The 70,339-nt window shown below is 33.9% G+C and overlaps 11 protein-coding genes across 11 annotated transcripts; 3 read left to right on the forward strand and 8 right to left on the reverse strand.

Moving 5' to 3' along the window:
* Window positions 1–271: 271 nt before the first annotated feature.
* LOC139882382 (ras-related protein RABC1-like) lies at window positions 272–11,099 on the reverse strand. Its single transcript, XM_071866711.1, has 8 exons — window positions 10,863–11,099; window positions 10,385–10,562; window positions 10,188–10,256; window positions 10,037–10,102; window positions 7,683–7,805; window positions 7,447–7,574; window positions 7,245–7,311; window positions 272–348 (listed from the first exon to the last, which is right to left on the reverse strand). Exons 1-8 carry the CDS (start codon window positions 11,097–11,099, stop codon window positions 272–274), a joined length of 945 nt encoding a protein of 314 aa, XP_071722812.1.
* Window positions 4,025–6,299, reverse strand: LOC139882392 (chaperone protein dnaJ 10-like). The gene is made up of 10 exons (XM_071866722.1): window positions 6,213–6,299; window positions 6,006–6,065; window positions 5,836–5,918; window positions 5,607–5,760; window positions 5,262–5,391; window positions 5,023–5,181; window positions 4,708–4,892; window positions 4,511–4,591; window positions 4,229–4,369; window positions 4,025–4,105 (listed from the first exon to the last, which is right to left on the reverse strand). The coding sequence occupies exons 1-10, from the start codon at window positions 6,297–6,299 to the stop codon at window positions 4,025–4,027; spliced, it is 1,161 nt and encodes a 386-aa protein (XP_071722823.1).
* A 1,760-nt stretch (window positions 11,100–12,859) lies between the features above and the next one.
* On the reverse strand, window positions 12,860–14,417 carry LOC139882386 (probable indole-3-pyruvate monooxygenase YUCCA11). The gene is given in 4 exon segments (XM_071866716.1): window positions 12,860–13,027; window positions 13,147–13,283; window positions 13,286–13,502; window positions 13,815–14,417. Coding segments are annotated over 4 exon segments (1,125 nt in total).
* Window positions 14,418–15,477: 1,060 nt separating this feature from the next.
* Window positions 15,478–22,330, reverse strand: LOC139882387 (uncharacterized). Its single transcript, XM_071866717.1, has 5 exons — window positions 22,156–22,330; window positions 20,545–21,324; window positions 15,982–16,094; window positions 15,605–15,661; window positions 15,478–15,498 (listed from the first exon to the last, which is right to left on the reverse strand). Exons 1-5 carry the CDS (start codon window positions 22,328–22,330, stop codon window positions 15,478–15,480), a joined length of 1,146 nt encoding a protein of 381 aa, XP_071722818.1.
* Window positions 22,331–30,091: 7,761 nt separating this feature from the next.
* On the forward strand, window positions 30,092–31,618 carry LOC139882383 (scarecrow-like protein 1). The gene has a single exon (XM_071866713.1). It carries the CDS (start codon window positions 30,092–30,094, stop codon window positions 31,616–31,618), a length of 1,527 nt encoding a protein of 508 aa, XP_071722814.1.
* Window positions 31,619–32,222: 604 nt separating this feature from the next.
* Window positions 32,223–35,470, reverse strand: LOC139882393 (small RNA degrading nuclease 5-like). Its single transcript, XM_071866723.1, has 14 exons — window positions 35,366–35,470; window positions 35,069–35,125; window positions 34,896–34,961; window positions 34,674–34,807; window positions 34,477–34,583; window positions 34,217–34,345; window positions 34,040–34,110; window positions 33,813–33,872; window positions 33,637–33,692; window positions 33,488–33,548; window positions 33,114–33,381; window positions 32,826–33,007; window positions 32,450–32,745; window positions 32,223–32,346 (listed from the first exon to the last, which is right to left on the reverse strand). The coding sequence occupies exons 1-14, from the start codon at window positions 35,468–35,470 to the stop codon at window positions 32,223–32,225; spliced, it is 1,716 nt and encodes a 571-aa protein (XP_071722824.1).
* An 851-nt stretch (window positions 35,471–36,321) lies between these two features.
* LOC139882388 (protein GET4) lies at window positions 36,322–40,205 on the reverse strand. Its single transcript, XM_071866718.1, has 12 exons — window positions 40,167–40,205; window positions 39,832–39,911; window positions 39,260–39,338; window positions 39,051–39,132; window positions 38,668–38,818; window positions 38,096–38,186; window positions 37,708–37,791; window positions 37,558–37,604; window positions 36,910–37,038; window positions 36,718–36,802; window positions 36,435–36,515; window positions 36,322–36,333 (listed from the first exon to the last, which is right to left on the reverse strand). Exons 2-12 carry the CDS (start codon window positions 39,852–39,854, stop codon window positions 36,322–36,324), a joined length of 864 nt encoding a protein of 287 aa, XP_071722819.1. The 5' UTR covers window positions 39,855–39,911; window positions 40,167–40,205.
* A 708-nt stretch (window positions 40,206–40,913) lies between these two features.
* Window positions 40,914–42,852, forward strand: LOC139882384 (uncharacterized). The gene is made up of 5 exons (XM_071866714.1): window positions 40,914–41,047; window positions 41,367–41,496; window positions 41,574–41,774; window positions 42,061–42,228; window positions 42,403–42,852. Exons 1-5 carry the CDS (start codon window positions 40,914–40,916, stop codon window positions 42,850–42,852), a joined length of 1,083 nt encoding a protein of 360 aa, XP_071722815.1.
* Window positions 42,853–43,636: 784 nt separating this feature from the next.
* LOC139882389 (uncharacterized) lies at window positions 43,637–44,504 on the forward strand. The gene is made up of 2 exons (XM_071866719.1): window positions 43,637–43,874; window positions 44,188–44,504. The coding sequence occupies exons 1-2, from the start codon at window positions 43,637–43,639 to the stop codon at window positions 44,502–44,504; spliced, it is 555 nt and encodes a 184-aa protein (XP_071722820.1).
* Window positions 44,505–45,322: 818 nt separating this feature from the next.
* LOC139882385 (transcriptional corepressor SEUSS-like) lies at window positions 45,323–49,050 on the reverse strand. Its single transcript, XM_071866715.1, has 10 exons — window positions 48,439–49,050; window positions 48,103–48,405; window positions 47,893–48,012; window positions 47,591–47,639; window positions 47,243–47,457; window positions 47,070–47,138; window positions 46,765–46,859; window positions 46,471–46,564; window positions 46,300–46,369; window positions 45,323–46,218 (listed from the first exon to the last, which is right to left on the reverse strand). Exons 1-10 carry the CDS (start codon window positions 49,048–49,050, stop codon window positions 45,323–45,325), a joined length of 2,523 nt encoding a protein of 840 aa, XP_071722816.1.
* Window positions 49,051–63,948: 14,898 nt separating this feature from the next.
* LOC139882390 (bidirectional sugar transporter SWEET1-like) lies at window positions 63,949–65,182 on the reverse strand. The gene is made up of 6 exons (XM_071866720.1): window positions 65,149–65,182; window positions 65,014–65,050; window positions 64,790–64,885; window positions 64,431–64,710; window positions 64,219–64,338; window positions 63,949–64,128 (listed from the first exon to the last, which is right to left on the reverse strand). The coding sequence occupies exons 1-6, from the start codon at window positions 65,180–65,182 to the stop codon at window positions 63,949–63,951; spliced, it is 747 nt and encodes a 248-aa protein (XP_071722821.1).
* Window positions 65,183–70,339: the final 5,157 nt, after the last annotated feature.

Below are 70,339 nucleotides of genomic sequence, written 5' to 3' on the forward strand. Positions count from 1 at the left end.
TGATGATCGGACGGTCATTGTGGCTTCTGCTGTTTGTCATGGCTGGAAGGAAGCTATTTGTTTGGGTCTCACTCGTCTATGTCTCTCTTGGTATCTTCACATTCATTCCCCTTCTTTAAATTTCTACTTGTTTTTTTGCTATTATAAGTATTATAGTATAACTGAATGGAATACGGATGTCTCCAATTAGGTAATCTGGTGCCTAATTTGTATCGTGTATCTCTAGCCTTGAGATGAATTTTTGTCACCTATTGCTATGAACTTTGTTTTTTCAATTGCTAATTGATTTCCTCTCTTCTTTCCAGGTGTAAGAACAACATGAACGAGTTGGTTCTGTCTCTAGCTCCCAAATTCACAAAGCTGCAAAGTCTGATTTTGCGTCAGGACAAGGCTCAGCTTGAGGATAATGCTGTTGAGACAATAGCGAATTCGTGTCATGATCTGGTGGAGCTAGACCTGAGCAAAAGTTTCAAGCTTAGTGACCGTTCCTTGTACGCTCTAGCTCATGGATGCCCTGAACTCACTAAACTCAACATCAGTGGGTGTACATCATTCACTGATGCTGGTGTCGAGTACCTTACCGGATACTGTACGAAACTAAGAGTTTTGAACCTTTGTGGTTGTGTCAAGGCTGCAACTGACAGAGCATTGCAGGCATGACTCCCTTCTTTATTTAACTGTCTATTCATTTTTGCTTTCATCAGGAAAGTAGAGTTTTTGACATGTTTCTATCATTATGAGGCAGGCAATTGGAAGAAACTGCAATCAGCTGCAGGCTCTGAATCTTGGTTGGTGTGAGAATGTTGGTGATCTGGGAGTAATGTGTTTAGCATATGGATGCCCTGATCTCATATCTCTTGATTTGTGTGGGTGTATTCTTATAACAGGTATTCTCTTTACTAAAGTGTGTTCGTTTTGTGTCCAGAGAAAAAAAATATGTGTTTTTTAACCGAAGACTATATCTCATTTTGGCTTCGGACCGTTCTAATAATGAGAAATTTTTTTTTTTTTTTCTTTGGGACAGATGATAGCATAATTGCTTTAGCAGACAGGTGTGTGCATCTAACATCGTTGGGGCTGTACTACTGCCAGAATATAACGGATAGGGCAATGTATTCTCTGGCACACAGTCGGGTAAAGGAAAAAGACTGGATGTGGCAATCAATGAAAGAAGAAGAAGGGCTTAGGAGATTGAATATAAGCCAATGCACAGCTCTAACTCCGCCAGCTGTCCAGGCATTATGCGACACGTTTCCGGCACTCCACACGTGTTCTGGGAGGCATTCCCTTGTCATGAGTGGCTGTCTAAATCTGACCTCGGTGCATTGTGCTTGTGCCGTTGCAGGACGTCGTACAGCCAATAATATTCCCAATCATGCCCATTGAATTAAATTCGAGGAATGGGAAAGCAGCAAGTATGCTCTTTTGTAATGTTTATAATCTTAGAGCAGACATTGGGCAGCTCTTGTTATTGTAACTTATGGCGGACACTACTCACTCTTCAGTACGACTTTTGTTCTTTGATTTATGTGAATTATTATGCACTGACTTTTTATGGCTCGCCAGATCCTTTTGTTAAGGTTCCTCGTGTCCTCGGTCTTATCGAGTTATTTCGGTTTTATTTTTCATCAACACCAGGTTTGCTAAAATTTCATCTTTCATAAGAATCATGAAAAGAAATGTTTGGTTTGTTGGTGGTTGGTTGCAAGGGAGAGAGTGGTGAGACTGTGGAGGAATTGCCGACGGCAGTAAAGTTTAAGGGGGGTAAAGGTGGATGTCAGTATAGTTACGGGAGCCAGTCGATAGCTTATGGAAAGTCTAGGGATGCCCAAATTTAAACATAATAGTTTTCAATTACAAGCCTACAACTCCCAGGATGTTAAGTGTTAACCAGCCTACGATTTGAAACAGAAGTACAAGTCCGAAGTGATTTAAGGTTTGCACTAGGCTACAATTCAGAAGTTACAACTCGGTCAACTTTGAATAAGCCTGCAAGTCGTATGATTTTAGCAAGCTTACAACTCGGAACCTACAATTGGTCACCTCTGAATAAGCCTACAAGTCGGTATGATTTTAAGAAGGCTACAACTCGGAACCTACTACTCAGTCAGCACTGAAGAAGCCTACAAGTCGGTATCATTTTAACAAGGCTACAACTCAGTCATTTTTGAATAAGCCTATAAGGTATGATTTTAACAAGGCGACAACTCGAACCTACAACTCAGTCAGCTTTGAATGATCCTAAAGTCTGTATTATTTTAGTAAGGATACAAATCTGTCAGACTTGAATAAGCCTACAAGTCGGTTTTATTTTTAACAAGGCTATAACTCGGTCATCTTTGAATAAGCCTATAAGTTGGTATGATTTTAACAAGGCTACAACTCGGAACCTACAACTCAGTAAGCTTTGAATAAGTTTACAAGTCGGTATGATTTTAACAAAGAAACAACTCTGTCAGACTTAAATAAGCTTACAGTCGGTTTTATTTTAACAAGGCTATCACTTGGAACCTTCAGCTCGGTCAGATTTGAATAAGCCTACAAGTCGGTTTGATTTTAACAACAATACAACTCGGTCAGATTTGAATAAGCCTACAAGTCGGTTTGATTTTAACAACAATACAACTCGGTCAGATTTCAATAAGCCTACAAGTCCGTTCGATTTTAACAAGCTTACAACTCGGTTATCTTTGTATACGCCAACAACTCAATACAGTAAAATCTCGATAAATGAATACTCTTGGGACCAGAAAAAAATATTCGTTTAGCGAGATTATTTATTTATCGATAAATGAATATATTATTCATTTATCGATAAATGAATTTTTATTCATTTAAAGATTTTTTTTATTATGCATTAGTTTTTTTATTCATTTTTCCATGTACAGTACAATGCATTAGGCTTTCCATGTCCGATTCATTTTCCCATGTTCCCATATGAAGGTACAATGAAGGTGTACGTATCTTTCAATGCATTAGGCTTCCCACACGTCCCATTTTCCCATACAGTGGATACATTGTATTAATAAAATAATATATGTATTTTATGGAATATCAAGAGTCTTAAAAAATGTATCTAACCCACACTACAAACTCTATACTAAATGATGAGAATGATCCAGAACCAGATGATAGTAGCGTCACACAAAATGTGTCATCAAAAGAAGCGTATCAAGCAGTAATTACCTTACGGAACTACTTTCTACAACACGAGCAAAATAATCCTCAAGTTTTGCTGGCGCTAGGAAAAATAAAGAATGAGATGAATTTTGGTGGGAAAAAAAAGCAAAAAACTATAGACTCATTTTTTGTAAAATAATGACTTATTGTATGAACATTGTTGCTTGAAAAAAAAATCTCTATATATTTATATATATATGTATTTTTTTAAAATGTGATGATTATTCATTTATATTTACCTAGGGTCTTTAAGGATTTCAAGAAAATTATTCAATAATGCATTTAGCGAAATTATTCATTTAGCCTCTTAGCCCAAGTCGGGATCGGGAAAAATTATTCATTTGTCGAGATTATTCATTTATCGAACATTCATTTATCGAGGTTTTACTGTATCAAGATAACTGAATAAGCCTACAACTCGGTAAGATTACAAATACTGAACCAGCTTACAACTCGGTATTTCTTTCAATAGAACTCATCTTTTTCCGGTCATCTCATTTTCAATTGACCTCAACGTTTTCTTCCGTCATCGAAATAAACTCTGCCGTTAACATCAACTAGATTGATCAGTTAAATATGTTTACGTGTACGAATGTTAAAAACTCACAAGTGAAAGATGAATTTACCGTTTACCAGATGTTTTTCTAATTGTATTTTGACAGCTTCGATAGTATATACCAAGCGTAAAAAATAGTGTTATATCACTGATGGTGTGTACATAATCTCAAACACAAATGAATAAAAATGATGGCTTCTGCCATTTTCTTTAAGGTAATCAAAACAAAAATCTTAACAAGAATGATTAATTGTATTTATAAGAGTATATGCATGTATGCATGATGCATCATTTGTTTCTGTATACAATCTCATCATCGTCCACATCAAATGCCGGATTGCACAGGCATCGGAAGAGTCTACCAATTCCCTGTCGAATTAAGGACAATGATTTGAATCAACAACACAGGAATTAGGAATCTGTCAGTCTGTCAGGATTTCAATCCTGGAAATAGCTTTAAAGATTTTGACCATGTATAATATGTAAATGTACCTGAGTGAGCAGTGGAGTCCGGTATGTTAGACCTCTCGTCGATTCATCATCAGAACTGCTTTCAGAAGAGCTGTCCTCGTCATCTTCATTCTCGATGGAATTCTTGTTTTTGGATGCTGTGCCATTTCTCGGTCTTTTCTCCTGGCAGGTCAGAGTATATAAAATCAGATTATCATACCAGATAAAACTGTTGGTATTATCGGAAAGGTCATCCACAAGATAACTACTGGGGAGAATTACAATGGAAGAGAGACTGGATGTATATTCTGATGTAAAACATACCTGAAAGATCCTTCCTAGGATCTTCAACGCCGTAGCACGAGCTTTAAGCTCATCTTTTCTCACATTATGCTCTCTTAGCACCTACATTTGAATTAATTTAGACACATAAATCAGTAACACTCGAGTTGAAAAACATTATTACCAATATCGTCTAGAAAGAAAGAATGGAACATATATACATATACAGATATACTCACCATTTGGCACACATGCATAAGTGTAACTTCAATATCTACTACATTCAATTTCCATAGAGATCTCATCAATGTGTCTTTGTTTGATTGTATGTGAGATTCAATTTCATTTTCAGGGCCAGTAGTACTGACATCCATTTTAGATTTCCTGCTGATGTCTTCCTGGAGTTGTAGCAACTGAAAGGCTCCTGAATTCAAACAACGTTGAATGGCGCCACACGGCAAGATTAATTCAGGGACGCAGTTAATTGCTTTGTTGAACGCATACGTGTACACAAAAACGCATACGTATCCAGAGGAAGATTGAAAAGCAAAAACCTTTTGCTGCAGTGATCTGTGATTTCCAGAAGTGTCCCTTATTCCTAACCCATTCTGCCAGAAAGGGGACTCCAAGATACATTGCTTTCTTTCCGAGCTCTAGTGCTGCTTGCCTCGAATAGATGTAGCCAATGGTATGCAATATATCGATGCCGAAAGCTGCAATTTCCAAACAAGCCAGAATTTATCATCATTGTTTGTAAATTGGAAACTAATGATTGGTCATTTTGGAATTTTACCAGCATCAGATAGCCGAGTAGCTTCCGACTCTGCACGTTGGACGAATCCCCTTTTGTCACCACGAGCATACTGGTTGAGGAAACTTCTCAGCAATCTGGCAAGCTTTTCTTCTCTTTCTTTCTGAACAGCCTGAATTCAAAATGCGGCCATATTACATGAGCGATCATTCAAAATGGTGCCAACGGTTTTACCTAGTATGGAGCGTAAGAGTTATATGTGGGGATTATCAGTAACTGACACTATTCAACTCGGTCACGGTTTATCTTAATAATACTTTTTTCCCTCCATTATTAAAAAAGGAAAGTTGTTTTACAAAAATATAAAGAAAGAGGAAGCAAGCTTGCCCTCAATCTCTGATTGAGTTTTTCTGGATTGTCATTTTCTGAGGCAAGTTCTGAAGAAGCCATGGATGCAACGGCGACATGCCCTATGTAGTCTTCGAATTGCTCACTTCCAAATAGAAGAGCAAACACAGCCATTGGATCAAGCATGGTTTCCCTGAAATATGGGATTATGATAATAAGAACATATATAAATAGTCCTGATACTATCAAGCACATGAAACAATCTTACTTGGATATACAATTCTTCCCATTTCTATCATATGACTCTCTTTGCACTTGATCACTCAAGATCTGATAAGCCTCACCTAATACCTATTGTATCGAAAAATTGAGTTTTCTTTGAACAAAATTTCAGATTATTGAATTAATTAACTCAAGAAGAAGAAGCATAGAACAAGCCTGAAATCTTGCAGCAGCTTCAGGATCATTAGGATTCTTGTCAGGATGAACTTGCCTTGCCTGTAACAGAGAAATATAGTCTAATTAAAGCTCGATCGAACAGGAAAATTAAGTCCCCGTTCTTTTTTTTATTGTCTCGTCTCGTCTCACTTCGATTCATATATCATTAAATCTTATCAGAACAGTCTTAAGAGTAATATAATTAACCTTGAGATAGTAAGCTTTACGAATCTCTTCCTCAGTCGCCGATGGACTAACGCCAAGAACATCATAGTACTCTGTCTCCATTACCATTGTTTTTGGATTAAGATCAGCCAAAAGCTGAGAATGAAAAAAGTTGAAGCTCAGAAACTAGACTAGCTCAGAGAGAATGATGGAAAAGGAGCACGAATGAGCTGACAATGGGACAGAAAAAGCTGATGGGTGTATTGTATGGATGTATTTTTATTATAATGGTGATCCCCACGAGACTCCATTGCCTTTTCTGCAAATTGAATAAAGTAGTATAGTGTAGTAGTAATTACATGCATCTGATCTGAATGAATAAAAAAAAAAAAAAAGCCTTTGCTTTTTCGCGGGAGCAAAATATTAGTATTACACTATTTTAACTGTCATCCAAGTGGCTCTAATTATCATAACCTCTTTTTTTTTAATCCCTTTTTAACTGGTTAAAATATTTTATATAAACCCTCTTTATAATCATCAGTACAACCCAAGTACCGACTAATTATAAATTGACTGGTGATTATTAGATTTTTAAATATGTGTGGAGAATTTTTTACAACTGTTATAAAATTTAATTTTCAATTTGGAGGAGTAAAGTAGATAATAATAAAGTCCAGGGATGTAATTACTAGTATGCTATAAGTTTAAGGGCTTCCACCCTACATTCTTTTTGGTATGCTTTCTTAACTAGTGAGAGACGAGCACATCTAAGGCCTTTTAGCCCATCACGATTAAGGCCTTTTAGCTCATCACGCTGATGTCCAATTTGTAAAAATGGACGTTGACAAAACTACAACTCGAAAAGCTCCTCAACAACAATACAACTAGGAAATTTTTGAGCAAGACTACAACTCAGAACGATATTAACAAGCCTACAACTCGGAACGGGATCATATTATGGAAAATAATAATACAAATTAAGTATTGGTAGAGTGGTAGTCATATATAGTTCAAATTAATACAATCACCATGAACAACAAACACTACAATATAGATCCTCCTCAGCTGGGGGATTCTGTTTGAAGATGTTCTTTTTCACACCAGATGAGTCCTCAGCCAACAGACTTGGTCTCTCCATTATCTGAAAAATCAAACAAACTCAGCTCAAGCTAATGTGGATACTAAAATGTTCTAAAATCCATAAGCCTGGTCAATAATGATCATCTGAGAATGGAAATATGGATAAAAGTTATATATTTATGAACATTTCAAGTACCTTAGCGACAAGCTCTTCGAAGCATTGCTCAACATTTTGTCGTGTTTTAGCACTACATTCCAGAAAAATGCATCCACATTCTCTAGCAAAGTCAGATCCTTCCTTTTCGTGACAACCCTTTGACTTTCCTAGAATACAGAAACCTAACAGCCATCAACTAGTGGAATTTTAAGAATGATTCTTCCCCCACGAATTACTAAGCACGTGGATTTATTGAATGGAATGAGTTTTTATACCTTTATCGACTTTGTTGCCAATGAGCATCTTAATACAGTCCTGATTTGTAGAATATAGGTCAATTTCTTTTGCCCATATATCAGACAGATTTGTAAAAGTTTCTCGCCTTGTAACGTCGTATACTTCACATACCAAAAAAACCAATTACCTCAACATGAGAAGATATTTGCGGAAAAATTTAGGTGTGCTTCTATAGATACTTTACATGTTTTTCTTTGTATAAAGTGATGATATATTGGACTAAATTAGTCGAATGTACCATCAATTCACACAAAAAACCACATATAAAAAGTAATTATAAAAATGCATATAAATAAAGCCAGATATTTGATCATGCTAAAAATCGAACAGACTGTAAGTAAGAGGGCTATTTAACAACATTTATCATCTTTGACTATAAAGTTGGTACAACAAGTTATCAAGAGAAAAGCAAGTTAATTATAAAACGTCTAAATATTTGAGGAAAATTGGGGATAGCTATTCTATTCGAGTTCGTGGAGATCCGTTAAATTTTATCTATCATGAAGTGGATTTGGAGGATAAAAAATCCCCACAGATATAGAGACGGATAGAAAAATTTATCCACTTTTTAAATGGAGGCGGAGACGGATACAAAATTTTATCCGCCGATATATCCACGGATATCCGTTTGCATAAAATAGATATAAATACTATTTTTTCAGTCCAATAAAAAATAGTTATATCGATTTTCTATAATTTGTTAAGTTACATCAATTTTATTTTACAAATGTTTAGTGTAACTATCAAATAATATAGCTATCGTTGTTTAATAAATAAAATAGTTTTCGATTGGTTTTATTTATTTTTATTTAGTTTTAAATTTTCGGAAAAATCCATTAATATCCATGGATATCGGTACCCGACATGGATACGGAGATGGATATAATTTTTTATATCCATCACAGATATGGAGACGGAGACAGAGACGGAGAGTGATTATTCTAAATGGATACGGAGGTGGAGATAGTATCATCTGCCCCGAATCCACTCTATTGTCATCCCTAGGAAAAACTGTACTTTATACCCTTCCTCTTTGAAAATGACAAAGAAAATATCCCTCTTGTTTTCAATTGAAGGAAAATACCCCTCTTAAATGATTACATTAAATAAAAATACCCCTCTACCGTTAAATAGTGCCAGTTTACACCTTTGTCCGTTAGACCATGTTACGTTTTACGTAGCACTTTAAACAAATCAAAAGTCGACACGTGTCAAATGATATGAAAATTACCACGTGGCACTTTATAATGCCACAAGATCATTAGACATGGAAAATCGGATCCAAATCAAACCGGCTCGGTCATAATGGAAATTGTCGTACCCCGTAACGGCCTATCCTCATCCTAAAATCAAAATCGACGAGCCCTTCTCCTACAAGCGGCGTCGCCGCACTATCACTGAAGATCTATTTGGATCTTCTCCCTCTCAAATCCTCAACCTCAAACACTTCTCTCAAAGACCTCATCACTTCCCCCAAGTTTAAATCTCCATAATACAAAAGGAAACTCAGATCTTGATTTCGTTTCAATGCGTTGATTATTTAAATTCATGTTTGGGTTTCAATCGTTATTCATTTTTAGAACAGATTGAATTTTCTTCATCTCATTTTTATTTTTTCAAAATAAAGGCAAAACAATGTTTCCGAAATTTCAAAATTTTGTTTTTGTATGAATTAAATTATTTGACTTACTATTTGTGGGGAAATAAATCAAGGATTTTAGAGTGTATAATGGTTTTTTCGATGTTCGTGACTGTTTGTATGATTCATGTTCTGGGTTTAACAGAGAAAGATTAATCTTTCGCTAATTTATGTTTTCACACGTTCTGTTGGAACGAAAAGAAAATGTCCCAGAATTAAACAAGTGAAGCAAGTTCGTCAGGGAGAGAAAGAGAGATATATTCATCGTCTCTGTCGTGGGTGGTGGATTGCTAATAATCTTGTCTTGATTATGAAGATTTGGCCGTGGGTGGTGGAAGAGCTAATTGAAGGATATGGTTCGGTTCGATATGTAGTTTGGGTTCATATTGATTATTATTTTGATTCGGATGATGTGGACTATCATATGGTAAAGTTAATTTTTCATGTCATTTGACACATCTTTATTTCTGATTTATGTAAAATGATCGAAACGATATGTAAAAACGGATAAAGATGCCAACTGACACGATTTAACGATAAGTTTTTTTTTTATTTAATATAATTATCTAAAAAGAATATTTTCATTTTTTTTTAAAAGAAATAAAGTACAGTTTTTTAAATATCAGCTTTTCGAGTTTAAAGAAAAAAGGAAACATGATTTCTACCGATGTAACAAAAGATCAAGTTAGGTACCCATGATTATTCCTTGAGCTCCTCTGTAATATGAACTTGTCAATGTTCTAAATCTTTCTTGTCCAGCTGCATCAAAAGAATAAAAATGTTGCAATCACAAAACCACATTTCAATTTCATCTGATTAATAGAAATGGGAATTATTTATTTACCTGTATCCCAAATTACAAGCTTCAATTTTTTCTCACCAAGAGTCATATATTTTATTTTAAAATCCACACCTACGAATCAAACAAGCAAAACCCAAAATTCAATCCAGAATTTCAAGCTTAATTTTCATGTAAAAATCAAAACTTTATTACAGAAAAGTGAAATATTCGACTTAATTAAGGAAATAGTACCAAATTACCAATTGTAGGTGAAAGCTGTTCAAAGTTGTTATTATCTGAAGTATAACTCAATAACAAACTACTCTTTCCCACGCCAGAATCTCCGATTAATAGCAACTTGAACCAGTAATCAAACTCTTCCTGTTGTCGTTTCATTGTTGATGATGGCCAAAACGCAGAACCCAGGTGATCAATTATCTTATAGAGAAAGAAAACAATATCAAAAAAAAGAATTTTTGGATGTTTAGCTTTTTATCACTTTGGTTTTTGGGTTTGTCTGGAGAATGCTGGAAAGAAGAACTCTCCAGTGTGTTTGCGAAGCAAGGAATAGTATATACTATATGATTAGGAAGTTGTAACGGATCATACGGTTTCTTCTACGAACACTAAATATTTAATTTATGGGTAATTATACCTTGACCCTTAACTATCACCAAACTAACATTTGGATCCGTAAGTTAACTAACATCACATTTTGGCCACTTAAAAGTTAAAAACTATCAGGGTCCGGCCGTTATTTTGAGCTCCCGCAGAAATAACAAATCTCAAAAGATCCACTGCTAAAATAAATGGACTAGAATTGTAACGAGTAGATGGAGAAGTTGAAATTTCATTTGGTTGTGGTGGTGAAGCCACGGCCGGTGGTGGCGATGTGGTGGAGGAAGGAGGCGGCGATTCCGCGATTGAGACGATGGGAGTATGGGGTGAATGGAGGAGCTGCCAGTAGAGTTGCATTGGTCTGACTTGATCAGTATTCGTTGATGATAGCTGCGGCGTTTTAAGGGATGGACCCAAACGTTAGTTCCATGATAGTTTAAGGTGTCACGGTATAAGTAATTATCTCTGAGTAGAATTTTCTTTCAACCCCTCAAACTTTATAGAAACTTACCCGACCATTTGAACTTGAATTCAGAATTTTCCTAACGCATCTGACTTTAGTCTTTGCGTTAACGTTCATGAATTTCGACGTATCATGCTAATAGCTGATTTGAAACATGGCATGAACGCGTCTCCTTTATGATTTATAAAATGTCTAGCAGTCCAAAATACAGATACTTTCGTAATGGTGGGATTATTACTAATTAGCATTATATTAGAAAAAAACGAATAATTTTTTACTCTTTTTTATATGCCTAATCGATCTATCCATCTAAAGTCTGATCTCTCCCATAAATCGAACACATACATCTTCCTCATGCATCAATTGTTTGGTCACGCCTGAATGATCGACAGGAAAGACAAATAATTTGAGCACATATTACATATATGTACTAAAAAAAAACCTACCAAAAAACCCAAGAAAAATATCAAATGCTTGTAAGTTTTTCTTGGATTAATGATTCTTAACTTTTTCTTTTTCTTTTTAGCATCATTTTCCTACTAACTTATATATATATATATATATATAAAGAGTATCCAGCAGCACATATACTGACCGGGACCGCTGGACAATTGAATATTCTGAATTTTTTAATTTATTTCAATTACAAATTTTATTATCAAATCAAAATTTGATACATGACATTTTATTGATGAATAGAAATTTGATATATATATTTTTAAATTTTTAAAATATAATGATTCATAATAAAATTCTACCAATTATTTTTTTCTAATAAAATAATTTTATTTCTAATCAATTTTATATCTATTATTTAAAAAATTATTCCGAATAAAATTATAACACATTAGTTTTTTCTAATTTTCTTATTAAACAATTTTTCCTAATTAAAATTTATTATTCTTTTTTTCATTCCTAATTAAAATAGGCACGTCTTCTTTTTTCCAATTCAAACGAACATATTATTAAAAACTTATTCCTAATCAAATTATAATATATATCATTTAATCTAATTTTTTTTATTTAATTATTATTCCTAATAAAAATCCGTTATATTTTTTTTCTATTTTTAATTAAAATAGTATATTTTATTTTTCAAAAAAAAACAATTAAATTGATTAGATGTAATTATAAATTTTATTGTAAAATATAATATTGATATGTAACTTTCACTTTTTGCTATGTTTGTTATTTTTGAAACCAAAATAAATTTTTAATTGTAGATTTTTGAAATAAAATCAAAATAATTATAATTGATATAAAATTAAAATAATTATTTTTTATATAATATTTGGTATAAATTTAATAATGTTTAACATAAATAATTATTATATAACTTTTTATATGATATATTTAAATTATTAATATTTAAAAATACAAACTTTCTGTCCAATAGACGGAACTATTGACTTGTCGTATAATAAAAACTGGGTAATAAGTTCAAAATCCCACAACAATATATAACAAAACATTTCTAAGAACATAGGAAGTTCAAGAAACAATTAAAGCATCCTGAGATGGACAACAAAACATTCCTAAAAACATAGGAAAACAAAACAAAACGAAAATCCTGAGATGGACAGACAGACACTTGTTGAAACAAAATAATTTAAAGAAAGACGATCTATAGCAAGTTACGAACTGTACTTCTCCTTCAAGGATTAAGAGCTAAATTAATGTCATCGGAAATTTTCTTCGCATCACTTGAGATCCCAAACAAACCCATGTTGGAAAATTCAGCACAGTAAAGTCCATTTTGCCCTAACTTCCGGTGATTGGAGAAAGTATTTCCTGGCATTCCATTTTCATCAAAATCTCCAGTCTACAATCACTAAAAAAAAAGTCCATCAATTAGGAATATATATATTTATTAAGCATTAATTAAACATATATATTACTAATAATTAATGAGCTTCATTTATTATAATATTTGTTACATACCTTGAGCCATTGAGTAACGGTGCTCCTGTAACCTGTAGCAAAGATAATTGCATCAAAATGCTTAATCTCATCATTCTCAAACATCACATTGTTTCCGACGATTTTCCTAATGGCCGGAAAGACCTTGATTTCTCCATCTTGATTCGATAGAGAGCTCCAACATCAATGGTGGGTGTCCTTCCGGTTACCTTCTTGAATGAAAAAGGGCCCAAATCTGGCCTTGGAATGCCAAATTTCGAAGTGTTTCCATACCAAAGCATGCTGAGAAACACAACGATTGTGTCTACTAACTTTACCGGGAAGTACCTCAACAAAACCATTCCTAAGTACACCAGATGCTTGGTCACTATGTGTGTCTGTATACAAAAAATTTTCATTAGAAAAATAAAACATTAATTACCGATTAGCTAGGCATTAGGTTTGGCACGTATACGAGTATGAAATTACAATAATCTCTCAAAATATTTTTTCATATGAAATATTGCAATTCGTAAGAAACTAATCAGGAAATAGATGTATTGGACAAAACTTAATAATAATATGAAAACAATTTAAAAAACATCAAATCATAATAAACAAACCTAAGCTTATCTTAAACTATTGATCAGTAATGAAGGCAATTAATTAATTTATGAATGAATTAATTGATCTAATAGATAGTACTTTACCGAACTACGAGCGACAAGGGAAGTCTTAGCGCCAGATTTGTATACATCAAAAGCTATATCCATGCCTGAATTACCGCATCCCACGACTAAGACTTCTTTTCCTCCATAGTTGTCACCCGTGCTAGAGTGCAAGAATTTGCCACCAAAACTCTCCAATCCAGGCACATCAGGAATTATCCCTTCATTATTGACACCAGTAGCTATCACCATGAACCTCCCTACATACGTTTCCTCAGCATTAGAGGCCAAGTTTTCGGCCTCGACGTACCATTTCCCCTCACTTTCATCATAGGTTGCAGCCTCCACTGTCCTATTGAAGAGTGGTCGGATGATGAATTTCGAAACGTAGTTGTCCAAGTAGGTGATGAAACCACTTCTTGAGATAAAAGTTGGTGCATCAGCTGGAAGTGACATGTAGGGAAGCTCATAGAATTGCTTAGCAAGGTGTAATTTGAGACGATCATATGCTCTTTTCCTCCAAAGGGAGGCACAACAATCATCTTTTTCAAGGACGATATTTGGTATTGAAGCTCGGTTAAGACAAGCTGATACAGCTAGGCTGGCAAGGCCAGCGTCGATGATCAAAACCGAAACTTCTTCCATTAATAGAAAATTGTTATGGCTCTGATCAATATTTGTTTATTTCTTTGTGTTTTATTGTTTAAGAAGAGAACAATGAAGGTTTATACCAGTGAATGTGGTCTATATTGTTTTCTACTATATATAATTACTAGGACAAGGTTCGTGATTTAGTCGCGAGCTTGTGTATGTAAACATATAATGATAATAATAAAATACGAAAATTATGAGTACATTTTTGATCGGAAGCAGCTCAAGCTTGCTTCAATTGACCCATGTGGCTCGTCAGTTGGTAGACACACATCATCATTAAAATGAAAAAGTCGGATAACATTACCATTGCTCAGTTTGTAACTACAAATAATAATTTTCAACGTTTGGCAATCAAAAAATGAGAGCGTAATCTTCACTATCTGGTTATCCTTGCTAGATATGTTAACTGACAAGAAATGGATATTTGACATTTTGAGTTTCACTGATTCTATGTTCAAAAACCGAAAAATTTGAAGGCAATGATATCAGAATATTAACAAAATAATGTTGTGATTATGTCCGTAGGAGTAATTTGAAGGTAAGGAAGTAACTGTTGAGTACTGATTTTGCCCTTTGAAAAAGGGCACTTTGTACAGATGCACTATACACACCCTCTTTAGGAGCCAGAGAAAGTGTCCGTTAAAACTTTGTTCACTCGTTAAATTTGCCAACAACATTATTCTCAAACAGGTCACCACATTTAATATGTAAAATTGACATATATATAATTAGGTATTTATGGCAATTAGTGTAAAGAGAAGAAATTGACTAATTCTTACATGATATTCTGTTTCGTCAGGTTGATTATTTGCATGTCTGCATGCAAGCAACATTAGCAGTGCATGACGGATTTGCAATGCACTCAACGAGTTCTAACCTGAAAATTTAAAGGACTACCTTAATAGAGTTGACATCATTTAAATACAAACTAAACGCAATAGCAGACTCATAAGTTTTAAACAGAATAATCTTCAAAAGCTAATATGAAATCTGAATGCAGACAAATGGAAAGGACTACGTGATGAACTAAAATTTACAGGACAACTTATGTTTAATTCCCACTTCCATCAACCTGCAAACAAAAAATAAATATGCATTTTCTAAATAATATTTTAAAAAATAAAAATGTAACACATCACAAGGATATGTATAATGATTCAATAAATGCAGAGACTCACTTTCATTGAGTTCTTTTTCGTATGAAACTTCTTCATCTTCTTTTCTTTTTCCTCTTGCTCTCATAATTTTCAAAATACAAAAAACTGTAATAAAAAAATCGAATGACAATCTCTAGAATTGCCATAGATATTTTGAAAATAAGAGATATCCAACCTGAACTCTGATGCGGTAAGACAATGAGCAATCCTGCTAAAGCATGTTAACCCTTTATATCAACTGTCAAAGAGGAAGCAAAATAAAAATTAAGAGTAAAGAAAACTTATTTATAAGTTGCAACTGTAATGTCCACCTAATAGTCAATTGAACTGATTGCAGTAAAATACAACAGAAGCACAAAGTACATATTATACATCCGACCTTATGCTCCATAACGAACTTGCTTCAGATTATGCAGCCTAAATATTGTTTCTCTTTGTTTTAGAATCTTCAACATGCTGGCATCATCATTTTTTTCCTGATTAAATAAACCAATTCCATCATCAACTGAAGCTATAGAAAATGCATTAGTTGATTATAAGCATAACCACAACATAACTGATACATGAACTACTCCAAACGCTCATCTTTTAATTTGTCCGTAAATGTCACGCAGCAATTTCATGAAGTAAATGGTAAATATATATTAAGAATCTTAGGGTTTAGGGATTAGAGAAAAAGAAACTTATATGTTCTGTGTTCAAACCGAGTCAACTCACTAAGTTAGCTCGACCGAGTCAACTCAGTGACTGGTCGAGTTAACTCAGCCCAATCCAACCGATTTACAGCCTGTGCCAAGAGTGAAAAAGCTTTCTCTCGTCGTCTCTAACCTCCTCTAAGTCAAATCGAACCTCGACAAAGCAAACCGAAGATTTGAGGTAAATTTTCAAGCAAATTACAAATCGAATTAAAAAAAAAAACCATGTCATTAAGGTTAGAATTCATTGTAGAACAACATATTAAAGAATCGGGCAAAAGCCCCAAATTTTTGTTCAAATGATCGAAAATCTAAAACTCGAATTAAAGTCGTTAAAGAGAGAATCAGGGAAATCAAATCTTAGATTAGTAGTCCTCGACTCGTCCGCCATCAAACCCAATCAAAATTGCCAGATTCTGGGCCGGATTCGACACGGCGACAAGTTATAGAGAAGAGAGTCGAGAGATAGAGTTATACGGAGAAGAAAGGAAATTGTGAATGAACCGATTCGGTTCAGTCAGTTTTATAGTTGAGTTGAACCGGTCTGAATTCTTAAATGACTATTTTACTCTCTAGCCCTCGAAATATTTACAGTCCTACCAACAGTTTCGGATGGGCCGAGAGAGGCGGCCATGTGCTTGCGTTTCCCAATATCACTATTCATGAAGCCCAGTCCGAAATACTGTTTACTCGGCCTAATTTGACTCCCAATCCTAAATTGAAACCCTAAAATGGATATTTTTTATCTTCCGAACTTAATAAAATCCTTTTTATTCGATCAAATCTATAAAAATTTTAGTATAACTTAATATTAATATTACAGACCTGATTATATAAAATTTTTATAATTAAATAATTAGATTCAATAAATCTTAAATTATGATTTATTTAAATGATAAATAAATAATTTTAAATTATATAATTAAATAAATCAGAATAACATTAATGGTGAGATTTGATGGAGGTAGAAAATCATAAGGATATGAAAATATGAATAATAATTTTAATAATGATTTGAATGTAATTTTATAAAAATTTGATGAATAGTGGAAACATACTATTTATATGTTTATATGGGAGACTTTTTTTCTTTCCTTATATATATTCTAACTTACTAGATTAATCCTGTTTTTTTTTAAAGATCAGTCAATCCATTTTAATGTTTGTAATATCTTAATTGGTCAATTTGATTTCCATATATTGATGCAGAATAAACATGTATCTTTGACGCTGTAGAGATTATCCTCATTAAAGATATTACGATGATAATCTGAATTTATCCAAAAAAAATCATTGCATTTGGTCATACATTTTATACCATTGTATGGAGGTCTATGATCTCCTTTAAACTATTTTTATATTTTATCGCTATACAAAAAAAAAAAAAATAATAAAAAAAAAATAAAAAAATTATACCATAGTGATTAAAACATACATATCTGTACACACAATTAAAACAAATTAAAATAAAAAATTAAAATAAATATACATATTGTACAATTGTTTATGAGAATTTTATACAACCATAACTTCTAAACATTTTATATATACTTTTATAGTTGATAATATGATGAGAAATTTATACGTACTAAGATATGTATAGATGAGCTTAAAAAAATATATGTATAGATGATAAATGGTAAATATTTCAAATCTGATTATTTGAAGAAAAAAACGGATATTGTAATCATGTTTTTGGTCATAATCATTCTTATTTTTATTTTGTAATCATTTTTTGGTCATAATCATTTTGGTTATTATATATTTTTATATCATTATTTTACTACTACTGAATTTGTAACCTAAGATATTATCTGTTGACTTAAAATATGATTTTACTGTAATAAAAAAAATGATTTTACTGTCAACAAAAAAAACTTGTTCTATAATAATAAATTAATTATTTCTCCTACACATCATGTCATTAAACTTTACCTAGGTTACAAATAAGCTCCTTGATCAACTACACTTTCTCACATTTAGATCCTTAAAATTCACTTCCGTAGTTACTAATTAGCATCTGGATTATCCTTGATGTCAAGTCATGTTAGTTGTGCTTATCTGGCACTTGACTGGGCGTTAATCGATGAGATGTCATTTGTTTTGTATTAGAAAAATTATAGGAAAAAAAAATTCATCTCCAAGGATATAGGTGCTAGATGAAAGTAAAGTTTAAGGATCTAAATGTGATAAAAGTGTAGTTAAGGAGCTAATTTCTAACTTTAGGTAAAGTTTAAGGACCTGGTGATGTAGTAATCTCTTTTTCTAATTACCAAATATTTGCAGACAAATCTGTTGGTCGGAAAATAAGTGTTTTCTCTGTCATGTCAATCCATACAGTAACGAATCTAGCCGGAAAAACTAGCCTATGCGATATGTAATATATTGATTACTATAAAATAAAAATATGTACTGTTCAGAATTATCACTAACTATTTTTTATTTAATTGTGGTAAATAATTTTTATAGCCTATGATGTATATTATATTTTTAGTTTTAGTTTTATTTTATGAACTTATTATTATTATACTATTCTTCATAATTTTTTTTAATACTAGTCCATATTTCTAATATAAAATGTATATTATTTGTATACTATTATTTTATTATTTTTGTCACTTTATAAAATGTTTCTAGTATAAAATTTATAAAATATATATACAGTAGAATAAATCATAACCTCGTTGCTCTTCTAAGTTCTATATAAATTCATAATATATATTTTAAATATGTATTTAATATAATATTTTTTTTCACTTAATGTTATATTTTTTTATCCATATACATATTTCTAAAACATAGTCCTACTTGTTGCTTCCCTACACTACCTATACATCCATCCCTTACCGTAAAATTTATAGTAGCCATATTGTACATAGGTTAAACATTTTAAATTTTTTTTGGTATTGGAAATGACTAATGAGAATATTTCACTCCAGAATTAGTGAGTTAATTAAGAAAAAAACAACTTAATTTGGACATAAGATAATTAAGAATATTGTTAACATGATCTGCTAAAGCGTTTTTATCCACCTCAAGATAGTCTATAAATCTGTTTTACCTTTTTTCAAACTTAAAAAACTTCTTTCTCTTCAATTAACGAAAGATTGACTATACGTACCTAGTGATATTAATTACAACCACCACTAATTACAACCACCACGGAACACTTTAGTTATACTTTTTACCGGATATAACACATAATCCTTACACACCATTTAAATCTTGACATGTATACTATTTGTGTATTATATTTTTCAGATTTATTTGCCATATAATAATTGATATGTCATAAATTAAAAATACATAAATTATTTATATGAAAAGTATAACATATAAACAGTACACATATCGATATCTCAATAGTATGTATAAGGATCACGTGTTACATCCAATGCACTTAAAAATTTCTGTATAATTTATGTATATATATCTCATTGAAAATCAATATAATATATATATTAAATCTAACCCTATATATATATATTTTAAATCTAACCCTATGCTGCTCCTCCAAGCTACCTATAAAAAAATCCATATATATTCCGAATGCGAATTGATAACGAGATGATCGCGCGATCAGCACAAATGGAAGTCTATGGAGAGAGTTGAGAGGCAAACGATGACCTACCCATTTCCAGGCATTAGGAAATCTCCCTTCCATTCTTCAGATTCACATCAGAGTAAGAATATTACAAGTAATATGATATATGATGTTTTAATTAATTTGCAAAAAATATTAAAAAATATTTTTTAGATAAAAATATATTCAATACACTTTATAAATCAGGTCACAATCATGAGTTAAAATTGTAATATAAGAGACCAAAATATGATATAAAAGAATACTGAATGAAAATAATATTGTACAAAATAGGTAAAACATCACGTATTATAAATTGTAATATAAGAAAGACTATTAAAAATATCATGTATTATTAGACGGTGAGAGTATATTATAACAAAGTAATACAAATATGTATAATCAACCTACAGACAAGAATACTCATCGGATAATTGGACTTATAAATATGCCTGCCTATTTACATAAGATCAAAATAATTTATATATTTGTTCAATCTATATTATGAAGAAAAGGAATTAACTGATCAAACCTATAACTAGTACGTGCATGCACACAAATATATTCTAGAAAACCTAGTTAATATATGACTAAGATTACTAAATTTATTATGAATTATATCCGTTCTTTATGATCAAGAAATTATCCTACTCCAAGGAAGTCTATAAAAGGAACATCCTTGCCTTTGCTAGAACTCTCATCTTGTAGCTCCCCTTGCTCTTCTATGCTGCTCTTGGCCTCTTTCTTATTTTCTTCATGGTCATCAGTTTGTCTATTGAACCCAACAAATTTATAATTAGGAACCACGCCCTTCCTTGGATTAATCCCAAATGAACTCTGAATATTCTGAAATTTGCCGTGCAACACTGTCGATGACGACGAAGATGGATGTGAGTTCAAATAGTTATATCTATGAAGTGACTGCTTTAGAAATGGTCTTCTGATTGAGCTCTCCATTCCTATGAGATTAATACCAGTACTTGATGATGAACTAGGGTAATAATTATTTTTTCCGTCACGTCGCAATAAATCCCACAACATTGATGATGAATTACTTGAGGTTGTTGAATTGCCGAAATTCCAAGATAATAGTGACGAATTAGTACTATTTCTGTTGGAATTTTGAAATTCGGAGAATCTAGTACTATTGCAATGATCAAACCCAATTGCCGACGACGACGAATTAATCTTGGGATGAAAATATTTATTAATGTCTTGGAAATTACTTGTCTTATTGGTACCACAAAGCTTGGATTGTTCTCTCTGCTTCCTTGCCATTATCACATGCCAATGATTCTTTACAGCGTTATCTGTTCTACCGGGAAACAGTCTCGCGATTAGTGCCCATTTGTTGCCATGAATCCGATGAGCAGCAAGTAGTCTCTCTTCTTCCTCTTCTGAGAATGGTCGTCGGTTGATTCTTGGGTCTAGTTGATTAAACCACCTTAATCTACAACTCTTCCCTGTAAAAATAAATCATGAACATGCGAAATCTTGCCACAAATTAACTGGTTTCTTTAAAAGATGCGTGGCCAGCTAGCGCCAGTAACATTTGGCTTTTCCATTTTTGATAAGAAAAAGATTCATTACTTGACGATAATGAAGATACAACACCTAAAAATTTTTTTGGGAAAAAATCTAATGAAGGATTTCATTTAGCTTTTCCATTGTTTTCTTAATTTAGAATATCACATATAACGTTATATGTATCACTATATATATAAGTATCCAGAAATTCACATGTCGGACATGTTATGACTAACCCCTTCACAAACGGAAAGAGAGATATTGGTTACTTCATATTTATGCCCATGCATGTTATATACCACGCTGAAAACGCGACTCAGCGACATATGAGCTAGGCGTGTTGCCAAATACACAAAATGTGTCGTTGAGGTGCCACAGCAACGAAGCAGCTGGGTCGCCCGAAATCGTGTAGAATTTCTAATATTGAAACTAGAGCCTCAAAAAACTTGATGAGGCACCAAGGTCAAATAGATCTAGCGGATTAATTACTTGATTGCTCTTCTTTTCAATTTTGGTTTGATAAATTTTTTAACAAAAATAAAATTATTGATCATAAAATTAATTACTAGCTTAAAACTCGCCTAGCTAATATATTCAGCAAGATTTATTTTATCAAACTATAGATTATCCTTTGATTAATTAATTAAATTCAAAAACTCGATCACTTTGAAAGAAGATAAGTAGGATGTTGATCATGAAAGAAAAAAGAGAGACGATGATGAGATGATGGTTTGATGATAATTATTGATAATTAATTGATTAATTACCTGATCTTCCACGGAGCTTCTCGGCAATAGAATTCCAGTTTTGAGCTCCATATTGTTCAACAAGTAACCTCAACTTTTCATCCTCAGCAGGTCTCCAATGACCTCTTGGACAACTACTGCTACTCTTTGTAATTTTTTTATCATCGCCAATCGAGGATTTGCAATCTAATTCCATCACTAGCTAGTTTTAATCACGCGATCAGGATCGATTTTTCCGTCGAATACCTTGGATTAGACGTTCTTTGACACGAGATAGAAATCCAAAATAGAAAAACCTCGAGAAGATATATACTAGAAGAAGAAGAAAATGAGGACGAAAAAAGAGAGATATCAACAGAATACAGAAAGTGGGGTTTGGTTAGGGTTATAGATGGAATGTCACTTTTGTTGCATTCACACGACAAACACTATTTATAAACCTATATATACATGTTGTTGTTAAAAACATGACTTTTCTACATTTGAGTATACAAAATAAATAAAACTGAACGTTTCTTTATTTTACTGTCTAGACTCTAGTCAATTTTATTTTTATTTTCCACTATCGACAAAGAAATTTTGACAAGGTTGGCCGTGTATTATAAACCTAGTTTGAGTTGTGTGAATATATCGGTATGTATAATTTTAAATATATATGGTTCAAATGCTCATCCAGTAAAGATTTTTTTCAAGAAAATGAGGGATATAACATCCATTTCACAATATTTGATGTTTTAATTAAAATTACATGGTACAATTATAATATTTAATATTTTAGTTAAAATTACATGATGTAATTATAAAGTAGTTACGTGTATTAAGATTATAATTGTGAAAACAAATATGTAAATTTCTTCAAATTAAATAAAACATCATGTATAATTTGAGAATTTTCTTTTATAAAAAAAAAAATCCTCATTATATCTAGTTAATACACAATATCATTTTAACCAAAATATCGGGAGTTAATATATAAGAATCTATCGTCATGTTTTATTGTTCTGCATAAATCCATCTTTATGTTTTATTTATCAATAGGACCGGAGGTCCAAATATTTTGAGGAATCTGGTTTAGAGGTCCAACAAGAAACTGTTAAAAAATTAGCTAAACACCATTAGAGATCAATCTACAAATAATCAAGAGTACTGATTCTTAATTTCCAAGGCGAAGCGATAGGGTTCAAATATTGGATCAAGATGTTCTAACAAATCGGATGCAGATGTAAGTTCAATTGATATCTCTTTACTTAAGAGGTCGAAACTCTCTAAGTTTCATTCGATGGTTCGGTAGTTAGTTCTCATTAACGAAGTCGACCACCCTAATTCAATAATTAATATAATTTTACTTTTATAAAAAATATATATATAATAAATCTAAATCTATCCAGAAAAAGAATTGATCGTGACTTTTTTTGAAGATCTGAAATTGTTGGAAAAGAAACAGAAACCATTAATCACCTCAGCATTTTTCCAAACGCTTTCTGTTTTTGAACTCCCGAACCATAGCTAAAGTATAGGGATGTCCTTATTAAAAATAAAGCACGTAGATGTATTTATAGAAAATAATAAAATATGGGGATGAATTCCAACAATTTCCCCAAAGCATAGGTTTTTCGCACCCAAGTTTTTTGTATGAAGAGACGGTCCTATATTTCAGACATAATTAATCGCTATCCTAAAGCCATATGTGCATTTCAGCTTGAACTCGATCATTGTCTATGAACAACCTCGATAGTTCTTTACGCATGGAAGATCGAGTTAATTAATTCTTGGTTGAGATGATTAATTCAGTAATTAATATCGACGAGAGAAGATTTAGGAGAATATTTTGTGCTCATATTTTTTGGACACTAAACATTTTTAGGATAAAATGGCTATGCTTGACTAATTAAGACCTCTCTTTGTAATGAGACGAACCTCCTCTAGAAAATTCTTGTGTGCACATTGTGTAACACGTCATTATTTACACATGCATATCATAACTTTTCTATAAAATATAGTAATGTAATTAAATTTTTTATGGATACCGAAAATTTCACATGCCAAATAGTGATTTGTACATGTAAGTGATAACGTGTTACAAAGTATGCCCATAAGAAATCAACCCTTAATTAGTTACCTGAAATCATTCAATGTCTCCTAAATTATGTAATCGAATGGATTCGTCAATTAGGAATTGAGTACATGTAAATTAATTAAAACCTTAAAGTTCTAAAGCTACAGTAACTTGATAATAAGGATCATGTTTTGTGTCTGTGAGATTGATAGGAGACCTCCATTAATAAAGTCATTGATCAAAGTATAATCTTGCGCGTTAATACACCACTACCGTGTAAGCACGGCATCAACGAGCAAATGTATGGTTAAACTGTCTTCCAATTGCCAATTCGTCCTTGTAATTAATTAACTAGTTTTCCATGCAGATGGGTAGTCAAATACAAACATTGAAACATTTTTATTTTTATTTTGACACAAAAGTATAGTTTAATTATTAATCATTTCAAAGTTGGTTTCTTAACTGATTATGATTTTATACCCCACGAAATCAAACACTTGGAAATTCCATCTAAATGTGCTTCAAATAGCTTGTCCATGAACATCAACCATTATATCAATAATAAGTAAACTACACATCATCACATTGATTTTTTCTTTTCTTTTTATTGATTGGTGGGTTTAAAATGATTTCATCTTAATTATTAATTATTTTTGTTTATACTAAAATAAATAGTAGGTGTCTCATATATATTTATACATTTAAATTTGGGGAAAACGTAGAGAATTCCATACATATCTTTCTATGTTTTAAATAATTGTACGTTTAATTAGATATATGTCTTTTTATATTTTAAATTGTTGTACTTTACACAACAATTGAAAATATGGAATGACACATAAAATACATATAGAATTATAGCCATAACAAATAATATATGATGAACCTTAACTTAATCTTAGATAAAAAAAATTCGTTTCAACTGTCAGCACATAAAACGGTAGGAAATTGATCATGAAGTTTTTTTCATTCGGGGTCGATTGTTTACTCTATTAACATTGAACATATTCTTGTTTAACTATAAAACTAACTCTATTTTTATATTATGATTAAAATATTAGGGTTTGCGTTGTACAACGTACTTAATCCAGATTTTTTCAATTTTCTAAATATATACTGGTGTTCAACTATAATCATCAGCATTTTGTGATAATGACACTTTAGCTAACTTCATGGTTCCTATCAAAAGCATCAAAATTGAGTCCCTTTGTCTCATTTGCTTTATTAATTAATTGATTAAATATTAACCTTCATTAATAGTCTGTGATTATAGTTTTTCTCTTTCCCAAGTAATAGTTTTTAAACCGCGTTTTCATAGAATAGAATGCTATAGCCTCTCTGTAAATTGAAAAAATTATGTGTTCAGTTTTTTATCGTGTCGTGGATTGAAATTGAAACGAGAAATTAATTTTACGAATATCGATTATGAGGATATTCGAAAAGACCTGAAAAATAGGATTGTATGCTATAGCTACCAACATAGTGAGGGGTGCGCCATTTTTATACATCCTAGCCCTAATAGATAAACATAAAAAACATGTCTCGGAAATGAGGTTTTCGGGACTGTTAATTACAATTAATTAAAAAAAATTAAAGTCTATTCCCGGAAATATAATTCCCGAGACTAATTAATTACCACACAAAAAACACTATTCATGAATAGTATTCCCGTAATTGGAAATTCCGGAACAAACTTAAATATGACTAATCGCGTAATTAAATTAATTGTCCCGAAAATAATATTTTCGAGACATATATATTTACGAATCATAAAAAGTCTATATTCGTATCGACCTTTTATTCATGCATAATTATAATTTCCTTAACGTAGTGAGTTATTACTATATATGCATTCAACTTGATGGAAAAAATCAGCATAAAATCAAAAAGAGATCCATCCATTTCTAGACATCAAACAATATTCTTTCGAGAAGAATAGTCAATATCAAAAACACCCATAACTTCAAAGAGACAATCATCATCTGTATTTGGACTAAATATATATATTTTCACCAATTAGATAAAATTTTGTTGATGATAGTCTACACTTTACCGTGATTTAGTTAAGTAATGGGACATCAAGAAACATTATTATAATAAGAAAATAAAAGGTGGCCTGAAGGAGTTGGTTGCTAAAATTAGAAAAAGTGAGCACAATGCAATAGTTTGCGGGATAATATTTCAATTTTTTAAGGTAGGAAGTTGGCTAGACAGTTATCAAAATACTGCTAATACTACGACACACTACCTACCTACCACTTAATTGTAGAGCTAATTTTGTACTTAATTTCGTCTTATATATGTCAACCTTTGACTACTACAAGGAAAACAAAATAGACGAATCAAAGTATTTGCTCCATAATCAAGGTATAATTAAAATCAAGTTCCCACCTATATATGGATTAGGGAGGTAGAGCAGAGCACGGTAGAAACTTACATGAACGGAGGTTGCTACTTTTCTTATTTTAGTATAAACATATACCCCTTTCGTTTTAAAATACATAATTTTTTCTTTATAAAAATATATAAAAAAATATCATGTATTTTAATATGAAAGTAATATAATATATATGTAAACATATGGAGGAAGAAAGGTAAAATAGAATATTAGAGAATTTTAGAGACTAAAGTGTAAGAACTGTAAAGCCTAAAGGACGGCATTGGCACAACCAAACAAATTTAAATAAGGACCAAATTCTATTATGATTCTCAAGGGACTAATTTTTCAGAAAATATAAATAACGTAAGAACGATAGTAGCGCCGCTCCCACCGATTCCACGCTCCGGCACGAGGTTCCTACGAGACATACCAGTACCATCTCGCTCCAATGGGTAGAAATTGGCACGATTGATTCATCCGGTGTGTAGGATCGCATCTTAACTATCATGTCCGTAACTTCAATTCATGTTAAAGGGCCCAAAATTGAATTAATAAAAGGCCCGTGATGACTGACTCAAACCAAAACGTCGCTGTCCAAATAACACCATTTGAGGAACATGGGCTGGGTCCCATTTTAATTCAGTCTTTTAGAAAAGAATCTCATAAACACTTAAATGGATCGAAAGCATTGTGATTAGGCCCAGCTGACATCACTACTTCATTTTAACTTTTAATTTTATCTACTTAGTTTAAAACAGTAGACCGTAGTAAATATACGGAAAAAACTTCGGGTTAGCGATGAGGATAGTGGCATAATGATTTGATATAAAATTCGATATAAAATTGTAGATTCGACTTAAGGCGGGCGAAAATTATATTTGGAAAAAAAATCAGGTTAATTAATTTATTTTATTTTCTGACCGGAAGTTTATTTTAGGTGGATTTTTATTATATTTTTTGATGAATTAATATTTTAGGTGGAATAACGAATTTCTTATTTTATTTTTGGAGAAAATTGAGTTCTTCATTCCTCACGTTATACATTCACACCGTTTATATTTCTCAATTTTAACCGTTAGATAAACATACTCCTAACGGTTATATTTTCACGATTTTTATATCCCTTTCCTGTTAACTTGACTTACGTGACCGTTAATTTGATTTACGTGGCAAACTATCACACAAACTACTAATAAGACAGTGACACTTGTCATCATATATATATTTTTAGTCATGTAGATATCCTACGAGTCACGTGATTAAAAATTTTAATTAAAAAAATGAAAATTAAAAAGGAAAACTAAATAATCATGTGACACGTACGATTTCCTCCTCTCTTTTTGTTTTTATTAATTTCCCTATTTAATTTTCCTTTTTTAATTAGATTTTATAATTACGTGACACGTAGGATTTTCTACGTGGTTAAAAGTACACGTGTGATGACATGTGTGATCGTTTTATTAATAATGTGTTTGACAGTTAGTCATATAAATTAAATTAACGGTGGAGGGGTATAAAAATCAGGAAATTATATACGTTAAGAATATATTTATCTAACGATTCAAAATGAGGAGTATAAACGGTGTGAATGTGTAACGTTGGGACGAAAAATTCAATTTTCTCCAAAAAAATTTTATTTTATTTTTTGTTGTAAAGGAACACTTGTTTTGACAAGAGTCCAACACGCGTGGATAAGATTTAGGAGACTTTGCATTTAGCATGCCTGATTAGCACTGGAACAATTAATTAATTAATTAATCTAATGTAGTATACATACGATCAAACACAAAAGAAAAAAAAAGAAAAAAACCATATTTATTTATTAATATGGCAAATTTTGTCATTGCCTAATTCCCACTATTGCTTTGTCTCTCATCCATCTATATAGCTTTAGTTTGATTCATTTCACACTTGGTAAAATGTTGTTTGTCAAAAGTTGGCATCTTTTAACTCCCACCCTCCCTTTTCTTGTCAAATATGAGACTATACAATCTCAATGAAATATTTAGTACAAAACGCACGCCTTGGTTTACGATCTCGATGCGAACTTTGTAGTTCAACGCAGATCGTAGAAGCACAAATCGTTGGTGAAGTTTTAAAATTCGATCAAACTCCGAGACACTAACATGTTCGTCATACATATTGACGAAATAGATATGAAATTAATATAAAACTGTCGGAAATTTTATTTTTAAAATAAAAACAATTATCTACTATATTACTTTTAGGATAAAAAGGGTGAAATCACTACTTGTTAGTTGTTAAATTAGCATAATTGAAAACATTATCCAACTAAATATTTATTTGGAATTGGACCTATGACTCAGAACATAATCCAAGATTAGATTGTATAACAAATCTAATTTAAGGGATAAATAAAGCATTCTTTAGTTTTGTGGACCATCATACAGAGCTTGACAACATTTTGTTCTGTCAACCACTCTGAGTCCTATTTTTCTCAGATCAGAGACATGTTTGTTTGTTGCATATGTCAATGGTTGGGAAATACAGTAAGCTTAAACATACATAACCAATAAGTAAGAGAAGAGAACATCTAGAAGACAAAGAAAAGCACTCTCTCTTCAAAGGAACAAGCTGTTGTTAGTTCCTCTCTTCTTTCTTTGTCCTTGTTTAAAATTCTTGGAAAGTTATTTCTTTGTATTAGGGTTTGTTCAAGATCGAAAATCTTTCCCATCAACTTAGATTTTTTATTTTATTAGTTTTGCTTTTCAACTGCACCCAACTTCTTTATAAACAAAAGATTTTTCTTTTATAAAGTGGGGTTGCTTTAATATTTGTTCTTGAGTACTATTCATATGGTCAAAAGCTCTCAATCAAAGCCTATGTTAATGGAGATTTATCTTCTTTCTTAGCCAAGTCTGAGGGTTTTGTTCACTTAATTGCAGGGTTTGACTCTGATTTTAAGTTCAATCCCTCTCTTTTTTGCATCAGGTAAGGTTATTTGTTACCAGTTCAGGATAACAATAATTAAGAATTTGACTTTGCTATTGTGTGATGATATAATTTTGCCTTGATCAATCATGTCTGACTCTGAGTATTGATTTTTTCTTGCCCTTGCTGATATTGGTTTGTTCATCTACCTAGGCAGAGAGCTAGATAGATTGTGGCCACAAAATAATCATTCTGTCTGCTTTTTTTTTCTCAACTTATAAAAATCTTGCATTTGATTATGGTTTTTGCACACCATCCTCTGGTTTTAAATTTTGATGTACTTTGTCAATACTCAAACCTAAGTTGAGGATTTTACTCATATGATCACTGACCAATTTTAAAAATGTTGAAGTTTGACTCAATCTCAAACATCATTAGAGCATGAATTTTGATTCAGTTACTGATATCTTTCAGCTGAACTAACACTTGATAACTATGAAATCTTTCAGATAATTTGTCCAGAAGGAGCAGAAGTTTGTCTGATTAAAGAAAGACATGTCTCGTATTTGTTGCAAGTGAAAAAGGCCATAGTATATGAGTTTGAAGCAGCGCTAGCAGAAATCACAACCATGTCTTTAGTTAGGCCTGTGGAGCACTCAGCAACGTCATGTAGAAACCCAAAGTCCTACTCATTGAAGGAAAACAATGATTCTGACTCTTACTCCATCGACAAATACTTCACCGACTCCCCATCAGAAGAACTTATCCACCCACCAAGCATCTCAGGAGCTTCTTTCGACTCTCTCCGGTATCCTTCCAATTTTGATTCAGAAGGCGGGGGCTACGATGAGAATGAGATGCGATTAAAGCTTCAAGAACTGGAGAGAGCCTTACTTGCTGACAATGACGTCAATTTCGACCAAGATTATCAAAGCATGGATGTCGATGCTGAATGGTCTAGCCCACTTAACGACGACGACGAGTCTTCTTTATCATTAGGTTCTAACCTCAGCACCACCAAAGAAACATCATCTAAGAATCCTAGAGAAATGCTGATGGAGTGTGCCAGTGCAGTATCAGAAGGAAATCACGAAGAAGCATTATCCATATTAAATGAGGTCCGTCAGATTGTCTCGATTCAAGGAGATCCTCAGCTAAGAATCGCTGCTTACATGACGGAAGGCCTCGCTGCTCGAATGGCTGCCTCGGGGAAGTATATCTATAAAGCTCTCAAATGCAAAGAACCACCTTCTTTGGATAGGCTTGCTGCAATGCAGATCCTTTTCGAAGTATGCCCTTGTTTTAAATTCGGGTTCATGGCTGCAAATGGTGCCATTATAGAGGCTTTTAAAGGTGAAAAGAGAGTACATATAATAGATTTTGACATAAGCCAAGGCAGTCAATACATTCAGCTTATCCAAACAATTGCTACTCAACCTGGTAACCGACCCCACCTAAGACTTACAGGAGTTGATGACCCTGATTCCGTTCAGCGACCTGTTGGCGGGCTTAGACTTATCGGTATGAGACTCGAGAAGTTAGCCGAACAACTTGGAGTAGAGTTTGAGTTCCAAGCTGTCCCCTCGAAAACCTCCATTGTTACTCCGTCAATGCTCGACTGTAGGCCAGGGGAGGCATTAGTCGTCAACTTTGCTTTCCAGCTACACCACATGCCTGACGAGAGTGTTTCGACAGTAAACGAAAGAGATCAACTTCTCCGGTTGGTGAAAAGCTTGAAACCGAAACTTGTTACGGTTGTCGAGCAAGATGTGAACACAAATACTGCGCCATTTTTCCCGAGGTTCATTGAGGCCTACAACTATTACTCGACGGTTTTCAATTCTCTGGACGCGACTCTGCCGAGAGAAAGTCAGGACAGGATGAATGTTGAGAAACAATGTCTGGCTCGAGATATAGTGAACATTGTGGCTTGTGAAGGGGAAGAGAGAATTGAGAGGTATGAAGTTGCTGGGAAATGGAGGGCAAGGATGACAATGGCTGGATTCACTTCACAGCCGTGGACGAAAAACGTGGTTGACATGATCAGGGATCTCATTACTCAGTATTGTGACAGGTACAAGTTGAAGCAGGATTTGGGAGCTCTTCACTTTGGCTGGGAAGACAAAAGCTTGATTGTTGCCTCCACATGGAGGTAATAATTTATTGATTTTGTGTGGTAATAACAACTTTTGTCTTCTACTTTGTGTCGTTGTGTTATTCAAGGAAGACAAAGGGAAGGATTGTTTAGTTTTGTGTTGAATGCTATATGCTCATGTAACATCTATCAGTTGTACTGCTAATTATCTAACGGATTGTGCATTTGTTATGTTTCCATAGCTCGCTCATGTTATCTTCTGTTTACTTTATCTGGCTCTCTTTCCACTAATAATGTCCTTAACTTCTTTAGGTGTTGTCATAAAGCACAACATTTTTCAGATTTGGTTTTTCAGATTTTTGTACCGTATATATTGTAACGTGCTGTAGGTTATATACACATTATCTATAAACACTAATAGTGTATCGTAATGTAAAATGCTCGATGGTCGATATGTAACGTTGACACCTTGTCACACAAAGGATAACACACGTCATTAACAACTACTAACATGAATGACTAATAGATTGTAACAAACTTTTCTCTTCCATCTATTACCAGTTGTTAAAATTCCTAACGTTACAAGATTTTCTTTATAAAACAATGAATAATGTCTAGTTATCATCAAAATTTGAGGGAAAAAAAAGGCTTAACAATCTCCTCACTCAATGCTTCACCCCAACAAAACATAAAGCAACTTCTGCTTGAGCCTGCAACTCTTCCAGGGCCTTGACAATCTCCTCACGAGGACTTTTCGTATCACTCTGCTCTGCCAACATTTTCCGCAATCTTCCGCCCAATAACAAAAAAAAGAGAAGAGAAGATGACATTTAGTGAAAATGATATAATATAAATCACAAATTTTGCAACTTTTACTTACTTATCTAATTACCTGTGAACGGAAGCTATGTCACCATGTCCTGTACATACTATAAGCATGGCATTACTAGGCAACAAGGCATAGAGACTACTGACTCTAGTATTTACACGTGTAAGAACTTCTTTCAGTTCAGGTGAAATGCAAGCTTTCACACTTTTTTTATTGTTAGGCTTCTTCTGACATGTTTGTAACGATATCAGCTCTGCAACTTTCGCATTCAACTTGGCTTCATCCTCTGCTTGTTTCTCGTAATATGAATTCAATTCTGAGAAGTGCGTCCACACAAAGTGTATTCGGTCATTCCTTACCTAAAATGACTAACAAATGTCAGGAAGCTGGAAAATCTAAGCGGTTTAGAAGCAAAGTTAAATAATCCATACAACTATACCTCCTTTTTAGCCTTTGTAAATGCTTCATCATCGGAGCATACAGGGAAAGCATGAGATGAATCGGACGCATATCGTTTCACAATTAAAGGATCATCAATGAAAGATGCAATTTTGCCATTATCGCTCAGAACACTAAGGAGCTTTCTTCGCATGAAGGAAGGAGGAGCGCCGAAATCAGGTCCTACAAAGCACAATGAGGGACACATTATTTGCATCTAAATGCTTTGAAATGGATTTACATCTTTCTTGAATTTAAATGTTTCGCAACATGTTCAGGGAATACACACCATTTCTAATTTTTAACAATGCCAGTTCCAAAGCACTCCTCGCATCTTCGGCACTATCATGCCCATTTCCTGACTGTTGTATCTCTTTCTGTAAAAATCTCTTGGCAAGTACACGAAGAGCAGTTTTATAAGATCTACCTCTAGGATGCTTGTATAATAATGCAGTGTCTATTACTGTATTGTGTGAGATTTTCAAAGCTAGCAAGTCGTTCTCTAGGGAATGCCCGACAAGGGTTGTCTCTTTGAAAACCAGCTTCAGAAAATCTTCCTGAAGAGAGCAATAAACCGTAAATAAATTGATCAGAAACAATAAAAATTTAAAGCAGAAGTATGGGGACAGAGACGAAAAATGTGAGAGAAACAGAGGAAAGAACCTGAACATCTTTCAGATGTGTCGTCACTCCATCCAACATCTGAGGCGTGATTCCACTAAATCTGTACAATCGGCAAGGACGATTTCAATTGAATAATAACACTAAGAGCAACTATTACAACCAAGCTTTTCATGGAAAAAAATGATTACCTGGTATTGTAATCAGTGATTGCATTCGACGGTTTAACTAATTTATCCAACACGACCTGGAAAAGGTCCAACAATTCAATAAACGTTCACGAGCTGATTGATACGAGACACACACACACACACCAAGTTCTGATGCATCTTGCCAAATAAAAACTAAAACACACATTAGAACATACCTCGCCTTTTATGTTCACCATAGTCACTCTTGTGAGCTCAAATCCCTCTTTGGTGATGCACTAACCCCAAAAACATGAGTACAAATTCCTCGTTAGAAATTGATAAATAAGGTAGGAGTAAATAAAAATAAAAAATGAAGTTAGGAGTAGATAAATAAGCTTCCAGACATTTCATTACAAAGTTCAACATGCTACTATTTACAATTCATAGGCAGCGATGGACTTACCATCTCGCAATCAAGTGCCAAGATTTCATTGGGAGGTGAACCAGAAGGAGAGGGAAGGGTAGTAAGAAACCCTGAACCAAATAGAACAAGAAATCATGAAACTACAAAACAATGAACAGTGACACTGGCAATTAAACTAGTCGGGGACAAAAGAAAAAAATTGTGAAGTTTTATGACCTGGTTGGTTGAGGCAATATCCATTATCTTCCAGTTCTTTAGCAGTAAGGGTATAATACGAAACAGGGAAAGGTAAATCTTTTGAGAAATCCTCAAACAACTCACTGAAGTTTCCTGAGTTAGATAGTTCTGCAAAATGAAGACGTGGCTTTCTTATTTCAGAAAATAGTCACAGAGGTGACCCAAAAAGGCACATAGTTTCTCAGGATCATCATAATCATGTGTTGCTCAACAATTAGAGTGCAAAGCAAGTGAAATACCTTGTTCAGAGGTCTCATTACTCTTTTGTGAATCAATTTCTTTTCTCTTCCTCTTCAACTTGCATGTTAGGAGAGCATCTATTGTGTGCATTCGATCTGATAAACAGCTAGCATAGAACAAATAACTCAAAGCGTAAGATTACATACTAGAATTCACGTCAAGTAATGTTCAATAGAAATCCATATGATGAACCAACCTAAGAGCCAAAAGTGCCTTGGGATTGCCGCAGCATTGTTTAAAACCAGAAAGTAATTTAGTCTGTGACAAGTACAAAGCTCCATCCAAACCGGGGATGTAAAGCATGACGACTTTTGGGATCAAAGGTTTGTTCTGCAAAACACACATCACCATCTCATATTCAAACACAATGAATTATTCCTTCCTATACCAAAGAAAACGAACGGCATAAACTACAAACCTTAATGAAAACCCAGGGTGGCATGAACCCATCAGCAAGCACCCAAGTTACAAGTCCTTGAACATCCTATTTCAAAACTCGGAGTTAATTAAACCTCGTTTATTAAAAAATGCATGAAGATGAGCGAATTCAATAATGAACCCTGATAGTGTTAATGGAAAACAGCAACTTACTTGCAAGTTCAAAGTAGAATTAGCTTCTGGCATTTTGAAAAAAACCTCAGCTAATGCCTGCCCAAACAAAAAAAGATGCAATTCAATCAAAAGAAACTAATAAAGGTTTCGTTTTTAAAGCCCTCCAGCTATTGAGAAGTAAAATTAAGCTTGTTTTCACTACTGGGTCTCAAATTAAGCTCAATGGGAACGTAGAAAGCTGAAGCTAAAAGAAAAATAAAGAAAATCCATGGAAGTTGAAGGTCAAGTTCACATAAAAATAAACCAGACAGAGAGAGGGAGGGAGAGTAGTAGTACTTGGGGTCCATAGATATCGTAGAATTTGCTTTTAGGGGATTTATTGTCGTCTTCTTCCTCTGTCGTTGTCGTTGATGCGGCGTTACCATGTTCTGGAGACGCCATCTTTTTCTTATTCAGTACGCTCGCGATACACAAAGGAAGAAGACGGCCTTGTTCATCAGAGGGTTAAATAGGAAATACATAAAAAAGAATATATACGTATATATGTATTACGTATACGGCCAAAGTGTACATTTGGGTATTTGACATTTAGATTTTTTGACAGGATAGTCCTCAATGTTCTGCTTCGATTATATTTAGTCTCTGCTGTCGCAATTTCGGAAGCCACCTTGATGAATTGATCGATCGGGCAATGTGTAAGAAAAAACGTTGCCGTGTTCTGTTACAATATAGCGCTGTCTTGAAATTTTTTTACACGCCCATCTATTAGGAACAACCCAATATTCGCTTTATGAGTCGTATACCCAACTTTTCGAAAGAGAAAAAATCGCACCATCAGGCCATAGAAATTAATTAATCAACTACATAATTACTAATTTTATTACTCCTGACTTTTGCTGCAGTTTAATACTACTCTCTTGATAATTAAATGTCATATTTTTTATACAAATTGTTATATTGTTGTATAGAAAATGTGACACTTATTTAGAGACGTTTACCTCGGACGCATCTCTCAAGCAACTCATTACTTACAAAAATAATATTTGAATCAACCTTTCAATTAAATATAGTTATGTAGAATAATTAACATGTAATTGCATGAAAGAGTCGATTAAAAAGAATATACATATGGCCTTTCAAACAAAAAAAGGAAAAAGAATACATATGGAAAAAAAAATTGCGCATGAAATTGTAAAAAGACATTTAAAACGATGAACTTATATATCCAAAACAAATGCAAAACGTTTTTTTCTTTTCCAAATTTTTATGAATGTGGCTCCACCACTGGATATTCAGACCATCATCTGCACAGAAAAATGTCAACCGTATTAAAGTTTGACTGAGATGAACTGTGTAAAAGAGCTCACACAAGGATAGATTTATCAGTGAAACAATGTGTAATCACCTTGAAGATATCACCAAACATGCCTTGGAGAGGGTTTTTACGACGTACTCCATAGAACTTCTCAGCTATTTCATCTAGCAACTAAGCATGAACTTTCTGTGTCAGTCAGTTTAAAAATCGGCAAACAACTCCAATATGACATCTTATTGGTCTGATTGAGTATCAGTTAGAAACATCATTTTACAAAACAAAGAAGAGGAAGAAAAAAGTAAAATAGAATTAAGAATTATCAAGTCAAATTATGAACAAACATAAAAACAAGTACAAGGCTAATGATGCATACCTCGTTGAATGAAGGATCCCTGTCTATTCTTGATTTGTATACTTTTCTCAACTTTTCGAGAAGAGGCAAAGCATCTCTCTGCAACCTACATGTTGAAAAAGAAAGAACACAGTCAACTTCTACATGACTTCTTTAAAAATTGGAACAGCACATTCGAGTGACTTGACGGGAAGTAAATGAGATTCCACTTACGTTGGCAAGAGATAACGAACGAATTCAACCAGATCGGATTCAGAAAACTCAAGCCCATTAGCCTCCATGTGCTTCTTCACCTCATCCAAAAGATAATTAGCATCCCTCAAATTACCCATAGCCAAATACCTACCATCCAAAAACAAAAAAGGATATATTATTTCACAAGTATCATGATTTATGACCTCGGTTAAAGGTTAACTAGAACTTTTACTTCCCTATATGAAGGATCGATGAATATAATACTCAACATATGAGAATCATGATGAAGGAAGTATGCGAATATTCATATAAAGCATTCCTCTATGTATTTGAACTTCCACACACTCCTAACAGCAATTACATACATGGTTCAACCAGTGAGAACATTTCTGCAGAAAGCACGAGAACTTGGAAATTTGCCTCAAATTGTAACCCTCAAATTCCTCAAAATAGACTATTCCCACATTTCGTTACCATTTCCTAAAATCCAAGCTATAATTGAAGCAATTTGGAAGGTGGTGGCCTAAATAAGAAAACAACTACTCAATGACTAGTGAGAAAAATCTGACACATGGACTGAACTTCCTATTGAAAATTATAATCCAGATTCCAGAGGCTAATTTCTTCTGCGAACTGCCCAAAGTTTGAGAAAATTTTCATACTTACATCAAAATAGCCCGTGCAATGGCCAAATCATCTTCACCAGGATAACACTACATCAAGAATGAATCCAGCAGTTCAACCAAGCTCACCAAGTAATTTACAAATAAATTTTTCCATGGTTGGATGGAATGACTAAAGGAAATAAAGACTCACCTTGCCCATGAAATCGAGTAAAGTTGAAGAAAACTTCTCTGGGTCATTTCCTCTAACAAAATGATATGAAACTTTAGCCAGGTCCTGAAATGATATGAAAAAAAATTTGCACAAAAGCAACTTAAGCGAACTGCAGATTACTTATTAACAACAAGAAGATAACAAGAGCATTGGATTCAGTTATCAGCCAATCATTTATGCGGTTTGTAAAGTGATGGACCTTAAGATTGCGTTTAAAAAATAAACTAGGCTTCTTTCATTTTTCCATCAAAAACAAACACAAGTTTACAGTCCAAATTGTGACAAGGCAGTAAGAATCAATGAGCTCATCTAAGTCTGAAATTAATGACAGTGAAACACCTAAACATGTTACTATTGGTATTCATACCAACTCTGGTGATTGAGAGTACAGGTATTGTGCTAGCATAGAATGTAATTGTGGAGACCCATTCCTGGGAGCGCCAGACTCCGCAGACCATCTGAAAAAAATAAACAAATATGAGTAAAATATATTCTACATGGGTAGAAAGGACACAATTACTCTACAACTTCCTACATTTTTCGAATTTTCTTTTGCAAACAAAAACATTTACATTCTCCCTTGTAAAAAATCTATATCCATAGGCATTAGATTTAGATGAGCATAACATAACGGGGACTCTGCCGCATGTCAACTCCCCACAATATGACAAGCCTAAAGTAATTTCAAATGGTTTTAAAAGAAACAACTTCACAGTCAATATTCTAGAACACAGACCAGAAAACCGACAGAAATGTCACACTGAAAATATTGGGAGAAAAAGACAGTATTGACTATGAGCGTCTGAAAAAAGCAACGTGGGCATATAAATGTGCAGATAAAGCATATTCATAATAAGCAACATTCACAGTTTGAAGAACGAAAATCATAATAGACGAGTACTTTTAGGGTCATATCACCAAGAGACTATGATGTCATACTTAATAGCAGCTTTTAAGAATGAAGAGCAGGACTCAGCACGCATTTTTGCTGCTGTAAGGGCTTCAGCTAGTTTTTCTACATCATCATCTGCTCCCAAGTGTTGTGGCACGGGAACCTGGGGGATCGTCTCGTATATTTTCCTGAGACTGTCTGAGATTGATGTTTATCATAAGGAAATTAATTAACGGTTTATAATATAATTAAAAAATGAAGAAAATGAAGCCATGAGAAGGGAATGATATCTGAAGCATTAAAATATTTCAATACATATAAAACAAACAATAGCAATTGAAGTCAGTAGGCGTTAATTAAGAGTAAAAAGGTTAAAAGGTATTCGAAATAACTGTCTACCCTAAATGTAAATCAAAAGGCATGAACTCACCGAGGGAATTATCATCATAAGGTATTTTTGCTTTAGTGAGAGTATCCACATACAACACAGCAAGTTCTGCCCCACAAGTAACCTGAAAATATGTTGTGTTCATACATCAACATCGAATACTTGATAAACTTCGCGGTACTTATACTCCACTGAAAGATTATTGAAATAACAATCATCTTAAGAGAAATTGTAGAGTAGAAGGTGTGAACCTGATTATGCTTGAACTGGAGACATGCACCTGAATGAAGGAGATCCAACGCATCAGAGAATCTCTGAGCCATTATATATCTGTGATGAGGAAAAATTAAGACTTAGAGATTTACAAATGATAGGCTACGAAAATTATAGAGAAAAGAAAGCGCTTAATTTGTATCCATTGAAACCAGTACGTAAACATTGATATATTAGGATAACTGCCTTTATCACAAGAATTTGGACAATCCACAGAGAGCCAATTTACATATAGAAATTATATAGTTTGGGGAGTAACACTCAGATACTCCAATCCAAAAAATTATGCTATCATGCATGCCATTGCACAACACGTTCTTGTGAATCAACAAGCATAGATTTAAAGGCAGAAAACAGAACCACATACTCGAAGGAAGAAAGTTTGAGTTCATCATGAATCAATCTACATATTTTTGTGTTCCTCGTGGGCCTTAATTAGGGCATAGAAAGGAAAACAAGACAATAAGGAAATTGCATGTGGCACAGACGTTAAAAACAATCGGTACTGAATTCTGAGCCCAAAAAAATGACATAATAGACGCTGGCATACCGCACACTGCTAGACTTGTACATCTGCTGTGCTCCATAGTAGTTGCCCTCCTCTATAACCTTCTCCAATTTTTCAATATTCTAGAACCAAAAAGCAACAACATTAGGATCATCATTTATTTTATTACAAACATCCATATAAATACATTAATCCCATAATTCATATCAGTTTTGAGTATCAAAAAGAGTTCCTTATTTTCCGTCCGATTCTCAGCGACCAATCGTTTACGATTATACTTGAAGAAGATGAGGAAATCACACAATTTTTCAAAAAAAAGAAAAAACATAATTTGGAAAAAAGGAGACGAAAAGAGTAGAAGTTAAGTATGGTTGTACAAGTTGAGCAGGAGGTAGAGCTACACGTCTGGATCTCTCTCGTGTCGCCGACATTTTCTTCCTTCTGTTGCTTCTACTCCAACTCCAGCAATTGAAATCTGAATATCAACGAAATACTCCAATTAGCATAGCCTCCGACGGGAATAACAAACAACTAGTTTTGGATTAGACAATGATCAAAATAACTTCAAATTCTCAACTAAAAACAATTGACATCCAAAACTGAGCTTAATTTTATTTTCTGATCTTAGCTTTTCTACCTTAATCGGCGCCTCAACGAGCGGAAGTCACGGTGGTTTCTCTTCTCTCTGGTGTTTACAATTGCATTTGCAGCTACCAAGCTGTTGTGCTGTCAATAGCAGAGACAAATAAGTTCGTCGTTATAGTGAAAAATGGATTTCAAAGTCTAGATTAGTCGCAAAGCTTGTCAACGGCCCGTTTGGAGGGAAGGGCCTTGGACCGATTTAATCGAATCGATTCAGTTTGATTATAATCAATTCGATTAGAAAATGGTCAAAGTCTGAACCTGTCAAACATGGGCCTTGCCTAAAGGCCCAAATTCTGTTCTCATTTGGTCCAAGTTTAAGATTCTTTGGGCCTAGTAGTGGCGGTTTATTATCTGGATCCGACCCGTTTTGTTTCTAACACACGCAAACAAACAACCTAATTAATATATACTCCCTCCATTTCGTAAGCTGTGTGTGACTCTGTAAATCAATCAGCAAAGAAGGAGCTAGAAGGGAAAAAATGTCGAAGACGCTTGTTCAGCCGGTAGGCCAAAAGAGGTTGACGAACGTAGCTGTAGTTCGTCTTAAGAAGCACGGCGTTCGCTTTGAAATCGCTTGCTATAAGAACAAGGTCCTTTCATGGCGATCGCACGTGTAAGTTTTGCTTTCTTAGTAATCCAAATGAAAATCAATTGCTAGCATATGGTGCGTTTTCAATCATGTTTGGATATAATCGAACGTTTGTTAATGTATTCGATTTACGGTGCACCTGGTTCTGGCATTGTTTTTGACTTTTTGTTAATTATGTTCGTGCTGAGAATTGTTGGGAGCTATCGACATGCTTAAATTTGTTATTGATGACGTTTTGATTAGATTGATTTTGGAAATTATTTGTTTGCGCTGTGTTTGGGAATTTTTGGATACAGACAGTTTATAATAGTAATAAGCAAATGCTTTGTATTTTGTGAAACAGAGAGAAAGATTTGGATGAGGTTCTGCAGTCTCATACCGTTTACACTAACGTCTCAAAAGGAGTCCTTGCTAAGTCGAAAGATTTGATCAAAACTTTTGGAACAGATGACCAGACCAAAATATGCTTGGAGGTCAGTCTGTGTTCTAAGTTCTTAACCTTATTATTAATTCTGCTTGTGTGTTTTAACACTCCTGCTGGTGGTGTTAGATTTTGGAGAAAGGCGAGCTTCAGGTTGCTGGGAAGGAAAGGGAATCGCAGTTATCGAGTCAGTTCCGGGATATAGCAACCATTGTCATGCAGAAGACCGTCAATCCTGAGACTAAACACCCTTATACTATCAGCATGATAGAGCGGCTAATGCATGAAATTCATTTTGCTGTCGATCCTCATAGCAGCTCAAAGAAACAGGTATCTTGCGTTTCTAGATTTATATTCAACTGCTTTGATGTAAGATGATATTTCTAACTATCATTCTCAACTTTGTAACAAGTAGTTTGTTTGCAAGTCTCGTTGCTTAAAATAACAATCCACTATGAATTATCATACACAATTTATTCATTGAAGTTTTAATTTGTACTTGTTATGGGAAAACAGAAAACTACTAAGATGGTTGGATGTGCCGTGTTCTATTAATTGAGGTCATACCATTTGCACCAGACTTTATGTTCTCTATCTGATGAACTGTCTTTTGCAGGCACTAGAAGTTATTCGAGAGCTTCAGAAACAATTTCCTATAAAACGATCCCCGATGAGAATTAAACTCACAGTCCCTGAGCAAAATCTTTCTGCTCTTAAGGAAAAGCTAAACGCTTGGAATGCTGACATTGTATCGAAAGATGAATCTGGAAGTCAGCAATCTGTTGTAAGTTTCCAGCTTAGTGTTGCACTTTTTCCATTCGTTTGGAAGTCAGTACAAAGGCTTTGTGAATTGAAGAACGAGGAAACGCCATGATTGTTGACCTATGTTTGAACAGAACAGGAAATTGATTTTGGTCCTTTGCATGAGTATTGATCATTTTTATTTATTGAATTGCAGATTTGTGAACTGGAGCCAGGAAGCTTCCGTGACTGTGATGTCCTGGTGAGGAATTTACAGGGAAAGTTGGAAATACTTGCAGTCTCTGTAAATGCAGAAGGAGATACACAAGTGGACAATTACGATGATTTCAATGAGTTTGCATTGCACCGCGACCGGGGCGACAAAGAAATCGATGATCCTGTGGCCGATTTAAGTGAGAGGATTCAGAACCAAGCCATTTCAACAGAAAAGGGGAATGCTTCTGGAGAGGCAAAGCAAAGCAAATGCACAACTTGCAAAGCAATTGTCGGGGATGCCAAGGAGTTAAGGGAACACTGCGAGAGTGATTGGCACAAACATAATCTGAGACGCAAGACAAGACAACTTCCTCCTCTTACTGCCGAAGACTGCTTGGCTGACATGGAAATGAAAGAGTCAAAATCAGACTTGAATGACTATTCATTTTGAATAGGATGTGTCACTCTGATAATATCACCATCTACTTAGCTTTAGGTAATACTACATATTGTGTCGGAAATTGTGGTAGTACGGAAAACAGATCAGCTTTTGATTATCTTCACGGACTGTGTGTAGCTAGCTGAAATTTTTGTTTCGAGTCTGTTGTTACATTGTTGTCGCCTATTGTGAAATCCTTATTGATCATATCTTAAGACTTGAAAAATAGTATCTTTCTTAAATTTGTGATTTTTTTTTTTTTCGAATTTTTTCAGATTGATTCTCTAACTTGCTTATTTACTCTTTTATCACTAGATCACACGATCTGTGTGAACTCTTTATGATATTCCGTCCATAAATAATTGACCTGTGTATTTTTTTAATTTATTGATAATCGAATATATCTAATTCGTAGAAAATATCAAATGGTACCACAAGGATGGTAGTAGAAAGACTAATACTCGAAACATTTTCATGAGTTGTGTATGTAATGGTTATATTTAGGATTTGAGTACTCGAATCCTAAAGTAAATAAATAGATGCGGGGTCTATATTTTAACAACAACCACTCAAACTTGTCAAAAGATTAGGAGTCTATGGTGAGCCAATGAGGATGAGTTCTGTAATTGAAAATCTTTTTCCTTTTATATCCCAACATTTGTTGTTATCCACAATTTCTCTGTAAACTATTGACGCCCTCACATTTATTTTGTAACCATATCTATACTACATCTCAACTGATATTCTAAATCTTCAGAAGCAAATTTCCGCTGACTTTTACATTTACAAGTTAAAAATGGCTTTGGGAAGCTGTTTACAATTGAGCATAGTTGGTGGTACTGCTAGAGCTCAATATTATCAGATACAACCAGTTCAGTACAAGGAAAAGCTTAACAACATTCAAAGTATTAAAGGGTTGACGACCAACAAGTCCTCCATTGTTTCCTTCTCTGCAAGTTTCGGTCTTTCCTTGGCTACTACCAGATCCCAGAAACCTAGGATTGTCTGCAAAGCTAAGGAAGCTGTAGATGCAGGTAGACTAATTCAACTCTTATAAAGTTGTAATGATATGATAATCTATTGATATATCTGAAAGATATTTATTTATTTGTGCATTGTCTTTGTGCTGAACCAATTGATAATGGGGATAACCTTATCCAATCCTCTTATGTCCGCAGAATTCTATAAAAACCATCCATGACTTGTTGATGATTGTTTGGATTAGATAATGTTGAATATTGTTTTGATAAGGGAAATTAGGTGATAAGCTTTGTTGGCTCCTGTGAAAGTTACTTTTTTGTCTAGTAGTTAGGAATTAACCTGGTATGGTGATATTTTGGAATGCAGTTAAAGAAGTAACAGATAAAGCTTGGGAGAGTCAAGTGATAGGAAATGAGAATCCAGTATTGGTGGAGTTTTGGGCACCATGGTGTGGACCTTGCAGGATGATAGCACCAGTTATTGACGAGTTAGCGAAAGAATATGCCGGAAAAATCGCTTGTTTCAAAGTGAACACTGATGACTGCCCAAATATCGCCACTCAGTATGGGATCAGGAGCATTCCAACTGTTCTCTTCTTCAAGAATGGGGAGAAGAAAGAAAGTGTCATTGGTGCTGTCCCTAAAACCACCTTGTCCTCCACCATTGATAAGTATCTAGAGTAAAAAGAAACAAGCCGAGACAGCAAGCAAGCAACGACGCTGTATTTGTTTGTTGCTTGCTTGCTACTCTCGTCTCATCTGCCAAGTTTGTTAATTAAATTATATATTCGAATAGCACAGCTGTTTTAAGAAAAACTTTGTTTTGTATGGTGTAAATACATGACCCATGAGTAAAATCATATTATTCTTCATCCACTCAGGTTGAAGTTTGCATGGCTTATCAAGTTGAAACTTGGGTTATAAGTTTCTTGAAATGGCCAAAATTTACTTTGCATAGACAATCCTCTGTGATAAATGAAAAGATTTTCTATTCATGAATCACCATGAACAAAATTTATAAGCATCAGCAAAGCGAAACTAGACACAAATCAATAATACTACATCCGTCTCTAAATACGTGCCTCTTTACCTACGTAGAAGCAAAGCATACCTGTTTTACGTAGAGACATGCATTTAGAGACTAAGGGAATAGTTGCTAAAGCATGCCTAAAAAAACAAAAGCCGGGAAATTCAATATTCCATACATAGTCTATTTTTCAAGTAGCTCTAAGAGAGTCAACACAAAAATGCTAGATGACTGTTAGCAGTAAGAAAAAAATCCAAGCAACTGTATCTAAATTCTTTCTCTTATCTTTCTTTCAACCAGAATCCAGTTAAATGAAAAGGGCTAAAACAACTCAAGATGATGATTTAACATTTCATTGATAGTAAAAACGAGAGCACTATTCTATATGTTTTAACTTTCTTTTTCCGACAGGAGTACAACAAGGAAGGATTGACCTCAGACTATTATCCCTTTCTTGTTTTACTTTTCATAATATTTATGGAGAAGGTTTCCAATCAAACTGAAGATTAGTATTGAAACCACTCACTGCTCCAAGCCCACCATATATATCCTGACTTTGTTGATCTCTTCCCATGTTTATGCCTACCCTTCCATTTATCATCGACGAGTTATTCCCCATTGCAGCTCTGATTCCATTCATCATAGCTGAGTGACTGATTCCATTACCAAATCCCATGCCTGGATTATTATTATTGTTCATCGTCCCATTTCCCATCATGCCATTCCCACCATTTACAACTGTTATATTACTGTTTATACTCTTCACGTCATTTCCAAAACTGGCCATACCGCCAGAGCTGCTGCTGTTAAGCTGGTTAGACATCATCATCCCCTGTAGGATCTTCTCGACGGAACTTTGCTGATCATTCGTGGCGTCGGCTTCATTAGGAATATTTGCCGGTGAGCTGGCCGTCAAGCCCCCGGTATGGGATGTCTGGGGAGGATTGCCTGATGATGAAGGTGGCATCGGTGCTTGAAATGAAGTAGGGCTAGGTTGTCCCTGAGGAGTTGTATTGGAGGTGGACCCACCAGGAGATGGCATCTGTACGGAATTCCCACCATACGGACTGCTTGGATTATTACTGATGGAACTCTGATGCCTAGAATTCATAGAATTCTGGTGAAGCATGACACTAGTGGTGGAGGTCGACGATGGAGGCACCGAGTTATTTACACTAGCAATACCATTGTTTGAAGCAAGCTGAACTGCATTGGCCAAGACAGAGCTTCGATCATTGTTCGAGTTCTGGCCAACTGGTTGCTGTGTCTGTGTCGGTGTCTGTGTTTGTGGCTTATGTTCCTCGTTCTGTTGAGCTTGGCTGCGAGGCCCTGATGAAGAACTCGTTCGGCGAGGGAATTTGGCTAGGCTCTCTTCAAAGCAGCAAATTCAAGTCAGATTTATAATTAATATAGACGTAAATAAGTAACACATAAAGATAGCTATAAGTTTACCCATAGGTCCTGTTCCAGTATATCTACTGTAATCAATCAAGTCCTTCATACTATTAACTACTTCTGATATCTGCAAAGTGGGCAAAAAGTGATAAAGAAAGTGAGCCCAGCGAGATATAGTACTTCTTCCATCCAATTATTTGCTAATTAGAATCTCAGACGAATGGATACCTGAAGACAACGGACGTATCTCTTTGTGTATCCCAAATCGTTTACCAAGGGCACTTCTAAAGCTTTTGCCAACTGCCGAGCTGAAGTCACAAATCTGAAGGAGAAAGAAATATTCATAAAATTTCAACAAAGGAGTTCATATATATTCCATAATCATGAAGTAACGAAAAATTATAGGGAAACAACTAATGCCCGTATACCTTACATTCCAAAGAGAATGAAATAATTACTTGAACAAAATGGTAGAAGACAAGGGAAAAAAAGGAAAAAGAAAAGAAAAGAAAGATGACTCACGTGTTACAATTGCTTTGCAACTCTGTAGTAGATAAATTAGTTGTATTTTGGGTAGCAGTTTGGTACTTATGGGCTGCAGCCCCCAGCTGACTGACCTGTAATACAATCAGATAGATCGAATATATCACCATGACAACCAAAAGACTCTTTCATATTTTCCAATGACAATGAGCCAATTCAGTTAAACTTAGAGAACAGACTAATACACATGTTAGACACCGGCATATTCAAATGGGTCAATGCACTATTATATCAACGAAAAGAAGCAAAACATCATCTACTATTAAGAATTCTTGATCACAAACCTGAGGTATTAGCAATCTTCGAGGGATGAGTTCTTCATGACGCCAGGCACAAAATTCCCAAGAGACTATCTGGTGAAAAGAAAAGAACAAACCGAGAACCAAAGGAGTTACTAAAGGTACAAAAGGCTAAAGTTCCTAGAAATGAAATAACAGAATCCTTTTCATGTTACAACCTTCAGATCGGGAGAGAAAACTATTCGAAGCTGACCATCACGAACCACACGAAGTTGCTGAAAAACACTTTCCTGTATAGCTTTTGCATAGTCCAGAACAATTTGACCAGAAGCATTCTGATACTCCCGTGGCATATCAACATAAAGTAGTTCTTCCAATGTACCACTTTCGTACTTAATTTTGAAAAGCCTGGGAAGAACCTCAGCAGTTGCCTCTGAAATTATATAAACAAAGATCAGATACAGTAGCGAGAGAACAAATAACAATCAAGCTAGCAATAGCTGAGATCTGTAGTATGTCGACAAGGAACAAAACAAAAGCTTAAAAGTATGATGAAAGAGCATTACCAAAACCACGGCCCGGCTTGCGGTTGCATATTTCACAGCGCAAAGCATCCTAAAATGTTTACAAGAAATATACATTGTTACACATTGCGCAAACACTCAGCATCAATATAAGAATTTATATCATTAAACCGTCTAGTGTCTGAAGTGCAATCATAAACTTCAACAAAATATTACAATCTATCCTCATAAAACTTTGAAGCAACAGTCCTAACAACTATAAGCTAACAAACTAATACGGTAAATTAGCAAAAATATCAATACACACGTTCATAATAATCAACTAACATAAATTTTTAACAGACCTGGGGAAAAACTCCAGTTGTTTGCCGGCCATTTCCATACATAGAAACACACCATTTCTTTTTCGCATTCGGAGCAAAATACTCTGCAACAAATTTCCTCCAAAACTCAATGTTATTGTCCTGCAGGAATATAGGCATGCACATTAGTTAGTTGAAAAGTTGGAAACTATCACTGACAATGCTCTAACATTAAAACGATAAAAATCTTACTTCAGGCCTGTGCTGTTGCTGATACATGTAATGTGTCAAACGCCGAGCACACATCCCAGGTTCATAAGCTGGTTTTACTGGAGATCTTAATGACATATTCTGAGGTGGATACTGCTGAGGCATTTGAGGCCGTTGTTGAGGCATTGCCTTGAGAAGTTGTTGCTGTTGTTGCTGTTGTTGCTGCTGCTGCTGAATTTGTAACATTCTTTGTTGTTGCAAAAGAGCAGCAGCTTGGGAAGGACTCTGCCTCGGCATGTGAAGAAATTGTTGTTGTTGCTGCTGCTGTTGATGCAGAAACAATGACTGATTATCTGAATGTTGAGGTTCCATCTTTACCTGGCCCAGATTTCTTAAACTCGGAATCTGTTGAGGTTCCAATTTAATTTGACCGATATTTCTCAAACTCTGAGGGGGCTGTCCATGTGTGTCGTTATTTCCTTGTGGCTCCAACTTGACACCTCTTAAATGTTGAAACTGCTGCTGTTGATGATGGTTTGGATGAGGACTGGAAAACTGCTGAAAGTTTTGTGGGTCGAGCTGCTGACCTGGCTGTTGATCAGGATTTGAGAACTGCTGACCTTGAACTGGACCGGACGAACTAGGGTTTGCCATGTTCGACGACACAAAGGACGAAGGAGCATTAAATCCTAACCCATTGCCTACACTAGAAAGTGGATCTGACTCAGCTCCCGTATCCATGCACCAACGCTGGGTACTCCCAGGCCCAGAAAATCCCATACTTGAACCTCCATTTCCAAATGGCTGATTAAGGATGTTGGGCACATTTCCAAGCACATTGATATTATTGAACTGGTTTCGAGGCGAGACAAGGGAAGGGAATGAAGAATGGCCACCTTGACCTCCCATTAATCCTGAGTTTGACCGCAAAAGTGAAGCAGGAACAGGCTGAGAACCACCGATTGGATTCGATGACCCCGACGGTCCCATCATTGGATATTTTTAAACAAAAATTGACTCAAAAAGTACCGGTATATAGCAAGGCACTAATGGAATAAAACGAAATTACACGAAAATTCCAAAAAAAGCTTCAGATATAACTCAACCTAATTTACACTTAAATCCCAAACAAGGCTAGAAGCTTCAAAGTACTAGTTGTGGACCAGTATATGATTGTACCATAAGCAAGCCATAGACCAAATGGAGATCGATACTAAAGGCAGAGCTTTGGTACATTTAACATTCTAGAATTACATCATCTGGAACAAAAGAACAATCTTCGGAGCCTTTCACATGAATCTCTGCAAAGCACCAAAAAAAAAAAAAAAAAGAAGCTCAATAGAGATGTAAGCAGAGAAAATCGAGCTTGGGGTGTGTTTCGGAGAGACGAAAAGAGCTGAGACAATGAAATACATCATAACCGACCAACAATCATTCTCAATAATCCCTAATTCAAAGTCGACCAAATAGTGAAGACAACCCAAATCTGGAAAGAAAAAAAAAACCCAAAATTGATAATCCTAAAAATTGAAACTTGATGAGCTAAAGCAAACAGAAGAGTGGTAATGAAACCCAAAATCGAAATCAACGATCCATAGCTTCAAGTAACAGAAATGGGTCGTGAAGTAAACATAAAAAGGTCAAAGCTTTAGAGGACTTGTAGGAGAAGAAGGACTCACCAGACTGAAACAAGGGTGTGAGCTGAATAGTACAGTACAAACAAACAAACAAACCAACCAACGAGAGATATTAGTTTTGTTTTCCTGAGAATCAAGCTTAAACGAACAAATGAGAGATTCTTCTTCAAAGTTGTGTTTTTTAGCTGTTTTGAATCAAATTGTTTTGGGGGATTTATTTTTATATATAAATTAATTGGAAATCTCGGTGTCTCTCTCAGTATGTACCCTGTTTCTTTGCTCTATCTAGAGAGAGAAAACTGTTAAGAAAGAGAAAGTTCTTTCTATTTTCTAGAGAGAGAAAGTGATAGAGAGAGATGTCCTTGCGGACGTCAAAATTGTATTTGATCGGATTGAATTCTTCTCTTCATTCTGTCTTCTTTACCTCCTCTCTCTCTCTCTGTATCAAACGAAGTCAAATGCTATTCTCTTTCTTTCATGTATGTTATGTAGTATACATGATGTATGATACATCCATCATCAAGTCATGTACTTATGATGCATGAATGTGGCTTTTCATTTATTTTACCATATTTAGTCAGATTTATTTGAAGATAAATGATTGAGAAAAAAAGAGAGAGGCTTTTTGTGTATTATAAATTTCTTTTAATTCATAATATTTACCCAATTTTCCATTTTTGTAGTTTAAAGTATATGTATTTAGACATATTTATGAAGAAAATGATTTATAACGTATGTCGTCATAACGAACGAATTACTCAAGAATATAAATGAATAGAAATTGGTGAGGTTTCGACTTAATTTCCTCATTCTTGTCAAACATAAGTCTAAGATAATATCTAAATAAATCATATCGAATTGAATCTTTTGACTTAAAAAGATTTTTTTCTTTTTAACAATTAATAATTTCATTAAAACCAATAAGATCGCAACGAACTAAATTTTCTATATGATGTGAGAGATAATTGAAAATAAAATTAACAACTGAAAGCTATAAAGTAAGGTGTGTCAAAGCGTCTGCCACCTTATTTCGATCCCTTTTTGACAAAATGAAAACACAAAGAAATAAATTACATATATATATAAAGTCCTAACTTTGTACTCAATGACTTTATGAATTCATGACTATTTACAAAATTAGGATTTGGATCCAATAATTCATCCATCAAGATCCGGTAATCTCCTTTAATGACGATGTCTAATAACTGCATGAGCCAGCTCAGTTGCTTTCAAGGGAACCATAATATCTGCTCGGAGTGCATTTTTCACACCACCTATCAAGCCCGATTATGTATCTAGAACTTCACCACATCAGTTCCTAGCCACCATTACTATTCGACAAATGCTCAGGTTGGAAACTTGCACCATAATTAAGTTTCATCGTTTCACTCAATGAGAGCCGATAAGATTCCACCCTAGCCGTTCTTAGAATCGTGACACTACTAGAAACCAAAAGAACAATTTGCCTCAGGTTAAATAACCATTTATCCAACTCAGTTGGATTCGACAGATTGGATCTAAGGAAAATAAGAGTTTTGTAATTTTTTTATAATAATTAAGGTATATTGTCTGTTAAACTGAGTAAAAATAATTAGTCCAATAATATGATGTAATGTGTGAAGTCAATAGAGACATTCAATCTAAACTCACTTTTATGTTATCCATTAAAAAAGAAACTTATTATAACAGTAAACTTATCTCCTCCCGACTTATAACTTTCTTTTATCAATTATATATATCTTATCCAATTTAAATTTAAATAAATAAACATAGATAATTCATTTTACTTTTTTTCTTTCTGATGAAAAATAAATTAGAAACTAGATTACGTTACTCCATGTATAATTTTTGCCAAAGAAAAGTACTTTTTCTTTTACATATTACATTATCTACCTAAGCAATCACATTAATCTATAAATCAAACTTATCTCTATATCTTGAACATCTATAATCGTCATCCCAGCTCAAGCCATCAGTCCATCATCCTCCTAAAAAAAATATTGTTCAAAATTCACCCCTTATCTAAATTGCACATGTGAGTATAGGTAAGGAATTAAATATTTTTGACCTCCTTCTCGAACTTTTTATTAATTGTCAAATATGATTTTTCATAATAATTTACACCAAATAATCATAAATTCATGTAGTAATTCTATACCAGAACGTAAAGAAACATGTATGATATTACAACTCCCATGACTATATAGTTTTCAATAAGATAATGCCATCATGCATGATGATGAGACATGTATGAGAGAGAAAAAATTATGTGTCAACGGATATGACGGGATTTTTAAGAGGAAAGACATAACGACCGTTCTAAAAGCTTTTTACTTAGTGATATTGAATTCATATGTACTAGATACTGAATGTGTGGCAAGCCACAGGCTAATAACCGAGTATTTTGATTATTTTTAGATCGAATATGTTCAGCAGAAAATGATGATCATGTTCTATTCATAAAAATAAATAAGAAACTAATTAAATTGAAATTTCGATATATAGGACCAAAAAAAAAATTAAAAACTTTAACTTCAGATCACAAGCGAGATGAGGTCTGGAGAGAGGCGGACACCAATGTCATCACTATGGGTAGACACTAGACATAGAAATAGAATACATCTTTAATAACTTTCATAAATTTCATCAATGATCTTGTAGAAAACAGAAAAGGACAACACAAATATTATTGAAGAAGTTAAGGAAATGAATGAACATCTTTGAAGAAATTAAACAGAGCTTCCATTTAACTAATGAATAAAAATATAAAAATTTAACCACGTCTAATAAGCCGCCACAACTTCTATTCCAACATGAACTTAACTTAAATGAAGGAAAATGTTTGAAGGCAATCCTTTTATGAGGTCCGAATGGAGGCACATTTTAAAATTCTTTTAAAATAATCAATTAGCATAAAAAAAGGCTAAAAGACATGTAGGTTCAATATGAAGTCAATTATTTAAATACTTTTCAATAGTAATACTTATTCTAAATATACTTAATTTAATTGGATAGTATAACCATTTCGTGTAAATGCTAGAGACACCTGCAAAAGAACATAAGCAAAACTTTGGCCTTTAACTTGTCTTCTTCCATCTTTTCTTTGTTTCTCAAACATTTTTTGAAGATATCTTCCTTGTTCTTCTATCCTCAAATAGAAATTTGACTGAATCTACAGGCCATATTTGATTTCAGAATACATGACAATGACATACTTGAGAAAAGATGTACGCGTTTAATGCCATAAGACAACATACCTCAAGGTGTTACTGAACTTCCATTTGTAATCGCAAGATTTCTTTGATTTCTATATGCCTGCAAGTTAGAAACAAAAATAATATCAAATATTTATAAGACTCGATTTAATTCAATTTATTTTAGCTCCTTATAATATGATGAACGATCGAAAAGTAACTTCATATCATGACATAGGTCTAAAACCATTAGTGTCTCATCAAGACACAATATTGATAATAAAAGAATCAATTTGTAGTTCAAATATTAGTCACATAACATGACATGTCAAAATAAGTACACCAAAATTTTAAAATCATCAAAAAAAAAGTTTAAAATGATGGGATACATGTTGAACTAAAGCATCCACTAACGAGGTTCCATTTCTTCGAAAAACAAAAGATACACACAGACATGCTCCAACGTGATAATACAATTTACTTTATATTTCTCATAAAAAAAAATGAAAACATAATTTTGAATATATGAAAACATAAACTCTTGGCTAACAAACTCATAAGAGCTCCAATGTAGAGATAATGACTAAAGCGTATCTAAAATCTCATATTTGAAGGAAAAAAAACACACACACATATACCAGTACTTACAGACCAACCTTCTCATTGCATTCCTTAAACAATGAAAGGCCTCTTGCATAACTTTTTTTTGAAGTTAAAAGGCTTCATATTCCTGCATAATTATAAGTTTAGCAAAAAAAACTACATAAAGATATAAAATTAAATATTTAAACAAGATTTCATATGGGATAATTAGTATTGCTGCAAAGAAAAATAATAGAAAATATGGAATGACAATAAAAGAGAAAGTTTTGAGACAAATAATGATCCATGAAAAAAAATGAGTCAATCATAACGTAAAATGCAATTTCAATACAGGGGGTGAGGAAAAACGACAACTAAGCAACCAATTGATCATTTCAAAATCTGCAAAGCATGAAAAAGAAGGAAAACAATATAAACTTGACATATATAATTAAACAAAAATCTCAATAACATCCAGCCACCAAAATCTGCTCGAGTTAGCATATTAGAATTTAGAAAAAAAAGAGTGATAAAAATTTCTCACAATTGAATAGAGTGGAAGGTCACAACCAAAAATGGCACTATATCATATACCTTAATCAAAATAGAAAATCTGAAAACAAATGATAAATTAAGTTTATCAAATACAGTAGATCGAATTGCGAAAATTCAAAAAGAAAAGGAAAAAAGCACTAACTCATAGACATAAATTCTAAATTACACAAGGTAGAAGAAAATTTGAGAGTTTATCAAAGAGCCTGAAAACCCCAAAATCCTGCTTCGTCGATCAGTCAGCATATATATATAATTAATGATGTGTTTATTTGAGAGAAAATTAAGAGGGCGAGCAAGAGAGCGAAAGGGACATGCACAAATGGAAAATATAAGATCAAGAAGGAAAAACTTGGTGGAAAACCCACCACGTCTCATGCGAACATTTCTGAGACGGAGAGAATGGCTTAATCCGGTGGACAAAGCTCTGTCTCCATCTACAGAGATACGCCGTCAACAGATCATTCGGTCATAATTGGCTAGAAATGCAACTTTGAGGATCCAACGACAACCAAACGAAGCTCAGAATCGGGACCCACACGAAGTTCGGCGACCAAGAGATGGATGACGATGGTGTTGATGATGGAGAAGATCTGACGACCATAACCCATTGAATAGTAGAATAACAGTAAATTGAGTCTTATTTTGCGAAAGTTATGAACAAGGTTTTTCACTGTTCTGTTATTAGGAATTTTTAATCCGTAACATTATCTATAATCATTTTAGTGAATAGAACAATTAGTATTGGACCACTGATCGGGAAAAATAATCATTAGTAACAATTACATCGACGACGATCTGTATGGTTCCGATATTCTGATACTACTATCTTGAAATATATGAATGATATATATATATTTAGTGTTCCTAATACATCAAATTATATATTAATTTTATTTCCTCTTTTTATTTTTTATCTCTAAAATATTTCACGTTAATTTTTATTTTTTTATATGAAGACATTCCTAACTTATCTAATTACACATATAAAATAAATAAATAATGAATTATTTTTTATTCAATATATTTTATCTTTTTTTTATTCTTTTATGAATTGTTATAGAGTATTTTGATTTATGCCAAATGATCATGTGGTCTGGATATAATGGATAGTAAAAGATATGTATGATATTATAACTCCTAGCAATGAGATAATGTCATCATACATGATGATGAGACATGACAATAAGCAACATGCATGAGAGAGAAAATAATATATGGACGGAAAAAAAAATGATAGCATTTGTTAACCGCGTTATAAAAACGTTTTACTTAGCGATATATTTTATTTTTTTGGAGAAAAAATTAGCGATATTAAATCCATATATATGCGCTTGACATTTGGTATTGGACCTTCAATTATAAGATTCTTTAAGTCCTAGCTCTGATCTCCACATGTATAATTGCTCATGTTTTGACTGTTATAGTTGGAGATTCTATCATAGTCGCTTGAAATAATATCACCTTAAGAAATTAATTCAATATATTTAGTTATGAATAAGAAAATACATGCTTTAACTTAAAAAATATATATATGTATATATATACATGCTTTGGTACTTTTTAATAGTGAAATTATTCTGACAAATACGTGACATAATATTGAAGGTTGTTTTTTTCGCGAGATTATGAATTCGATTTTTGAAGAACGGATTTTATGTGAGTAATTTTGTATTAAATATTATAAAATAAATCAAAAGATTTGGTATCAATTTAGTTTGTGAGTGAAAATAATGAGCATTATTACTATTTTTTTAAAAAAAATTCAAATAGCTCTTTGTATTAAGTTAAAATCGCGTCCAAACGGATAAAATTCGCCACATGAAGTGATAAATTATTACAATAAATTAAATTTAACGGAATAATAAAAATTAAATGAGCTAAACCGTGAGTCGGTCAATTACCGTCCCGCTTGACAAAATTAAAGCAAGAAGAAAATCATAGCCTTGTGCTTGATTTCACTAATTATATAGCCACATGATAGAAAACTTCGATTGCTTCTTCTAAGTTCCATGATGAGATTTTTGCAATCCCCTTCCATTACTATTTTATCACATATTCAAATTTATATTCATGTATATATATATATATATATTTTATCCATGATGTCTAGAAATATTATTCACTGTTAGAATAAAAATAATCGTTGAAAGAGGTCGTTATATTATATATTTATTACATAATAATTCGATTCATAAACATGATTATTCGTTAAGAACTCGATTCAAAATAGAAAATTTACAACGGAACGGATAGATGTATAATATAGATATGGATCGGGATAATATTACGATAAACGGATAATGTTATCCGACTTGTGTTACTAAAAATATAAATACCAAGGTCAAATTTGATCATGTTTAATCGAGATTAACTCGTACTTATGATTGTATAGAGGCATAAAAGTGAGCTTCTAATAACATCATTAGTTACTGTTTAATAGTAGTTCAATAGCATATTATAGCATGGACATTATTGAAATGAAAGGGTCGTTACTTGATTTGATTGTGTGGTTCGCCGTTGCACCTGGAAATTAAGTATTATTTTAATTATTTATAAGGTTGCATGTCCTAACCACTAGGCTGCTCGTCATTTACAGTACATTATCTCAAACAGTTATTTATATTATTATTTTTTCAGTAAAATATTTATACCACCGGATATCTTTTCCGAACTCCGTCGGGCCGTGGCCCTGTCGAGCCCCCTAAATCCGCTCTCGGAGGTCCAGTGAAGTTGATAGCCTGATAATTAAGTATGAACTATGCTAAGCAAACAATTAGTACCTACTAAAATTTTTATTAATTTGTAATAGGAATAATATTCAAGGACTTTATTAACACTGAAAAGCATGATTACTTGGTTAGAATATTAATGCAAACGCATCGACCTAAACCAAATACATGCCGAAGTTAATTTAAAAAAAAAAATACTTACCGAAGTTGGCACATTTTCAAGCATATTCGACTAAAATTATTGATGACATGAATCTAAATAATTAATATATGTATGTAACTATACAAATTTAAGGAATACTTATTCACCTTGGGACGGATGTACCGTAATATATATACTGATCATTTGGTTGGATTTATTACAAACCTAAGATACAGTTGGTCTTACAAGTCGATTGTATGAAAATTGTTAATGACTGCTACTGTCTAAATAATGAATAGTAACCAAGGCGTGGTCCATCAATTATGATGTTTTTTTTTTTAAAAAAATCATGAATTCGATTTTTGGGGAACGGATTTTGGGATAGATTGTATTAGGTTTATAAAAAAAAAATTAATAATGAATAGTAATATCAAATGACCAGCAATATTTAAAGCTGCCAATCTAGATTGGTATCTTGGGGTACAACATTATACAAGATATACATTATGTTAAGCTTATTAATACATCCCAACAAAGCAAAGTACACACATTTGACTTCATGAAATTACCTTTTGTCCATACAAATAAGGAGTTATTATTAGCAATGATCATACATAGATGATCTGCATTATTCTTTTGCAACTGCAAAACTCCATTAAATACTAATTAATTGCTAGTAGGCTAGCATTGAAAGATATTATAATCTGGGTTAGGTTTTGGTTGGAAAGGCGGTGGGTTGATCCTCCTCGTCACCCTCTCAATTGCCCGATCAATATCGGCTGGTTCAGGCTGCTGCCGCTCGGCTGGTTCACTGCTTAACTCGTGGTCTCGGTAACACATGTACAACATAAGCTGCAAAGCCCCTAAAGCACACCCAATTCCATTTGGTATCTGAAAAAAATAAAAATGTTAGTTCAAATCAATCTTTTAAAAAATAAAAAATTATAACATAAGTACATTTTTAATTAATTGTAAGAGAACTCATGAGTTTTATTACTTTAATTTCCATAAGAATTTGCTCACTCAAATGTAGTCTTGAATTTTTTATTTTTCCATATGAGGGTAATATAGTCATTTCGCTTAACTTAATGTCAATTTAAGTTGAGTATCGAAATCAAACACAAGGATTTCGAATCGGAAAGATACTTACGGCAATAAAAGGATCTTTTAGGAGAAGTCCAAAGACAAACCAAGAGGTACCACAAAGGTACACAAACAATGACAATAAGAATGGCATATACTCTACACTCTTAGTTCGAATCACCAAGCTCTGCATGCACGAAAATATATATATATATATATAAGCAAGGGCAAAATAGTAATCTAACTAGCAAGTTTAAGTTGGATCTAGGGTTTAATTGAACTTACCATGATGGTGAGAGGAGATGCATACATAACCATTGAAAAAATGGCGACAGCAACTCCACAAAAGAGTTTTCTAGATTCACCATTTTCGATTACAAGGATTGAAACGAGGATGACGGAGGCGAAGACGACGAGATTTATTACTAGGAGTCCGAGAATTTTAACCTTCTCTTTCGCCGGTGCATGTAGCAAGAACACCATAACATAAATTGCCTCGACCATTCCTCCACTGGTATTAATGGTCGAGATCATCGTGTTGTTTGCCGATACAAACGGCAAACCATACCTTTGAAGAGAAATTTTTGCCTACATAGTATGTAACACATAAGCACATACATATGCAAATCAAAATCAGCCATTTGTCATTTAAAGGTCTAATGTGTCATGTAATTCATGATGTGTTTATTAATTACAAAAATGATTAATTAAAATTGTATAACAAAAATTGAAATTAAATATTTAGACTTCAATCACGAATTTAAAATCTCCAACTGAAGTGAATGTGTACACAATGAATGAAGAAAAAAAAAACACCTGATTTTTTTTAATAAAAACCAAAATCGAAAACATTGAATCACATAATTTCTTAAAAAGAAAAAAAAAAAACTCTAAATGAAGGTTTAGGTTCTAGTGTCGAAAATGAAAATACATAAAAAAAGAGAGGATGATATTTTGAGGCTGACATGGAGAAGTTTTGAGGGAAGAGAGATGACCTGATTTTCTTAAATTACCAATTTTATTTTATATTTATCTTTTACTTAATTATTTTTATAATTGATTAACACATCATCATTTACATGTCAATTCTGACTCATTAAATGACAAATGGCTGATTTTGATTAGCATATGTATGTGCTTATGTGTTACATACTATGTAGGCAAGAATTTCTCACCTTTGAAATGATTAAACGAATATTAATTAGTTACTTGTTTTAATTACTTCATATTATAAAATAAAGTTAAATTAAATAGTGAAATTAGAAAATAATAGGGGCTTAATGAATTACCATACGGATAGTAGACAACTGAGTAACGTCATTACATATGGTACACCAGAAAACTCCAATGTTGACCGGGACTGAAGTATCCTCTTGAATGTTTTACTAATCAATAATTAAGTATAAAATATATAATTAGTGATCATTTTTTATGATCATGCAAATAAAATTAACTACAAAAAGTTCTATATATATAGATCTGGAAAGCATATGAAAAAAAAAAAAAAATAGAGAGAGAAAGAGTACGCCGGAGATAGGAAGAGCATCAAGGCCGTGACATTTCCTGTAAATTAAGAGATCATCAGAGAGATATAATTGCATGAATTAGGCCGAAAATCAAAATCGGAAATCCAATTAAGAAGAAGAAAAAGGAGAAATCATTACCGATAAGTGCGAAGAGGAAATGCAAAAGCAGAAGAGCCATTGTTAGCAAATGCACAAATTAAGAAAAGATTAAGCAAGATCAGCTTGAATATTAGGAAATGAAAATGAGCTAGCAAAGCAAGATGAAAACTTGGTTTATATATATAGAACAGGATATATAGAGTGCGTACACTTCACTTGACTATAAATTTAACACAAAAACAAATTATCAAGTATTAATGGTTAATGATCTCGATCGATCACAAGCATAACGCTCGCCAGCTAAAGTTCGTCATCTTTCACTTCTTCCAAGCGGAAAAACCGGGACTATTGAGTACATGGAGACAAAAGTGGTTGAGATTGATCAGAGATCGATCGATGGAGCTTTTGTGTTTGACAGATGTTTTTTTTGGCAAGCTTCCATGGCTATTGCCACGTCCTAACTTCTGCATGCAAGGAAATCGAGGCTGGCTTTGACGGGAAATTCAAGCTAGCTATAGTAGCTCTTGATCTTTGTTTTCTTTCTCTCAAAACTCTACGATTAACTCTCATATATAGCTAACGTTGACGCCATTTTTAACCATCAATTAACTTTCCCTCTTTGTCAATGTTCAAAGCTAGGGTTAATATATATAGCAGGTATTATCACACTACAGGCTATAGCTATCCCTCAACCTTTGTGACATTTCCCAGTTCCCACCAAACTCTTTGGGTTTCAATGTGGCTCATCTATCGGCATTCATCCTTCAACTTCAATCATATTATAATCACCATAACATCCTTGTTATTAGTTTCGCTAATGTGGCAGATAATTAATAATGGGCCATTTAATTATCGTCGAACAAATTAAATCGTCATAAAAAATGCAAACAAATGTTGGAAAATCTTAATGAGAATGGATAATGATTTAGTTAGATTGTCACATATAAAGATAATGGAAATCTTGTCACATTTTGTCGGAAAATCTTAACAAGAATCGATAATATTTAGTTAGATTGCCGCATATAAAAATAACGGAAATTTTGTCACATTTTGTAGGAAAATCTTAAAAAGAATCAATAATTATTTAGTTAGATTGTCGCATATAAAAATAACGGAAACCTTATCGCATTTTGTCTGAAAATCTTAACGTACAAATTTCGATAATTATTTAGTTAGATTGTCGCTTATAAAAATAACGGAAATCTTGTCGCATATGTATGGAGTATATATATATATATATATATATTCAATTTTAGCATATTCATCGGAAAATAAAATTTTTGTCACACTTTGTCGAAAATCTTATTATATTTTTATCGAGAATCTAATTATTTACTACCCGACAACAAAGAGAGTAAAATTTATTAGCATCCCAAATAATATGTGAAATTATCAGCGATAAATCTAACCATAAAATATATCCCGAACAATATATACAATATTATTTTTTTAGCTCGTGCACTAGATTATATTTGTATGTTTTCATTAACATTTACTGATATTTATGTGAAAAAAAAAATTATTTTCTGCGGTGGAACTCCCCAGCTTATAAACAGATCTTTCTCTTGTTATGATGGATATGATGTAGGTTTACACTGAAAAAAAATATTTTTGAAATGAGGTTATATAGATTACATGTTTCTTACGAGTCATATACTATTAAGCTAATTGCTTGTTTGGTACAGATATTTTATTGATTATTTTTAACATATTGATCATCTATATTATATCAAATAATAACTTTTTATTTTTAATTTATTACATTAAAATTACTATAAATAATATGGAACACATATTATTAAATCGTAGAAGCTGAGAGATCTCTGCAAACATTCCATAACTTGATAGAAGTAGTACCTAATATATTTACTTAGACATGAGCACTAAGCAAAGCAAATACACTTTTTTTTTTTTTTTTGAAGTTAAAGCAAATACACAATGTAAGTTGTAACTACAGCATAGTTAGGGTTAAAAGTTAACTCATTAAAGCCGGCTTCTACTTTACTCTATTTTCACGCTGATCAACAAGCTTTTGGTTGCTTTTGTCGGTGACAATTTTGGAAGTTCATGTGCAATTACCTTGAAATATCGTATAAGAAGACAAATTTTGATGTTGTGGAAGAAATGTGCTGTTGTGGAAGCAGGAAAACTGATCAGATATCAACAAGCAGACACGTCATGCCAACTCTGATCGGACCAAGTTCTCTTTAAATAAAAGCATCAATGGCAATGGTAGTCATATCATATCAGAAAAACCCTAGCTAGCTGTACATATAATTAGTTTGAAAGATGGATGGGAAGAACAATTCATCAGTCAACTATGATGGCCAGGAGTATCCTGTAAGGAAGTGTAACAGATCTGATAAGAATCCTGGTATGTTTATATATGTATATATATGATTTTTATAACTTTTAAAGGATTTTTCATATGAGAGAACAATGCTAATTTAATCAATTTCGGAAAATTATAATGTTATAATTAACTTCTTTTTTTGTTTGGCACAGGACGCTGTAAGGGCCAACACGGAGCGGATGGGACTAGTAACTTATTCTAATTGATGCTGAAAATTAATAGTATCTTGCAAACATGCATTATACTGTCTCTAATTCACTATCGATTTTTTTATGCAAAATGCATAATTAAAAAGAGCGATAATTAATTAGATATGAAAGAGTATTAATTAATATGTTTATCCCGGCCACTTTGTTAGTTGGTGTTTAATTTGTTTCAGTCAAAATTCACTTGTATTTATTTATTTATTTTGGTTGGAATATTCAGACAGGTGCTCCAGGACTGAGTCCAGATCAGCAGCACTATCGCCGACGCAATGGTATCCGACCAAAAGAAGGAGCCAAATGCTTGATTAATTAATGGATCAAGCTCTATAAATAAAATAAATAAATAAATAAATAAGCGTTCTCAAGCACTAAAATAAAGTGCAATATGTCAATGTCGTTTAATTTCCTTCAAGTGAAACTATCTTTTAATTTTAAATAAAAGTCTATGTGTGTTCTATACATAGTTACTTTTTCATTTTTATTTGACCACTGAAAATCACTAATTTAAAGAAATCTGGGTTTGTAGCTAGAAAACAATCGCTAATCAAGATTAATTGAACTAAAAATGCATGCATGCTAACTCCATGAAGAAAAATTCTTGTGTGCACCTGATCTTACACGTAACACGCGTATCATATGTTGACACGTGTAACTTTTGAGGTACATATTTGAGATAAAATATTTATTATACTCTTTTTTCGGAAGGGTCCACAATCTATAGAATATAGTAATGTAATTAAATTTTTTATTAATTTCGAAAATTCCACTTGTCAATAAGTGATTAATATGTGTTAGTGATGACGTATTACACTGTGTGTACACAAGAATTTGGAATTTCTCCTCGAAGAAACAGAAATTTCTCTAGAGTTTGAGCTTAAGCTAAAACAATTGTTTTTTTTTATCAAAAAATATTGGGCCTGAAACTCATGATGTAGCTTTATATGGGCTTGAAATGAAACTTCAACTTCGTTTAGTTTAGCTATCACTATAATGGGCCGGGCCTTCTTGTAGATTCCAATAATCATTTCTATTTTTTTTTATTTGCCCGTCGACGTTTATATGAATCGTCTCAATAGCCACTATCATTTTCCGTTTATCTCAGTTAAACCCAACATTTTCTTCCGTCATCTAATTAGACCCTGCCGTTAATCTCTTGCTGAGCTGGCGACGAGCATGACCAATAAAACATGCACACGAGGTAGTTTGACAAGCTAAAAAACCTGAGACATCCCGAATCGGTTCGAATTCACAAACCGTGAACCGAACCCTCTCTTCTCCTTCTCGCTTAAACGTGGGTCCCACCAAAATTTATCTTCTTCCTCCCTCCCTCCCATCCCGAGTATTCTTCTATCTAGAGATATATGTACAAATATACAGAGCTGATTCTCAATTGTTAACCAAATTTTCTTCGCATGACAAAAGCATGACCAATATAATGAAAACATATATTAGTATAATTGGATGAATCCTCACAAAATCACAACTTTGTAACATTTTTTTTTTCCGATCACCATTAAAGCTTCCTTTCCTGTGACATTCATTAACATCTGAAAATCACAATAACATGAAACACCCTTAAACTCAGCTATGTACAAAAATTAACAGTGAAACAAGGAAAAGACCAAATGAGAAAATGAACATCATCTGAACTAACTGGCATTTTTACTATAAGATTTTCTAAGGAACAAAAGTAATATTTGCTTGCAAGTATGCAAATAACAAGTGAGATTTGTTGAATACACTAAACTTATTACATTGTTGGAGAACATTTAGTAGTACTAACTAAACTAGATCATCAATCTGATTTGATAAGCTAATTGGTTTAGTAATTTGTTTTTCAGCCTTCATCTCAATGGAGCTTTCATCAGTTGGCTTCACCGGTGCAACATTCTTACTTTTCCGGTAAACGAAATACAGGATAAGCTGCATAGCCCCTAATCCACACCCAAATCCATTTGGAACCTGCCAAACAGAGATAAATATTTTGTCCATCATACAATGCAATATTGTAACTACACCATTTTTAGAGATTTTAATATAAAGTATACTTACCGAAACAAAGATATCGTTTCCAAGAAGGCCATAGACAAACCAGGAAGTACCACAAAGGAACACAAACAGTGACAAGAAGAAAGGCATATATTCCACACTCTTTGTCTTAATCACTGACCTCTGAAAACCAGAACAAGAATAGTTAATTCTAGAATGTTAACTAAACTAATTAAGTGATCAGCTAGCTAGGAATAGGATAGAAGTCTGCTTACCATAACGGAAAGAGGGGAAGCATACATGATTATGGAAAAGACAGTGGCTGCAAGACCACAAAAGATCTTCCTAGAATTGTGATCAAGTGCAAAGAGTGAAACCAAGACGACAAGAGAGAATATAGCAATTATGACAGTGATGAGGCCAAAGATTTTGACTCTTTCCTTCTTTGGTGCATATATCAGGAACAAAATCACATATATCAGCTCGATTACAGTTCCTGTGCCGTTAACCGTCCATACTAATAGATTGTCACTTGACACAAATGGCATACCATACCTAATTTCAACAAAAATTAAGGATTAATCAAGCAATTATAGCAAAATTAGTTAAAGATTTAACAGAAATTAAAGATTACCAAGCAGAGAGAAGGCAGTTGAGCATCGTCATGACATATGGAACACCAGAGAATTGCTGTGTAGACTTGGATTGGATTATCCGCTTAAATGTTATCCTATATACATGAATCATGACATCGATAAGAAACCGACCTTAATGAAATTTTCAATTGGAAACCGAAAAAGTTTGTTCTTTTTATTGATTTCTTGAAGAAAAAGATTGTGGGTTAGAGAAATTAAGTACGTCGGAGCTAAGAAGAGGAAGAAAGCGGTGGCATTTCCTGTAGACGGAAAGAAAAATCAGAAACGGAAATCAAAGAGAAAGAAGAAGAAAGAAAGAAGAAGAAGAAGAAGTAGAAGAAGAGTAATTGGAACGAACCGAAAATTCCGAAGATGAAATGAAGAAGCGCCATTGTTAACGATATGATCCAGTACTCGACCAAAAACCCTTTTGCTGATGAGAGATGGTGGAAACTTCCAAAAGAATGAGAATGTGAAGGAAAAGGTTAGAAAGGAACTTCCTTTATATAGAAGAAGAAGAAGAAGAAAACGTATGTATGTATCTACACTGAGTAAGAGAATAGAGTGGTTGCCAGTTTTTATTACTGTTTTACAGCACGATAAAAATAAAATTGGGGAGAAATTTAACCTCGTCGCGGGTAAGTTGTAGTTCTATGAAGAGAATAACAGGAAGACGCATTTTAGGTTGTTGTTTTCCAGAATCAAAGAGTGAGAGAGTGTGAGAACTGTGACGGAAAGAAAGAGGTAAAAGTGGGTCAGGTTTGAAAATGTTGAAGGTTAAATTGAATAGATAGAGTCTAGTATCTATGTTTAAATTTTAAATAAATGCATTTATGTGTTTAATTTAAGTAATATGCTAAAGACTGTTTTTTTGGCTCTGTCCAGGGATTGAGTTATGATTTTCGAAAGTTCATTTAGTATGTTATGAGTCATTTTATGCTGCTGAACTTCATATAAATAGTAGCCATTGTCTATTTGGTTGGTTTAAGACAATATATATGAAATATTAAGAGAGGAAGCTATTTTTCTAATACAAAATTTTATGTTTTCGTCTTTACCGAATTTACTTCAGTTAGAATCATACCGTTTGCAATGGTATCAGAGTGGTCGATCGGCAGTGAGTTTGAGTGGCGTTTGCTGGTCGGCATGGCAAAGGGAGACAAAGCAAAGAAAGGTTTTGAGATAATTTCATTTCAGCAAGAACTTCCAGTCGTCGGGAGCTCGTTCGGTGGTCTCTCCATCACACCACCGAGAATCTTCAATGGAGACCACTTTGATATATGGTCGATCCAGATTCGAAACCATCTTCAATTGCACGACAACTGGGATGTGGTTGAGCAAGGAGTATTTGCTCCTCCAGCTGGGTTTCAACTTACATATGAACAAATAAAGGAGATAGAAAGTCAAAAAAAGAAAGATAAGAGGGTTTTGATCTTCATTACTCAAACAGTATCTATTGAGGTATTGAGGAAAATTGCAAAGGAGGCATGTGACTCTCTGATAAGTCTGTATGAAGGGTCGTCTATTTCTAAAACAGTAAAGATAGAGATCTATCAGCAACAATTTGATGGTTTAAGATAAAAGAAGATGAATCAGTGGGTGTTGCTGAGAAGATATTCCTAGGTATAATCAATAGGCTTAGAGGCTTGGAGGAGGAAATTCCAATTGAGAAGCAGATCAGGAAACTACTCTTTAGCATACCTCAAAGGTATGAATCGATCGTCTTTGCTTTAACTATAAGCTTCTATCGGGATAATAAACCTCTTAGTATTGAGGAGTTATTTGGCATACTAGAAATACATGATGCTCAATATGGTCACGATTTGCTTAGTAATGAAGAGTATGCTCTGCGTGGTTCTGAGACATTCAAAACTCCTCAAAATCTTGTGTTTCATCAAATGGATCGACAAGGGAGTCATGGTAATGTTAAGAGTGATAGACGTGAAGGAGGCAGACGAGAATGCTATCCAGAGTGTCGATTCTACTGGAAAAAAATCACAAGGAGGAGCAATGTTTTTGGCATGATAATGCCACCTGCAACTTTTGCCATCAATGTCGCCATGTGGAACGGGTGTGTAACACTCGTCGTGCTAATAACAATGGTTAGAAAAATAACCAAACCCAAACACAACAAATCCCAAACACTTATACCCAAAATATGCCAAATGCCTATATCCCAAATACTTATAACCAAAATATGACAAACACATATTCCCCAAATGCTTATATAAAGCCAAATAAATCCACAAACCCATTACAATAATCAGATGGCTACAGCTTCCCCACATTACATTCAGAATGGACCACAACCTCTAAGTCTGTCAGCTCCTCGATATAATCAGTTTTACCAACCCATGCCTGGTGCTTCATCATCTAATGCTTCTGTCACTTCCTTTAATCCCTCTTCAAACCTCGAGATCCCTCAAAACCAAACCAGTCCTAGCCAATAATCAGAAAGGAAAAGAGAAACCAGAGATGAAGAATTATTTGTAGCTAAAGCATGTGTGGCTGATAAGAAGGAAAAGGGAAGGTGAGAGAGTGGTTAATAGAGAGTGGATGTAGTCATCACATGACCAACAATCCATATCATTTTGTTACAAAGAAGGTATATGTGGATGTGGAAGTACGTATAGGGAATGGAGAACAAATGGAAGTGGCATGGACAGGAGATATGGTGGTGAAGACATTTAATGATGAGTTGTGTTATTTGGATGGCCTAGATCGAAATTTGTTGAGCGTAGGTCAGTTAATAGAAAATGGTTATGCCTTGTGGTTGCAGGGCAAAAATTGCATAATCTTTTATGGCTTAATGCTTGAGGTAGCTCAAGTTGAGGCAAAGAATCGAATGTTCCGTTTGAATATGGAAGATGTGAAGACTGTTCACGAAGCTATGTCTGCTAGGTCTAAGACTGAGTTGTCGAATCTGTGGCATAAAGGATTTGGCCACCATAATGCTGAGTCATTATCCTATATTGCTAGGAAGGAAATAGTTGTTGGGCTGCCATAACTCAATAATAGATTGAAATTTGTATGTGAAAATTGTGTTGTAGGAAAAATGAGAAGGTTGCCATGTTATTCAAGTTCCTGGCGTGCCCATGTGAAGCTGGAGTTAATTCATACCGATCTCTGTGGTCTAATGAAAACAATTACTCTAGGAGGGAATAGATATTTTCTTCTGTTCATAGACGATCTTACGAGATATACTTGGATTCACTTTATTCAAACGAAAGATCAAGTATTCGGTATTTTTCGTGATTGGAAATGATGGATAGAGATAGATAGTGGCTGTTTGATTAAAGCAATTCGCAGCGATCACAGAGCTGAATTTAAATCGAGAGTATGGGAAGATTTTTGTTGTCGTGAGGGGATTCAACACTGCTATTCGGTGCCTTACAAGCCAGAACAAAATGGCTCAGTTGAACAAAAAAACAGAACAATTACGGAGATGATGCAAACCTACTTGATGGGATGTGCGTGCCACGTCGATTTTGGAGCGAGGCTGCAAACACTTCAATCTATCTTCAGAATTGGTTGCGGACTAATGCGCTTGATGACATAACGCCTTATGAAGCATGGTTTGGCACTAAACCAAAGGTACATGACTTACGCGTCTTTGGTTGTATTGCATTTCAACATATTATTGATGTGTGCAGAGATAAAATAACCGTTAAAGTCAAGAAAATGGTAATGATTGGGTACAGCTCCAATATGTGTGGTTATCGCTTATAAGATCCTATTACAAATAAAATTTGTGTGGCAAAGGATGTTTTGTTTGATGAGAATGCCAGCTGGAACTGGTCTGAAACTGCCAGTTCACAGAATGTCCAAGTTCCTATTGCCACTACAATGCCATTGATCCAGGAGCTTGTTTTTGATTCTAGCAGCAATGTTGGTAGCCCAAGGGAGATCTCCAGTCCTCAGACTCAATTTATGTTCAGAAATGAGAAAGATGACCGTCCAAAACACCAACTTCCGCTACGTCTACAAACTGCAATTCAGAATCCATCCCCAATTCCCTTCTCTGTCATGTCTTTAGGGGGAGGTAGGAATGTGGTGAGAAACATGCCAGTATGGGAAGATGCTTCTGAAACGCCAGCTCTTAAGACAAGACGACTTTCCAGTTTATATCAAGAAACACAACCTATAGAGGAAGCATAAGTTGATTCTACTATGAATACGACAGTTGAGCCATCAAGTTTTAACAGCGCAACACAAAATGAGGAATGGGTAAAGCAATGGATGGGGAGATGAGGATGATTGAAGGAAATGAAATCTAGTTTTTGGTCGATAGGCAAAAAACAAGCTCTATTTTGGGTTTGAAGTGGATTTACAAGCTTAAGTTGAATGCTGATGGGAGTGTGAATCGACACAAGACTAGGCTGGTAGTAAAAGGCTATTCTCAGAAGTACGGAATAGACTATACAGAAACGTTTGCACCTGTTGCCAGACTAGACACAATCAGGCTGCTTCTAGCACTAGCAGCTCAGAACGGGTGGACTGTCCATCAGATGGACGTTAAATCAGCGTTCCTTAACGGTGTGTTGAAAGAAGACGTATATGTTCAGCAACCAAAGGGTTATGAAGTTATGGGACAAGAAGATAAAGTCTACAAGCTCAAAAAGGCGTTATATGGGCTTAAACAAGCTCCTCAAACCTCGTACGAGAGAATTGATAGCTCGTTAATCAGAAAAGGCTTAATTAGAAGTGAGAATGAGCCAACTATGTACTATAAGATATCAGGAGGAGAAAAACTCATATGTGCAATTTATGTAGATGATTTGATGATTGTGTGTTCAGATAACCGTCTGATGGAGTAATTTAAAGCACAAATGAACAGGGAATTTGAAATGACTGATTTGGATGTGATAAAAAGTTTGCTCTTGACATATTGAAGAAGTATGAGATGGAAAACTCCAAAGTCACAACCACACCTATTGAAGAGGGACTGAAGCTATGGGAAAAAGGGAGAAAAATGAGGTATGTCCCAACTCTCTAAAAAATCTCTTGGGATCATTGTTGGATTTGGCAGCAACTAGACCTGATATCATGTATGTAGTTAACTATCTATCCTATTATATTGAAAATCCAACTGCGAATCATTTGATGTGTGTAAAACGTATTCTTAAATATGTGAAAGGAACTATAGGACATGGTATAATGTATAAACGAGGAGATCATGGGGGTTTGAGACTGTTTTGTGATGCTAATTTGAGAGGAGAGGATCAAGGAATGAGTAGAAGTGGTTTCTGTTGTTCTCTAGGCTCAGGTATAATTGCATGATGTTCAAAAAGTAGAAGATTGTTGCATTGTCTTCTGCTGAGGCGGAATATGTAGCTATGTATCATGCAGGGAAACAAGCCATATGGTTGAAAAAGATACTAAGTGAGTTGGAGGAACTTAAGGATGAGACTATGGAAATTTACAGCGACTCGAAACCTGCAATAACTATGGTAGAGAACCCAGACTATCATTCAAAATCGAAACACATGGAGATAAAGTATTATTTCATCAGGAAGCTGGTTGCAGACAATCATGTTTGTTTGAAGTAT

This window comes from Rutidosis leptorrhynchoides, unplaced genomic scaffold (assembly GCF_046630445.1).
Source record: "Rutidosis leptorrhynchoides isolate AG116_Rl617_1_P2 unplaced genomic scaffold, CSIRO_AGI_Rlap_v1 contig263, whole genome shotgun sequence".
In the NCBI taxonomy this organism is placed as follows: Eukaryota; Viridiplantae; Streptophyta; class Magnoliopsida; order Asterales; family Asteraceae; genus Rutidosis; species Rutidosis leptorrhynchoides.

Coding starts and splice junctions, on each gene's coding strand:
- LOC139882392 (XM_071866722.1), bottom strand. CDS start 6,299: ATGGTAATGGAGACAGAGTACTATGATGTTCTTGGCGTTAGTCCATCG. Junction 5,182..5,261: donor TACTCGGCTATCTGATGCTG/GTAAAATTCCAA, acceptor TGGAAATTGCAG/CTTTCGGCATCGATATATTG. Junction 4,370..4,510: donor TCCTAGGAAGGATCTTTCAG/GTATGTTTTACA, acceptor CTGACCTGCCAG/GAGAAAAGACCGAGAAATGG.
- LOC139882382 (XM_071866711.1), bottom strand. CDS start 11,099: ATGCAACTCTACTGGCAGCTCCTCCATTCACCCCATACTCCCATCGTC. Junction 10,257..10,384: donor ACAGCTTTCACCTACAATTG/GTAATTTGGTAC, acceptor TTTGATTCGTAG/GTGTGGATTTTAAAATAAAA. Junction 7,806..10,036: donor AGCTCAAGGAATAATCATGG/GTACCTAACTTG, acceptor TGGTATGTGAAG/TATACGACGTTACAAGGCGA.
- LOC139882393 (XM_071866723.1), bottom strand. CDS start 35,470: ATGGCGTCTCCAGAACATGGTAACGCCGCATCAACGACAACGACAGAG. Junction 34,584..34,673: donor AAGGCACTTTTGGCTCTTAG/GTTGGTTCATCA, acceptor GTTCTATGCTAG/CTGTTTATCAGATCGAATGC. Junction 32,347..32,449: donor GACATAGCTTCCGTTCACAG/GTAATTAGATAA, acceptor ATTGGGCGGAAG/ATTGCGGAAAATGTTGGCAG.
- LOC139882388 (XM_071866718.1), bottom strand. CDS start 39,854: ATGTACAAGTCTAGCAGTGTGCG. Junction 39,133..39,259: donor TCCAGTTCAAGCATAATCAG/GTTCACACCTTC, acceptor ACATATTTTCAG/GTTACTTGTGGGGCAGAACT. Junction 37,792..38,095: donor ACTCTCAATCACCAGAGTTG/GTATGAATACCA, acceptor ATATCATTTCAG/GACCTGGCTAAAGTTTCATA.
- LOC139882383 (XM_071866713.1), top strand. CDS start 30,092: ATGTCTTTAGTTAGGCCTGTGGAGCACTCAGCAACGTCATGTAGAAAC.
- LOC139882390 (XM_071866720.1), bottom strand. CDS start 65,182: ATGGCGCTTCTTCATTTCATCTTCGGAATTTTCG. Junction 64,886..65,013: donor TTCCTCTTCTTAGCTCCGAC/GTACTTAATTTC, acceptor TCATGTATATAG/GATAACATTTAAGCGGATAA. Junction 64,711..64,789: donor AACTGCCTTCTCTCTGCTTG/GTAATCTTTAAT, acceptor TGTTGAAATTAG/GTATGGTATGCCATTTGTGT.
- LOC139882389 (XM_071866719.1), top strand. CDS start 43,637: ATGGCTTTGGGAAGCTGTTTACAATTGAGCATAGTTGGTGGTACTGCT. Junction 43,875..44,187: donor TAAGGAAGCTGTAGATGCAG/GTAGACTAATTC, acceptor TTTGGAATGCAG/TTAAAGAAGTAACAGATAAA.
- LOC139882385 (XM_071866715.1), bottom strand. CDS start 49,050: ATGGGACCGTCGGGGTCATCGAATCCAATCGGTGGTTCTCAGCCTGTT. Junction 46,565..46,764: donor TTGCAAAGCAATTGTAACAC/GTGAGTCATCTT, acceptor TTTCTCCTTCAG/ATTTGTGACTTCAGCTCGGC. Junction 46,219..46,299: donor TACTGGAACAGGACCTATGG/GTAAACTTATAG, acceptor GCTGCTTTGAAG/AGAGCCTAGCCAAATTCCCT.
- LOC139882384 (XM_071866714.1), top strand. CDS start 40,914: ATGTCGAAGACGCTTGTTCAGCCGGTAGGCCAAAAGAGGTTGACGAAC. Junction 41,497..41,573: donor AGACCAAAATATGCTTGGAG/GTCAGTCTGTGT, acceptor TGGTGGTGTTAG/ATTTTGGAGAAAGGCGAGCT. Junction 41,775..42,060: donor ATAGCAGCTCAAAGAAACAG/GTATCTTGCGTT, acceptor TGTCTTTTGCAG/GCACTAGAAGTTATTCGAGA.
- LOC139882387 (XM_071866717.1), bottom strand. CDS start 22,330: ATGGAATTAGATTGCAAATCCTCGATTGGCGATGATAAAAAAATTACA. Junction 16,095..20,544: donor AGATGAGAGTTCTAGCAAAG/GCAAGGATGTTC, acceptor CATTTTCTATAG/CTTCAGTTGATGATGGAATT. Junction 15,499..15,604: donor CGAAAAAGAACTCAATGAAA/GTGAGTCTCTGC, acceptor TTTTGTTTGCAG/GTTGATGGAAGTGGGAATTA.